This window comes from Helianthus annuus, chromosome 4 (genome assembly GCF_002127325.2).
Source record: "Helianthus annuus cultivar XRQ/B chromosome 4, HanXRQr2.0-SUNRISE, whole genome shotgun sequence".
NCBI lineage: Eukaryota > Viridiplantae > Streptophyta > Magnoliopsida > Asterales > Asteraceae > Helianthus > Helianthus annuus.
In genome coordinates this window covers 2,849,989-2,907,044 of record NC_035436.2, presented here as the reverse complement: position 1 = coordinate 2,907,044, position 57,056 = coordinate 2,849,989, and the positions used below count along the sequence as shown (strand labels likewise).

Sequence of the window (57,056 nt, the reverse complement as noted above, 5' to 3'; positions counted from 1 at the left end):
TTAGAAATCGAGTTTTGAAAGATAGAAAGGTGTAGAATCATGCAATGATCAAAATCGTACAAGAATTAGAGTAAAAACTTACCGGAGTTGAGAGAAATCTGAGGAACAGTGAAGAAGAAGGCTGGTTCGGTCAGAGCTTTCCAAAAATGGAAAGTGTGACAATGACAGCCCTATTTATAGGCTCCAAAAGAGGAAAGTGGCAGCCGATCGGCCAGGAGCTCCGATCGAATGGGCTGCTCGATCGGCTAGGAAGATGCTAGCCGATCGGCTGGCCTGTTCGATCAGGATGCCTCCTGTTCGATCCGCGACCCACTTTGAGTATTTCGCGACGATTTTCGATGCTTCGATTTCGATGGACGATGATACGAATACGATAGAGTTCCTAGTCAAATTACTTTCAGTCCCAATCACTATATCTACATACAAGCATCTACATTTCACGTTTCGATGTCGGTTTCGATTGAGTTCGATTGCTTTTCGAGTTCGATTTGATTTTCGATTGATTCGCTTGAATACCACACCAAACATATAAATAAACACGCACAAGTAACACGTAAGGCACACACACACGTAATACAATACCAGGGTTCACATAATTCGAGTCTCGAGTTTGATTGATGAATCGATTAGCTTGATTATTGATTGATTAACTTTATCGCATTGTTACTTCCTACTATTCACAGTCGTAAATCGGTCGTGTTGATTGAACATTCGATCATTTCATTTAGACAACACTTACTCCACATAATACAAAAAGTAAAGAGAAACATTAACAGTCAAAGTTGACTTGGATTTGACTTTGACATTCGAAAACACGGGGTGTTACATCAGAGACGAAAGTCATCGGGTAATTGGTGGATTTGTGAAGATACGAGATTGGATTTGGAAGATTCGAGATGAAATGATTTCAGACACTCGGTTGAAGACTCTGATCAAGATGGTGGATGTACTTTTACAAAGTTCAGTTTGTTATTAACTTATCGAACTGAGCTTCATGTCTTTGCGAAATTTGAAGTGTTCAAGGTTGGGCATTGGAAATCCAATGTTTCTTTCTACTACCGGTTAGGTTTGAAGATTAATGTATCGAGCGATATTCCTACATGTGTTGGTAGGTCAGTTCACGTTAACTTGATTCGGGAGTAGTTTGAGGGGGAGGATCTGCAGTGTTTGATGTCGGATTCTTCGGGTTTCTCAAAGCGGCCATTTAAGTGATCGTTAGCAAGTCTTTAACTAGAAGGATTGAGGATCGCTGTGCTACGCCAGAAAGATCAAGTCTCAGCTAAAGTTGAAAGCATGCATGATATCATCAGTCAAGGGGGAGTTTGTAAGTGCAGTATCCGGTGACTGAAGATATCAATGTCAGATAGAACAATAGCAACAGTTAAGGGGGAGACTGTAAGTGCAGTTCCTGCAGGGTAACTGTCGCTTATCAGTTCTGGTCAACCTAAGCAGAAGTCCAAGTTAAAGTCAACATAATGAAGAATTCAAGACCACACGAAGACCATGCATTGATCAAGGGGGAGTTTGTTAATGCACTTTAGGTGATAAGTGCATGTCTTCCAATTTGTAGGGTCTTTATTGTACATGTATTGAAACTTAGTCCAAGGTTTATCCTTGGACAAGTTGTCCAAGTTTTAGGCTAGACTTTTGTCTGAGTTTTTGTTTAGGACAAAAGTCAGGGTTTTTGTGTAGATTGGTTTGTCTGAGTTTTAGTCCCTAGTCTATATATATGTGTTGTATAGGATTAGGGCGACATACACAATACAGACACAACAACAACAACAACCCTTGAGTGCTTGGTGCACCTCTCACAAGATCCCATCCATTCTCCATCACTGTGTGTATTCTATAGAGAGAGTGAGACTATGTGTTAGTGAGAGAAAGCTAGGTTTAGATCTTTGTGATCTAAACCAGCTTGTAGATGATGTATACTCCTTTGGTTTGTGTAATCTGTGATGACTAATTCATCAATAAAGAGATTCATCTTCTACATATTTCTATCTTGTTCATATTTTGTTCTTCATGTCTTGAATCAAGTGCAATGTTTGATGTTCGTCATCGATCCGGTGCTTTTACATCTTGAGCGTACATTACAATTTTGTAAAATAGTTTCAAACTTAAAGAAACTATGGTACCTTATGGTTTCGATGACACCTCCTGAGAATGTTGAAGGGCCTGCTTTTCTTTCAAATGAGTTTCGGTATATTTATTGTCGTGGGTATCCTCAAAGAAGTCCATTTCCCGCCAGTTTCCAACCAATGAAACTTGTTCTAAAATTGAATAACAACTTTCAAAAAGAAGTTTGGAAGGGTTGTAAGGTAATGAATTTGATTAAACATTTAAAAATAGTAGACTGTATTGAGTGAGTGTTATATAGATTGATAAATAAAGCAATAATAGATTTTAATAATCTCAACTATTGCCCGTTGGCCGGCAACGGTCCCAACTTCAAAAATTCCCACTGGCGGTACAATCTTTTCACATATTGGCCTTCAATGAACCCACACTAACAGAACCCTAACGCCGTTAGTCTTCGGTCACTGGAAAAACGTTTTTGGTCGGAAATAGGTTCCTAAAGGTCCGATCTACGGTTACAAACAGGTTTGAGACGAAAACTTTGAGTTTCCCGGCAAAAAAGTTGAGTTTTCCAACAAAAAAGAAGTTTTCCGTCGGAAAAGGAATTTTTCCGGCGACCTTGATAATTGGGGCTTTTGCTAGAAAAGGTTCATAAAGGTTCGTAATAAAATTACAAAGAGGTTTGAGATGAAAAGGTTGAGTTTTCCGGCCAAAAAAGAGTTTTCCGGCCAAAAACGTTTTTCCGGCGATCGGAAACTAACTGCATTAGGTTTCTATTAGTTAGGGTCCACTGAATGCAAATATGTGAAAAGATGGGACCGCCAGTCAATGTTTTAAAATCTGGTATAAATACCGTACCAACGGGCAATAGTTAGGATTATTAAAATCCATTATTCCAAAAATAAAAGGTAACTGATAGATGGATTATTTTTAATTATATATGAAAATGCCAACAAGAAAAAAAAAGTTCAAAAAAATAATACAATTGCCCCATTTTTTGCTAATTAAATTTTCCAGCAGAAAATACAACTTATTAAATCATACTAACTGTAAAATCTAACATCAGCTTTTGTATACTTTATAGCATCTACCACATTTGAAAGTTCTTGAACTCGATGAGATGAAGAAGCTATTCAGAACACCGGATTTTGATGGACTCCCGTGTCTTCGAAAGCTGACACTCTTCGACTGTCCTAATTTACAAGAGATTCGCCCATCACTTGGAAGTCATACAAGTCTTCAGCACGTAAATGTACGTCATTGTTACAAGCTTAGAATGTTTCCAACAATTGTCCACATGGCAAACCTCAAAACTCTAGAAATACGTTCTTGTCATGAGATTGTTGAGTTCCCGAAGATCCAAGAAAACATGGAAGGCTTGGTAAAGTTGTCTATTGATTCTACTGGGATAAGAGTTTTGCCCTCGTCAATTGGCGAACATTGTACCAACCTTATTTCTCTAGATTTGTCTTTCTTGAATTTAAAGAGCATAGAATTCAACTTTTATGCCTTAAAACATTTGAAGGAGCTCAAATTAAAAGGATTAATAACACATGGGAAGACGTGGCGTCAAGTTCTACGGTGCTTACCAAAGTTGGATCTCTATACATGTCATTTCAAATATGCAGAAATCCCATCGAGTATTACTGTCACACCCCCAAAATCCACCCGCGGTGTATCACCACTTGAGAGCGTGACTGACCAGGATCAAGCCACCAATCATATTGAACATGTAAGTAATAAGTAAAAGTAAATGTAATTCAACCCAAACCAATATGAATGGTGTTCAAAACATAAGTGCAATATTAATGTTTAGCGGAAGCATAAAAATAAACCCAACATAAGTATGAATATATAATGTCAAAATGTTTAATCAAAGTATTCACGATCCTTGTCCACAACGACCGCGCCTGCCAGTGCAAGCTCCATGTATACCTAACGACCTGCAAGGCATGTAACAGAGAGTCAACAACTAGTTGAGCGAGTTCACAGTGGGTTGTTTAGTAATAGTGTTCATTTCGTAAAACGTTTGCTTGTTTAGTAACCCATATATCGTTTATAATTACATCGCGGGCCTCCAGGCATGTTTGCGAAGATTAGTGGGGGTTTCCCATGTATTGTAGACTAGTTTTATTTGTATCGCGGCCCTCCAGGCATGTGTGTGAAGTTTAGTATCAGTATCGCGGCCATTCCAGGCATGTGTGCGAAGATCAGTATCAGTATCGCGGCCATTACAGGCATGTGTGCGAAGAGTAGTGGGGGCTTCCCCATGTATCACCAGTCTAGCAGTATCTACAAGTGACCTTTCCCAACCGAGGTCAGTATTTCATAATTCCCAACAACAACATAAATACAGATAATCATCCAATCCCATTCCCTACCCCGGGAATCCTATGCCTTGGTAAGAGTGTGAACTCACCTTGGTTTGCTCGGTTTGTTATTGTGCTTCTAGTGTTAATTAATGGTTAGGTCCATTACACACGACCTAAGGTACATTGCACATAAACTCAATGTAAGTGTTTACGTTCAATTAAGGTTTACAATTCCTTGGTGTCCAAACAACTGTGTTCCGTGTGATAATTGTTTACAGAATGACATGACATAGATTAAACAGTAACATACAGTAACACACAGTAACATACAGTAACACACAGTAACATACAGTGGCATGCAAGGTGTTCCTCATACAGGGTTTTGAACCTAGCTTTATAAGTAAACTCGGATCCCTAGTGTTAACATTAAGCTCTAATACTGGTGTTTACAATAAACTCAGGCACTTATATATACATGAAATTCGAACTACACGCACACCCATCAAACTCGGACCAAACATCATTACTAAAGCTCGGATCACACATCATCAACAAAGTTCGGACCAAACATCACCTCTTAAAACTCGGACCAAATATCACCCACAAAAACTCGGACCATGTATCACCCACAAACTCGGACCATGTAACACCCACAAAACTCGGACCATGTATCACCCACAAACTCGGACCATGTATCACCCACAAAACTTGGACCATTTATCAATCAAAAAATTCGGACCATATGTTCAATACAAAGCTCAGACCATGTATTTCCTTACAAAACTCGGACTCAAGGAATCAACAAAAATTCGGACTTATGACTTCACAAAGCCCTGACACAAATCTTCGGACTAACAATCATGCAAAATATTCAAAACCAAATCACAGTTTTCAATGGAACAGTTACAGGTTACGATCAAAACCCTACTTTTCATTCATTGGTAAATGTTGTAACCTAATCAACAATCAACCAATTCTAACATATCATGCATCTCATTGTCAGGCATTTGATTACACAACTATTCACAAACCATTTCACAATAATCAGGATGATCAATAAACACAGAACCATTATTTGGAGAACTAGGGTTTGCAAGAATCAAATAACCAATGATTAACAACAAATAATCATTAAACATTTACCTTAGATTGATTCTAGGTGAAGAGAGAGATCAAAAGTGATGATTGAGAGCTTGTGCCACCAAGAATGATGAAAAAGATGATTGCAGGAGATGATTGTAGAGGAAGATTGAAATACGTATAATGATTTTGTGAGAGGGGTTAGGGTTAGGAGTTATTAAGGTTTCACTAACTACTCTACTCACCCCTAAGTATCATCTTTTACGTAAAACACACACACCACATATAATTTACAGTTTCATCATCAAGTTCAGGTATTTGTCAAATCATTCGTAAAATAACACATAACCATGCAACAATCACAATACACTTTATCATATCACAACGTATACAGTTACAAAGCAAACAAATTGTGTAAGTAAACAACTAGACAAACAGTGAACGTGCAATAAATGCGAAAGTGGAATCTCGGAAACTCGAGTTGTCACATTATCCCCAACTTGAAAGAAATTTCATCCCGAAATTTAGCATGCGGTTACTGAGGAAGCTAGTTAAGTTGTATCGTTTACTGGTTTTCCTGGGGTGTCACATCATCCCCCAGTTGATTTGGAATTTCGTCCCGAAATTCTGTAGTAGCTTCAGCCTCAGTAGTAGTTGCATTGTTCTGAAATAACTGGGGATATTTGAGTTCCATTTGGTCTTCTCGTTCCCAGGTATACTCTGGGCCACGACGGGAGTTCCAACGAACTCGAACAAGAGGTATTATGGTGTTCTTGAGGACCTTAACATCCCGGTCCGTGATTTCAACAGGTTCCTCGATGAAATGCAACTGTTCATCGATAGTGAGTTCCTTCAAAGGAACTATGAGGGTCTCATCTGACAGACACTTCTTCAGATTCGACACGTGGAAAACGTTATGAACTGCACCGAGTTCTGCTGGTAAGTTCAGTTTGTAGGCCACCTTGCCTATTCTTTCAATGATTTCGAACGGTCAAACATACCGCGGATTTAGCTTGCCTCGTTTACCAAAACGAACCACACCCTTCCAGGGTGAGACTTTGAGTAGCACTCGATCCCCAACTTGGAACTCGAGCGGTTTTCTGCGTTTATCAGCGTAGCTTTTCTGACGGTCACGGGCTGCCGCCATGCGTTGTCATATCTGTGCAATCCGTTCAGTAGCATCAACTACCATTTCTGGACCTGTGATCTGACTATCACCCACCTCTGCCCAACAAAGAGGTGATCGGCATTCACGTCCGTATAATGCCTCGAATAGAGCGGCTTGTATGCTGGTGTGGTAACTGTTGTTGTACGAAAACTCCACTAACGGGAGATGTTTTTCCCAGCTGTTGCCGAAATCAATAACACACGCCCGAAGCATGTCTTCTAGAGTGTGGATAGTGCGCTCAGACTGCCCATCCGTCTGAGGGTGATAAGCTGTGCTCATGTCTAACCGTGAGCCAAAAGATTTGTGCATAGCTTGCCACAGTTCTGAAGTAAATCGTGCATCACGATCTGAGATAATAGAGGTTGGCACTCCATGCCTCGAAACAACTTCCTTCAAGTAAATGTCTGCTAATGTAGAGAATTTGTTAGTTTCCTTAATAGCCAAGAAGTGAGCAGACTTTGTGAGTCAATCCACGATCACCCAAATAGTATCGTTCCCACGCTGGGATCTAGGCAGGCCAGTAACAAAATCCATGGAAATTTCCTCCCATTTCCATTGTGGTATCCTTGGTTGCTGAAGCAGGCCTGATGGTTTCTGGTATTCCGTCTTGACCCTCGCGCAGGTCAAACACTTGCTGACGTAGGTTGCAATGTGGGCCTTCATGTTAGGCCACCAGTACGTAGTTCTAAGATCGTGGTACATTTTATCTGAACCTGGATGTACCGAGTAGCAGGACTTATGAGCTTCATCCATTACCAATTCGCGTAAGTTGCCATAATGTGGAACCCAAATGCGTCCTGTTACGTAGTAGGCGCCGTCTTCCCTTTGTTCTAATTGTTGCCTTGAGCCGCGTAGGGCTTCAGCCCTGACGTTTTCTGGTTTCAATGCTTCTACCTGAGCATCCCATATCTATGCAGGAAGATTAGACTGAATAGTAAGTTGCAATGCTCGTACCCGTCTGGGTACAGTATCCTTTCGACTGAGAGTGTCAGCCACAACATTGGCTTTTCCTGGATGGTACTTGATGGCACATCCGTAATCGTTAAGTAGCTCGACCCATCGACGTTGCCGCATGTTCAATTCCTTCTGCTTGAAGATATGCTCGAGACTCCTGTGATCGGTGTAGATAGTGCACTTGGTACCGTACAGGTAGTGTCGCCATATCTTAAGCGCGAAAACAACAGCTCCAAGTTCTAAATCGTGCGTAGTATAGTTCTGTTCGTGAACCTTAAGTTGGCGTGAAGCATAAGCAATGACTTTATCCCTTTGCATCAATACACAACCAAGACCCTGAATCGACGCGTCGCAGTAGACCACGAAATCGTTTGTGCCCTCTGGCAATGAGAGAATAGGTGCGCTGCATAGTCTATCCTTTAGGTGTTGAAAAGTCGTTTCTTGTGTATTACCCCAACGATAGGTAACACCTTTCTGTGTCAGTAATGTAAGCAGCTATACGATCTTTGAGAAGTCTTTGATGAACCTTCTGTAATAACCCGCCAAACCCAAGAATTGGCGTATTTCCGTTGGTGTACGCGGTGCAGGCCAGTTCCTGATCGAGTCTACCTTGGATGGATCAACATGAATTCCATCCTTGTTTACCACATGGCCTAGAAAATGGACTTCACGAAGCCAGAAGTCGCATTTTGAAAACTTGGCGTACAGTTGTTCTTTTCGAAGAAGTTCCAAGATAAGTCGTAGATGCTGCTCGTGTTCCTCCTGACTCTTGGAGTAGATCAGGATGTCGTCGATGAAATCAATCACAAACTTGTCTAAATAAGGCTTGCACACCCTGTTCATAAGATCCATGAAAACTGCAGGTGCGTTCGTTAGCCCGAACGGCATGACTAGAAACTCGTAGTGGCCGTAGCAAGTTCTGAATGATGTCTTAGAGACGTCCTCATCCCGGACTCTCAGCTGATGGTAACCTGAACTCAGGTCAATCTTGGAGTAGTAGCTCGACCCTTGCAACTGGTCGAATAAGTCATCAATACGTGGTAGAGGATAGCGGTTCTTCACTGTCACCTTGTTTAGTTCGCGGTAATCTATGCACATCCTGAAAGTACCGTCCTTCTTTTCACGAATAACACTGGAGCTCCCCAAGGCGAAGAGCTAGGACGAATAAAGCCCTTATCCAGGAGCTCTTGCAATTGCTTAGACAGTTCTTACAGTTCGGTTGGAGCTAATCAATACGGTGCGCGAGCTATAGGTGCTGCTCCAGGAGCTAATTCGATTTGAAATTCGACCTGGCGGTGAGGCAGTAGACCAGGTAAGTCTTCAGGAAACACTTGAGGAAAGTCGCGTACAACTGGAATATCCTCTAATCTCTTCTCTTTCGTTGATGCGTCTGTAACAAGGGCCAAAATGGCAGTGTGACCCTTTCGTAAACATTTCTGGGCCTTCAAAAAGGAGATGATGCCAACTACGGCACCACTCTTGTCGCCTTGAACTTCGAGAGATTCTTTACCAGGACGAGGAATACAAACTATCTTCTCCTTGCATAGGATCTCTGCTTGCTGCTGGGATAACCAATCCATCACAATAACGACGTCGAAACTACCCAGAACTAGAGGAATGAGATCGATGGAGAAAGTCTGACCCGCTAAGACAATGTTACAACCCTTGACTACGTGTGTGGCCTCTAAACTTTTACCGTTGGCTAACTCTACGACATGTTTGGTGTTTGAGGGTGTTGGTGTACGTTTTAACATTTGACTAACTTTTAGAGACACATAACTGGTATCCGCACCCGAATCAAACAATACAGTATCATAAAAGTCGTCGAGAAGAAACTTACCCATAACTACGTTAGGATCATTCCTTGCATCACCCTGCCCCAACACGAACACACGACCCCTAGCATCGTTGCCATTATTGTTTCCCCCGTTGTTGTTGCCATTTCCCTGATTGTTGTTATTGTTGTTGTTCTGGTTCTTGTTTAACTGGGGGGCAGTCACGTTTGAAGTGGCCTTCAGCACCACGTTGATAGCATCTTCTGTTGCCTCGCTGCTGTTGTTGCTGCTGGTTTCGTGGAGCAGGTGGTTGTTGTTGCTGATTCTGGTTCGCAGGTCGTGAGCTTCTGCAATCTTTAGCCTCATGACCCATCTTGAGGCATCGCTGACAACGACCCTTGTTGCACTGGCCATTGTGATGCTTGTTGCAAGTATTGCACCTTCGGAGATTTCCCCGATATCCACCCTGTCTTTGATTACCCGAAGCTTGCTGACCAGGGCTCTGGTAGTTATCAGTCTTGCGCTGCTGAACCTGAGACTGAGCTGTAGCTGAACCTTTGCTGGAATCCCCATCCCATTTTCGCTTGTTGTCACTAGGAGTAGCGGAAGTAGTAGCATCGGTAGCACTGATACGTTTAGGCAGCCTGTTCTGTTCCACTGCCTGATCTGTGAGACGATGAGCAAGACGCTGGATATCCTGGATGTTAGCAAGGTTGGCCGATGTCACGTGGCTTTGAATTTCTGGTGCCAACCCTTTGAGATACAACTCAATACGTCTGATAGGAGGGTCCACCATAGTTGGACACAGAACGGCCAGCTCGTTTGACCGTTTAGTATATGCCTCAATTTCCGACCCAATCATTTTCAGATGAAAGAACTCCACCTCTAACTTGTGGATGTCGTCTCGTGTGCAGTATTCCCGTTTAATCAGCTCCTTGAAATCATTCCAAGGAGTGGCGTTAGCAGCTGCCAAACCTAAAAGTTAAACTTGCGCATTCCACCAAGTCAGCGCAATTCCTTCCAGTGTGCCAGTGGCGTACTTCACCTTGCGAGCCTCAGGGCATTCACACATCTCAAACATAGACTCAAGCTTTTCAAACCAATGGAGGAGTCCCACTGCTCCCTTCGTGCCACTAAACGTGCTTGGACGACAGTCCATGAAATTCTTGAAAGTGCAAACAGGTGGCTGAGCGTGTTGACCTGTTGTGTATATAAGAACAGGACAAGATTAAACACAAGAGTTGGTCTAGAAGTGTAGGATCTAAAGATCCTAGTGTGAGTTACGACTGCAGGGTATGCCTCCTGCTTGTGTGGCTGCAAGTGCCGCAGCAACTTGTTCGTTGATGAGAGCCGTCAACTGGGCTAGTGTCAAGTTAATGTGTCCAGTCATGATCTTCATAGCAAAGGTAACATAAGTGAGAGAGCGTTCGCGAATAGTGCGATGACAGAAGAGAGTAAGCACACAAGTGTTCTCAAGCAATAACGAATAGTAGGCAATGTAATCTAAGCATACCACGAGCAAAGTTCTATGTAATTCTAGCAAGTAGGCAAAGTAAACATGAATAATAGTACCTATGATGTTGAGCCTTGCACGTGGAGCGAAGCATCGTTGTGGATCGTTGAGCACTGTACTGGTTATATTCTGATTTTAATAAAAACGTTTTCCCCATATTAAAACCAAGTTCTCTATAACCAATGGCTCTGATACCAATCTGTCACACCCCCAAAATCCACCCGCGGAGTAGCACCGCTTGGGAGCGTGACTGGCCAGGATCAAGCCACCAATCATATTGAACATGTAAGTAATAAGTAAAAGTAAATGTAATTCAACCCAAACCAATATGAATGGTGTTCAAAACATAAGTGCAATATCAATGATTAGCGGAAGCATAAAAATAAACCCAACATAAATATGAATATGTAATGTCAAAATGTTTAATCAAAGTATTCACGATCCTTGTCCACAACGACCGCGCCTTCCAGTGCAAGCTCCATGTATACCTAACGACCTGCAAGGCATGTAACAGAGAGTCAACAACTAGTTGAGCGAGTTCACAGTGGGTTGTTTAGTAATAGTGTTCATTTCGTAAAACGTTTGCTTGTTTAGTAACCCATATATCGTTTATAATTACATCGCGGCCCTCCAGGCATGTTTGCGAAGATTAGTGGGGGTTTCCCATGTATTGTAGACTAGTTTTATTTGTATCGCGGCCCTCCAGGCATGTGTGCGAAGTTTAGTATCAGTATCGCGGCCATTACAGGCATGTGTGCGAAGAGTAGTGGGGGCTTCCCCATGTATCACCAGTCTAGCAGTATCTACAAGTGACCTTTCCCAACCGAGGTCAGTATTTCATAATTCCCAACAACAACGTAAATACAGATAATCATCCAATCCCATTCCCTACCCTGGGAATCCCATGCCTTGGTAAGAGTGTGAACTCACCTTGGTTTGCTCGGTTTGTTATTGTGCTTCTAATGTTAATTAATGGTTAGGTCCGTTACACACGACCTAAGGTACATTGCACATAAACTCGATGTAAGTGTTTACGTTCAATTAAGGTTTAAAATTCCTTGGTGTCCAAACAACTGTGTTCCGTGTGATAATTGTTTACAGAATGACATGACATAGATTAAACAGTAACATACAGTAACACACAATAACATACAGTGGCATGCAAGGTGTTCCTCATACAGGGTTTTGAACCTAGCTTTATAAGTAAACTCGGATCCCTAGTGTTAACATTAAGCTCTAATACTGGTGTTTACCATAAACTCAGGCACTTATATATACATGAAATTCGGACTACACGCACACCCATCAAACTCGGACCAAACATCATTACTAAAGCTCGGATCACAAATCATCAACAAAGTTCGGACCAAACATCACCTCTTAAAACTCGGACCAAATATCACCCTCAAAAACTCGGACCATGTATCACCCACAAACTCGGACCATGTATCACCCACAAAACTCGGACCATGTATCACCCACAAACTCAGACCATGTATCACCCACAAAACTTGGACCATGTATCAATCAAAAAATTCGGACCATATGTTCAATACAAAGCTCAGACCATGTGTTTCCTTACAAAACTCGGACTCAAGGAATCAACAAAAATTCGGACTTGTGACTTCACAAAGCCCTGACACAAATCTTCAGACTAACAATCATGCAAAATATTCAAAACCAAATCACAATTTTCAATGGAACAGTTACAGGTTACGATCAAACCCCTACTTTTCATTCATTGGCAAATGTTGTAACCTAATCAACAATCAACCAATTCTAACATATCATGCATCTCATTGTCAGGCATTTGATTACACAACTATTCACAAACCATTTCACAATAATCAGGATGATCAATAAACACAGAACCATTATTTGGAGAACTAGGGTTTGCAAGAATCAAATAACTAATGATTAACAACAAATAATCATTAAACATTTACCTTAGATTGGTTCTAGATGAAGAGAGAGATCAAAAGTGATGATTGAGAGCTTGTGCCACCAAGAATGATGAAAAAGATGATTGCAGGAGATGATTGTAGAGGAAGATTGAAATACGTATAATTATTTTGTGAGAGGGGTTAGGGTTAGGAGTTATTAAGGTTTCACTAACTACTCTACTCAACCCTAAGTATCATCTTTTACATAAAACACACACACCACATATAATTTACAGTTTCATCATCAAGTTCAGGTATTTGTCAAATCATTTGTAAAATAACACATAACCATGCAACAATCACAATACACTTTATCATATCACAACGTATACAGTTACAAAGCAAACAAATTGTGTAAGTAAACAACTAGACAAACAATGAACGTGCAATAAATGCGAAAGTGGAATCTCAGAAACTCGAGTTGTCACAGTTACTGGGTTATCCAACTTACAAGAGCTTAGTCTAGGGTCCAATGATTTTTCACGATTCGATTTCAGCCTCTCACAACTTACTCGACTCAAACTCCTCAACCTGTGGTATTGTGAAAAGCTTCTTGAATTGCCCGAGCTCCCATCAAGTTTAACTATTCTCAAAGCAGATGGGTGCAAGTCAATTACAACATTTGGAGATTGTTACAAGAACTGTAGATGGTTATGTCAAGTGTCACTTTATGGGAGCATCATAAGTGATGGTCACAAATTACTAGAATCCATGCTTGAGGTATGTTTGGCTATTGAAAACCACTATATGGTTCTCCAACTTACAGGTGCAAAGATTCCAATGGGGTTTACCCCTCTACTTAGAGGGAATAAATGTACCCTGGAACTACCAGAGAACTGGTGCAATGACTATTCTGGTTTCTTAATGTGTGCCATTTTCCCCGATGTTTACAGTGATATATATGTAAGGATAAGTATGAGTGAAGAGACGAATGATATGGATTCTCAAAATGATGTGTTTTGGGAGGAGAGTGATGGTAATTGACGACGGGGGTAGCCCAAGGATAAACAAAATGATTAATATGCAAAGAGCTTAAAAGGTTGAAAGGTTCATCGGATGAAAAGCTGTAAAATGAGGAAATCGAGAAACAGTAATCCGTCATGTCTAAAGACTCGTCCCACCAACTCATGCTCACCAACTCACAAAGTCAGAGCAGGTCTGCACAGGCACACTCTATTAACCAGGGGTCCAAAGCCTTCAACCCCAAAAGGGGAAACCCTCCATTGCAAACAGGTTTCACTAGTCTTGTTTATGCCATTTCAGGAGATGTCTTCCCCTATAAGAAGACAGCTCATGTTCACTTCCAAGACATTCCGAGAGGGCAGAGATTCCTTAATCTCTAGTCATTCGAAGAGTTCTTTGTCACTTCCAAACAACTCTTCATCACTTTCATTCTATTTGCTTTCTTTTCTGGATTCGAGCTGGCCTCGGAGAAGGAACCTCAAAGCAAATATCAAGTACATACTAGTGAACCTCCTTCCACGTTTTGCAAACGTGGAGGGACCCCGCGACCTGCGTTAGGAAAAACTGAACCCTTCAGCCTTTTTGCCTAACCAGCTTAGCTACCATCCTTGGTCCCGTGTTTGTTGCATCAACAAGTTGGCGCCCACCGTGGGGCTACGCCGCTGTTTCTCCTCAAAAGATACCTGGTAAGTGTAGCTCCTTCCACTCAAAACCACCATGTCAGAAAGTGGATCTCCGGGAGAGGTAAACCAGATCCCCAACGCCTCTACCCCGGGAAGTGGTCAAGCTCACACAACAATAACAACGCCTTTTTCAACTCCGGGGAGTACACCCGAGTTCCTTACCTTCAACACACCAACCCCATCCAGATCTGGAGCTCCGTCTCCCAACGTTGGTGTGTCAGACACTCTAGCACGTGTTGAACTTACCCCCGAGGGGGTAGCTAATAACTTCCTTGAGCTAAGATCACTTCTTAACCAACATGTGAACAGAGAAAGGGAAAAAGGGGTAAGGATTCGTCTAGATTACGACGAACCTGAGCCAACGTTGTCTCCTGGGCCACCTCTACCACCCTTTGTTACAAGAGGTGAGGCTGGTCCCAGCAACCCTTCAAACCCTCACCCTTATCTATCCACTATGACAAACCCCACTGTTCATCCTATTCTCTCTTCCCAACCAACTGCTAGTGGTACTCCTCTGGGACACGAGTTAACACTCGACCAACTCCTACAGTCCCCGGTGACCAGTTGTCCCACTTCTCTAACTACCACATGGGAGCAAGCCCTGTCCGTGCTCCCTTTAGCACGAAGCGCTGTTGCTAGCACCCCTCTCGGGGTAAGTTGCTCAGTTGGTCCGGGAAGCCTTCAAGGTTTCAATTTCATACCCAACATGATGTCTCAGATGATGGCCAACTTCCCCTGGCAACACTTCATCAACCAAGTGCTTGCCACCCAGGGAAACCATGGCAATAACAACAACGTAGGTACGAGACCTGAAGAAGACTTGGCTAAACCTTACAAGCCAAGTAACCTTTCATGCTTTTCAAGATAGATAGCTGATTATGATTTTCAGTCTAAAATCAAAATGCCAGCTCACATCAGAACGTATGATGGGACTGAAGATCCCGAAGATCATCTTCAGATCTTCACTGGTGCTGCTCGAATAGAAAAATGGACAAATGCTGAATGCTGCCTAATGTTCATGCAGACTCTTATTGGGTCCGCTAGAATCTGGTTCAACGACCTACCTGCTCAAAGCATTCGAAGCTTCGATGATCTCAGCAGAGGTTTTCTGGCAAACTTCTCCCAACAAAGGAGGTACGTTAAAGACGCAACAGTAATCTTCCAGATAAAACAACGCGATGATGAAAGCCTACGGGCATTCATTGAACGATACAAGAAAGAAGGGCTAACCTATGTGGGGGCTGATGAGAAAATAAGAGTGGCCGGTTTTATGAACGCCATAACCTCCAAGTATCTCACACGAGATTTCAACAAATCTCTGCCCAAAACCTTGGAAGAAGCCCTTGAAAGAGCCGAGGCTCACATTCGGGGAGAGGAAGCTGTAGATATCAAAGAGCAAAGAAAAAGGGGTCCTGGCTGGCGAAGCAGTAGCCCAGCCAGAAAGAGAGGAAACTTTAACTCTTACGACAGACGCTCAAAGGGTTCAGACCCTCGAAGGGTTGAAGGGCGAAACCCTTCAAGCAGAGATAAAGGCATGAGTTTCACTCCCCTCACCAAAACCCCTCAAGAAATCCTGGCAACGGAAGAAGTCAAGCAAAACTTTAGACCTCCAAGACCTCTTCCCAAGAGTCGAAAAAATGAGAACTCCACTCAGTTCTGTGAATTCCATGAAGAAAAGGGACATCACACCAATGACTGCTTCCAACTGAAAAAGAGAATTGAAGAGGCTGTTAAGTCAGGAGAACTCGCCCATTTGGTAAAAGGGGTTCGAGACAAGATGGCTGAAGGCAAAGGGAAGGAAGTAAACATGGTGTATTCTGATGAAAAGGTCCCTTACAAGAAGCGACGGTTGGAAGATTGGGAGCTTCAGTGTGTCTGCTTCCCCCCAACAAGGAAGGACCCACTTCCTGGTCCCCTTGTGGTTGAAGCCACCGTGGGCACCTTACAGACGTGTAAAGCATACATAGACACGGGAGCAGCCACTGAAATCATGTTTGAGAAATTTTTCAACCAATTAAGTGATGAGGAACGTTCAAGGCTTCAACCCTCCGGGACCTCCATAAAAGGTATCGCCGATATAACCCTGAAGCCTTTGGGGCAAATAACCCTTGATGTCTGTCTTAAGGAGGGATCAAAGGAAAGAACCCGATCACTAACCTTCGTGGTTATCAACATCCCTTCCAACTATGACGTAATCATAGGGAGGCCCGGACAATGTGCATTCTACATGGCAGTGTCCGTTGGCCATGGCACTGTCAAATTTCCCACTGAAAGAGGAATTGCAACCCTTCAACCCTCTCAGGAAGCTTATCTAATCGAAGGGGAAAGTTCGAATGGTGAGAAGGACAAGCAAGGGTTAGTCATCAACCCTAAATACCCTGAGCAACGAATAAGGGTCAACCCCAACCTTTCCCAAGAGACTTTTTCATACCTTGAAAAGCTGCTGAAGCATCACAGTGATGTGTTCGCCTGGTCTCCTAAGGATATGACTGGGATCCCCCGATACATCGCTGAACACGAGTTAAGGATACCACCCAATGTCAAGCCGGTGGTTCAAAAGAAAAGAAGCCTGGCACCCGAGAGAAGCCTGGCAGCTTGCCAAGAGGTCGAAAAGCTTGTATCAGCTGGCATTCTCCGAGAGGTCAAGTACCAATCATGGATTGCAAATCTTGTTATGGTCAGAAAACCCGACAACTCTTGGAGAATGTGCATAGATTTTAAAGATCTTAACAAGGCTTGTCCCAAGGATTGCTACCCGCTCCCGGAAATTGATCTCAAGGTTGATTCTCTCACAGGGTATCCGTTTAAATGTTTTCTCGATGCATACAAAGGTTATCACCAAATCCTCATGAAGAAGGAGGATGAAGAAAAGACAGCCTTCCACACAGACAAGGGCATTTTTTGTTACCAAAAGATGCCTTTTGGCCTCAAGAATGCGGGTGCCACCTACCAACGACTCGTCGATAAGGCCTTTGAAAACCAAATCGGTAGAAACATGGAGGCATATGTCGATGACCTGGTGATCAAAAGCAAAACGGAATACCAAATGCTTGACGATATCCAAGAAACCTTCAAAAACCTTAGAAAGATTAACATGAAGCTCAACCCGGAAAAATGCTCGTTTGGATTTGATGAAGGAAAATTCCTGGGTCACATCGTTGGAAAGCAAAGTATCAAAGCCAACCCGAACAAGGTAAAAGCTGTCCTTGAAGCTAAACCACCGAGAACCAAGAAGGAGGTTGAAAGCTTGAACGGGAAGCTTGCAGCCTTGAAGCGTTTTACCTCAAAACTGGCCGAAAGGTCTCTACCATTCTACAAAACGCTCAAGAACTGCTCAGATAAAAAAGATTTCAGATGGACCGAAGAAGCCGAAGAAGCTTTCAATCAAATGAAGCAACACTTAGCTTCCCTACCTGATATCGCAGCACCAGAAACTGGGGTGTACCTTTCAGTTGCCGACGAAGCCATCAGTGCAGTTCTCACTATTGAAAGAGACAAGGCTCAGGTACCCGTTTATTTTTTCAGCAAAACTCTAAAACTAGCTGAAACCAAATATCCTCCCCTTGAAAAACTCGCTCTAGCCCTGGTCCAAACAGCCAGAAGGCTTAGAAGATACTTCCAAGCACATCCTATACAAGTGGTCACTGACCAACCTGTCAAGAATGTGCTTGAAAAACCTGAGAACTCAGGAAGGTTGGCAAAATGGGCAGTGGAACTAGGTGAACATAACATCACCTACGTCCCACGAAAAGCCATCAAAGCTCAGGTCCTGACTGATTTCCTAGTCAAAGTCCCAAGCCAAACAATTGAAGAAGTAAACACCACAACCGCTGAACCCTCCAACCCTGAAGCCTGGAAATTATTCACTGACGGGGCTTCAAGCGTTGAAGGGTCAGGAGCTGGTTTAGTCCTAATCAACCCTGAGGGGCTAGAATTCACGTATGCTCTCCGTTTTAATTTTCAGACCACCAACAACGAGGCTGAATACGAAGCACTGATCGCCGGTCTACGGCTGGCCAAAGAAATGAAAGTCAAAAAGCTTGAAGTGTTCACTGATTCACTACTAGTATCAAGCCAAGTTAATGACAGCTATGTCGCCAAGGAGCCCAACATGAGAAAATACAAAGAAAAATCTAAGGAGTTAATGAACACCTTCCAGGCATGCAACATCAAACAGATTCCAAGATCCCAAAACAAAAAGGCCGATGCCTTGAGCAAATTGGCATCTCTCACATTCGCCCACCTCACGAAAAAGGTGTTGGTTGAAGTGTTGAAGGCCCGGTCGATTGATGAATTGGAAGTGCAAGATGTGGTCACCGAGGAAGATCCAAATTGGATGACTCCTATCAAAAAATTCCTTCAAGACAATGAACTGCCTAATGATCAAACGGAAGCTGAAAGGGTAAAGATCAAAGCAAGACAATATGTGTTGCAAGGAGAAACTCTCTATAAAAAAGGTTACCTTGCACCATTGCTAAGGTGTGTAGGCCCTGAACAAAGCAAGTATTTGGTTAAGGAAGTGCATGAAGGAATATACGGAGCTCATTTTGGAGCTAGGTCGGTGGTTGCAAAGCTCATGAACCTGGGATATTTCTGGCCTTCAATGCATCGTGACACTGTCGAGCAATTGAAGAAATGTGATGTCTGTCAAATCCACTCCCCAATACCAAAAAGTCCCAAACATGACTTGGTCCCCATAACCTCAGCATGGCCATTCCATAAATGGGGAATGGACATTGTTGGACCATTCCCTCCAAGCAAAGGGGGAGTAAAATTCTTGTTGGTAGCAATTGACTACTTCAGCAAATGGCCAGAGGTTAAACCCCTTGCCAAGATCACAGGAAAGCAAGTCATAGACTTTGTTTGGGAAAATATCATCTGCCGTTATGGGCTGCCAGGGGTAATTGTCACCGATAATGGGAAACAATTCGCTGAAAAACCCTTCAGCCTTTGGTGCAAGGAGTACAGGATCAACCAAATCTTCAGCTCAGTGGCTTACCCGCAATCAAACGGCTAGGTTGAAAGGACCAACAGAAGCATAGTAGAAGGCATCAAAACAAGATTGGGGAGATATGAAAGTAATTGGCTGGAAGAATTGCCTAGCGTTTTATGGGCAATTAGAACAACAGAAAAAGCAAGTCACAAAAAGACACCTTACAGCTTGGTATTTGGATCCGAAGTCGTAATCCCCGCTGAAATAGGAGTTGTAACCCAACGAATTGTCAACATGGATCCCGAGGTAAACACACAAGAGACCATGTTGAATTTACAACTCCTAGAGGAGGCCCGGGATCAAGCAGCAATACAAGAAGCCAAATACAAACAAAAGATGGAAGCCTACTACAACAAGAAGGTCAAGAACGAACGATTCAGGCCAGGGGATCTAGTCCTCAGAAACAACGAAGCCAGCAAAAAAGAAAATCAAGGGAAACTAGGCCCAAAATGGGAAGGTCCATACACCATCCTCGAAGCACACAAAGGAGGGTCCTACAAGCTGGGAGATCTAGAAGGCAAGAGGCTCCCAAGGCACTGGAACGGAAAAACCTTGAGAAAGTTTTATGTTTAGAAAGTTTGGTTTGTATCAAAACAAAAACCTTTTGTAAAAGCATATATTGCTTGAATGAATGAAGTCATTTTATCAAACTTGTCTTTCTATCCTAATATCAGGTTGAGAACCTAGCAAAAAACTCCATGGCAAGGGCCATGTAAGGGGATGAGCTCCCAGGCCATATCGCTCAATAGGTTCAAGGGTTGAATGGACCTATATAAGGGGTGAGTTCCTAGATCAATACAACTCCATGAGATTTATCAAAGAAAAACAATAATGTCTCATAGACAGGTTTGAACAGCCTACACCAATCGTTCCTTAAGTCTAAAAAACGTACTCAATAAATAGACTTACGAAATCAAACAAATTACAACGAAATAAAGAAAAGGATAGATACTACGTCTTGATGATAAACACTAAGGTAAAGTGACTGCAGCACTGAACCCTTTAAAGTGTAAAAAACATAAAGACAAAGTAAACAAAGACAAGACAAGAAAATAAAAATAAGGGACAAAGATAAACGAACTTATCAACTAAACATGCAAACCAAACCAAAAGCTACCCAAATTTCAAGCCAACAGAAAACAAGCTTGAAAGGTTAAAGGCTTCAACCCATTAACAACTACACAAAAAGCCTGAAGGGTTGAAACCTCACAAGGCAAACCAAGCAAATGGAGCAAACAAAAATAACACCAACAACAACCATCATATCATAGTTAGGAAGGCCATAAAAGACCTTCAGAAGATAGTCAAAGCAAGCCCTAGTGACTTGCAAATAAAACTAGTGTTCAATGGCCACACAGGCCTAACCAACCACAGGAACCTTAAGGGTTCCCAAAAACCTAACATTGTTTAAAACATTACAGACATTAAGTGTTTGCTAAGAAAGCTACGAATAAATATCAGTTAACAGAAGGCTTGGAACCTTCAGCCTTAGACTTCTTGGCTTTCTTAGTCTTCTTCATCTTAGCACCTTCTTCACCACCAACCGCAGAGGTCTCTAAACCAGCATCCTTTGAAGCCTCCGGCAAACTCGAGAGGGTATCATCACTATCCCCAGAGTAGGACCTCTTCCTTGACAAGGAACCCAAAACCTCAGCACAAACTTTCTCATTCAACCCCTCAGGCTTCAATTCCTGTAAAACAGACAAAGGCTTAGCAAAGCAAGATGATACCTCATGAATGAAAGGGTAAGTTAGCCTTTCCATCTGCTCAACAGAAGCCTTGAAGATATCAGAAGCCTCGGGGCGAAACATGGGTGACTTCTCCAAGGGTTGTCTAGACTCATGAAGTTTGTAGCCAGCAGTGAGGCCTTGATGCTTCCCCAAGTTCAAAAGCTTGGTGTAAACATCACCAAGGGCAGAGTTAAATTCCTTGGAATGCAAAAGATAAGTCACAACCTGCTGGAAACCATGCTCGATCAACCATTGATTGTTCGCAGTCACTTGACCAAATGAAGCTTTCAACCCTTCCTTTTCTTCACGAAAAGCCTGCTGCTGGACAGCTAAGGCCTCTCGATCAGCCTTCAACTTCAACAAGTTAGCTTCAAAGCTCTTCCTCAGGTCACCCATCTCAATATCATGCATCTTTTTCAAACCATCAACCTCCTTCTTCCACGCTGCTTCCTTCTCTGCAAACCCAGCTATTTCCTTCTTCATTGATGCTAGGGAGGATTTCATCTTATCCTTCTTCTTAGAGAAATCCTCATACTCCCGCATCCTTTGGCGAAACCGAGTAATCCCTTGGGGAAGCATGGCAGCAAGGTTACAGGTGGTTAAAACCATGCGAGATAACATAAAGTCATCGTCCATCTCAGCAATGGTTTCACGAACAAAGGGAGGAGCAAGATGACTAAGAGCATCCTCACAAATGGCAGCATCCTTGAAGGTATCATCATTCTTCACTTGCCAAGCAGGCACATAAATACCTTCAGGGTCCAACCCTGAAGCGTCCCTGCTTGAAGATTCTTGAACAGGAACAACCTTCTTGCCTCGAACCTTCTTGCCATGAACAACCAACTCCTTGTCCTGTTCAACACCCGCTTCAACTTGATCCTCCGAAACTTCAATGTCATCAGTCAAATCCACTGGCTTAGTAGAAGTGGATTGAGGACCAGCTTTCAGCAAACGACGAGAAGATCGGCGACTTGAAGACTTGGGGGCATTAGACTTGGTAAAACCCTTAACGTTGGCAGCACTAACATAACCCGTACCCTCAAACCTTTGCTCGGAAGTCCTAACCACAACATTCTCACCCGGAACAGACGGGGCATCCTCAAACACAACATCGGACGTGTCGTCACTCTTGATAAAGTCCAAAGCAGACATAACTGGTAAAAACAAAACAAAAGAAAATAAGGCATAAGCAAAGTAAAATAAGAAAAGGCATAAGGGAAAAAATGCATACCAACGCCATTTCTCATTAACACCGGATCCCGATCGGCTTTTCCCCAAATATTACTAACCCCTAAAAGCACTAACAAATGTTCGGGAAAGGGACGAACCCTCGAAGGGCACCCCCGAATGGCTGAAAGAAAAGCATCGTTCAACTCTGATTCAGAAGGCTCCGGATCATTAAGAACAGCATCCGGACGCCTCCACACCATTTTGAAAGGAATGATAGAGTCAGAAACCCAGAAAAACCGATCCTTCCAGGACCCAAGCGTTGTAACCATGGATGAAATAAGACAAGTATCAACCTTTGATGTCTCAAAGGTGAACCAATCACCATTTTTGGCTAAATGAAAAAATCTCCGAAAAAGCAACAAAGAGGGATCATACCCAAGAGCACGACACAACATTTCAAAGTGCAAAACCCTAGCCATCCCCTTCGGATGAACTTGCCCAAAAGAAACACGATAATACTCAAGCAAGTTCAAAACAAAAAACGAAAAAGGGTAACGAAGATTAGACCACTGAAAGTGACGACAATACAAAGCAATCGAACCAGGATTTGGTTTGTCAACAGAGACATCGCAAGAAGGGGCAGTTGGATTAAATTTCTTATCAATACCATATTCAAGACAAAACAGGTCTACTTCCTCTTGTGTCATTCGAGAGAATGACCTCGCTAAATCCTTAAGGGCACCCATGATTGAACAAAGTAAAAACGAAAATGGAGAAGAGAAACTAACCTGAGGAAGGAAACTGTGAATGATTGTAAGTAAAATGAAGAAATTTTACAACTTTAAAATAAATATGAGAGTAAAGCAGGGGTAATAAAGGTAAATAAATGGTTCCTGCAAAACCGCCGCCTGACACATGTCAATCAAATCAACTGTCAAATCGTTTCAAATTCAAAATTCAAAAAAGTAACTGCCTCAAACCTTTCAAGCCTCCAAGCAACGAACCCTTGAAGCCTTTAAAAGACATGCATAAAAGTCAGAAGTCTTTGAGCATACTACCCCAAAAACCTCTGACTTGGGGGGCTGACGACGGGGGTAGCCCAAGGATAAACAAAATGATTAATATGCAAAGAGCTTAAAAGGTTGAAAGGTTCATCGGATGAAAAGCTATAAAATGAGGAAATCGAGAAACAGTAATCAGTCATGTCTAAAGACTCGTCCCACCAACTCATGCTCACCAACTCACAAAGTCAGAGCAGGTCTGCACAGGCACACTCTATTAACCAGGGGTCCAAAGCCTTCAACCCCAAAAGGGGAAACCCTCCATTGCAAACAGGTTTCACTAGTCTTGTTTATGCCATTTCAGGAGATGTCTTCCCCTATAAGAAGACAGCTCATGTTCACTTCCAAGACATTCCGAGAGGGCAGAGATTCCTTAATCTCTAGTCATTCGAAGAGTTCTTTGTCACTTCCAAACAACTCTTCATCACTTTCATTCTATTTGCTCTTTTCTGGATTCGAGCTGGCCTCGGAGAAGGAACCTCAAAGCAAATATCAAGTACATACTAGTGAACCTCCTTCCACGTTTTGCAAACGTGGAGGGACCCCGCGACCTGCGTTAGGCAAAACTGAACCCTTCAGCCTTTTTGCCTAACCAGCTTAGCTACCATCCTTGGTCCCGTGTTTGTTGCATCAACAGTAATAGTGTTTATATACGTACATCGATGGTGTATGTTTCATTTGGTTCATTGAGACAAAAGTGTATGGTGGGATCAAACATACAAAGCTCTTTCATTTGCCGCTGAAAGGTGTCAAGGTTTTGGAGTTAGGCTCGTTGACAAGAAAAGGAGAAGTGGTATAAAGGAAACACCAACAATTTATTCTTCTGGTTATACACCTACCTTAGATATTAAACATGACTCAACGTCGGCTCTAAGTATATACTTTTCTGTGCCCCAAACTTTGAAAGATGTAAAATAAACAAGGTGTATCAATATCCACATTTTACTTCCTCATGTTTTATACTTTTTACCAACAAATCTGTTATGGCTTTAGCATGAAGTATATTGATTTAAGGCTTTGATTTTCTTTTTCGTCCTATTTATTAGTTATAAATGTAAATTAATAGTGCAACATTATTTATAAATGTATACTAATAGTGCAACAAAAGTATAAAGGTGGCCATTAATTTCATCCCACTTATAATTTTATACTAGTATAATTTCTCGCACGTTGCGTCGGGAATATGGTAGTTATCGATTCGAATCATTATGATATTGGTACAATACTAACACTCATTATAACAAGTTAACAACTGAAAGATAGAACACAAAAAATAAAGTTGTTACATGTACAAAAGAATATTAAATGTAAAAATGTTTTATATTGAAACGTAGACTGAAATACACACGTCGCACTCGGTATTCGGTTAGTATTGATTCTATTTATTATAGGATTGATACGGTGTCAGCACTCGCTATATCAACTCAAAGATTAAACTTAAAAAATAAAGTCATAATATGACCAACTGAAAGATAAAACCGAAAAAAATCATGGTATTAAATAATTTGTTCTTAAATCGTCTTTATAGTCGGTGGTTTGGTTGAAAAAATATCAACCGAAAGATTAAAACCAAAAAATAAAGTCATAATACGACCAACTGAAAGATAAAACCGAAAAAAAAATCATGGGATTAAATATTTCGTTCTCAAATAGGCTTTAGTTAGTATTTTGGTTGAGAAATATAAGGTAAAGTTAAAGATGAAAAGAATAATAAACATTTAAAATTAAATGAAAACAGAGAAAAAGATAAAATAGAAAAAAAAGATAAAATGGAAAAGGAAAGAGAGAAGTGAAGTGTTTTGAGTGAAGTAGAAAAATGAGACAAAAGTCGTGTAGGCTCAGATTCAACCTTCTTATATGTATCAAACTAGTGAAATTTCCCGCGCAACGCGACGGAGAATTCGAACGTTATCACTTCGTTTCGTTTTGTAACAGGATGAGTACGGTACCCGTTCGTTTCATAAACGTTACTCACAGCCTTTGCTACGCTTTTGGCAATGATAGCGGCGAGTCGCTTATCTCTCTTTTCCTGACGGGTCAGGTGGTGTCGGGATCCAGACGACGACATGGTCTGCAATAGACATCGTCACAGGACTCAACACAACGAAGTCGTACCTCACACGTCTAGACTACTAAAGCTTAGGAAAACGTCGGAACACATATCACATAAACACATTGTCACACCCCCAAAATCCCACTTGCGGAGTACTACCGCTTGGAGGCGTGACTGACCAGGATCCAGCCACCAATCATATTGAACAAGCATATAAGTAGTTATAAAAGTCTAACCATTACGATTGGTGTTCAAACAAAACAAAGTTTAAGTTGCAAGCGGAAGCATAAGTCTCAAAAGTTAAAACATAAGTTTAATTGTATCAAGTTTAACATGGCACACAGCTATCCATGTCCCACAACGACTCTCCTCCATGCAATCTCCAGCTGAGTACCTATGGTCCTGCAAAGCATGTAGTAACGGGTCAACAACTAGTTGAGTGAGTTCACAGTTGGGTGTTCGTTTTAGTTATTTCGAAAACAGTTTCCTTTAACTGGCATCCTGCCGTGGGGGTTACCCCATAGTTTAAAAACGTGACTTGTTCATTCCCAGTTACTCCGGCATTCCAGCCGTGGGGGCTACCCCATGTTAGTTATCAGGCATTTCGGCCGTGGGGGCTACCCCATGCGTACACTAGACCCGTTACCATATCGACTGCTGACTGTAGTCATGTTTATGTGCCCTGAAAACATCAATGTCTATCATCATTGACGTGCCCCAGATCCATTAGTTCACGCCCGTCCTCTGCGGCACGGTGTGAGGTTTGTCAGACCTAAATAGCGCTATCTAACTAATGACCCGCTCGCCATTGGCCCGGCGATTAAGTCGATATAAAAAGGAGGGACTTCGTGATAGAGTTTTAGTCTAGTACGAGTTATCCGTCCATCCGGACGAGGAATCACATTCCTGAACCATAGCTGTCCTACCCAAGGAGGACGAGGAATCCACGTTCCTTAACCCCGTTCCCAACCCAGGGAATCCCATGCTTTGTAGAGGGTGTGAACTCACCTTGGTTTGCTCGGCAGTTAAATCACAGAAAGGTCAATCAAGTTGCGTGTGGTCAACTATGTCCTAACATAGATACCACTTATAATCAGATTCAAACCAAGTAATGCTCGTACAAGTAGCAATCACGGCATACAAGTTCTATCATGGCAGTTTAACAACAGCGCACAGTATTTTCAATTAACAGTAGCACATTCGGCCCATAAGTTCAGTCCAACTACTTAAGCCCAAAACACGTATTAAACAGTTAACACAGAAGCCCATAAGTCCGGCCCATTAACGTAGGCCCATAATTAAGCAAGCCCATAAGTGTGGTTTCGAGTCGCAACCGGACTCGCAAGCATGGTTGCGGGTTATGCTGTTTGTGTTGATCATGGATGGTTGCGAGTCGCAACCTATGTCGCAACCATGGTTTCGGCTGATCATGCTAAGGTTTCGAGTCGCAACGGGACTCGCAACCTGTGGTCTCGGCTTGTCATGTTATGGTTGCGGGTCGCAACCAGGTGTTCACGACTCGCAACTGGTGTTGCAACATGGAGGTTTCGAGTCGCAACCGGGGGTCTCGACTCCCCAACAGTTGCTGATTCTGCACAGATTGTACTATCCAATAGAATTCATGCAGAATTATGTACTATCCACTAAACATGTTTTGTTGTCTAATATTTACCCAAATCGGATCAAACAGTGCAGATTTCAAATATTCAACACACTTTCATTGCATATTCAAGTTGTTCTTCATGTATTCAAACACATTCATCAAGTTCTTCATATATTCAAAACATATTCATAACACATTCAACCCTTATTCTACCAAAATTATGAACAAGCATCAAAACATTTAGCATAACACCACAAGCTCGGTTTTTTTTTTTTTTTATATACTAATCCGATTACATGCCAAGTGCAAACCGGTTTTATGAACATTTACATCTAATGGTTTAAACTGCATTTAAATACAAGATATCATCAACTCATCATGCAATATAACCGAAATCAAGACATGTTAATCCGATTACCAACATTATACATACTAAGGACATCATCTATATTAAGAACATCATGAAAGCACTAATATAAACACAATAAACATCATATCATTCATTTTATCATTTAACAACAACAAACATCAATCACTAAACACCATAAATACTAACCGGTTGGTGAGGTGCGTGTGTGAGCCGATCCAAAGTCCAAATCCGAGAGTTCTTGTGCCAACCGATTGGATCCGAGAACTTGGAGTGTGTTTGTGTTTCTTAGGGTTTTAGTGAGAGGGAAAGTAGGAGAGTGTGTGTAGGAGAGTGAGTGTGTTGTCCAAAGAATGGTGAATGTGGCCATGGGTGTGGTATATATACTAGTCCTTCATGATTCACCCTAAAGGGCTTACTAGCCGGTTAAGGAGGTCACGGCCCAAAGGCCCAAATCGGTTATGTTCACTCGAGACCACATGGTCTCAAGTCGGGTCCTTGTTGTTTCGGTTCATATATATATACACGCATACACATAATATAACATGTAGTTCACATAAGATGTTCACATATATCATTGCACCAAACATGTCAACTAATCACATAACGTACAAGCATGTTACATCAAGACACAACGAAAGGTTCTAAATTTCGAGTTGTCACATCATCCCCAAGTTGAAAGAAATTTCGTCCCGAAATTTGATGGCACTCACTGAGGAAGCTAGTTAAGTTGTATGGTTTTCCCGGTTTTCCTGGGGTGTCACATCCTCCCCCCGTTGATCTGGAATTTCGTCCCGAAATTCCATAGCTTCAGCCTCAGTAGTGGTCGTACCGTTTGCAAACAGTTGGGGATACTTTTGTTTCATCCGATCTTCGCGCTCCCAGGTGAACTCTGGGCCGCGACGTGAGTTCCAACGAACTCGAACGAGAGGTATCCTAGTGCTCTTGAGGACCTTAACATCCCGGTCCGTGATTTCGACTGGTTCCTCAACGAATTTCAACTGTTCGTCGATCGTGAGTTCCTTCAGAGGAACTACGTGGGTCTCATCTGACAGACACTTCTTCAGATTCGACACATGGAAAACGTTGTGAACTGCGCCGAGTTCTGCTGGTAAGTTCAGTCTGTAGGCCACCTTGCCTATTTTCTCAATGATTTCGAAAGGTCCAACGTATCGTGGGTTAAGTTTGCCTCGTTTACCAAAACGAACCACACCCTTCCAGGGTGAAACTTTGAGTAATACCCGCTCCCCAACCTGGAGCTCAAGTGGTTTCCTGCCCTTATCGGCGTAGGCCTTCTGACGGTCTCGAGCGGCCGCCATGCGTTGTCGTATTTGAGCAATCCGCTCAGTAGTGTCTACCACATGTTCTGGACCAGTGATTTGACTATCCCCCACTTCTGCCCAACAAAGAGGTGACCGGCATTTACGTCCGTACAATGCCTCAAACGGAGCAGCTTTAATGCTGGTGTGGTAGCTGTTATTGTACAAGAATTCCACAAGTGGCAGATGCCTTTCCCAGCTGTTGCCAAAGTCGATTACACAAGCGCGAAGCATGTCTTCTAATGTCTGAATAGTGCGCTCGGACTGCCCGTCCGTCTGTGGGTGATACGCTGTGCTCATATCTAATCGTGAGCCAAAAGACTTGTGCATTGCCTGCCACAGTTCCGAAGTAAAACGTGCATCTCGATCAGAGATGATAGAGGTGGGCACCCCGTGCCTCGAAACAACTTCCTTGAGGTATATTTCCGCTAAAGTGGAGAATTTGTCTGTTTCCTTAATTGCCAAGAAGTGTGCGGATTTCGTGAGTCGATCCACGATCACCCAAATAGTATCGTTTCCACGCTGGGATCTAGGTAGGCCAGTAACGAAATCCATGGAAATTTGCTCTCATTTCCATTGTGGTATTTCTGGTTGTTGCAGTAAACCTGAGGGTTTCTGGTATTCTGTCTTGACTCGCGCACAAGTTAAACACTTGCTGACGTAAGTTGCTATGTGGGCCTTCATGCTAGGCCACCAATACGTAGTTTTAATATCGTGGTACATCTTGTCCGAGCCAGGGTGTACCGAGTAGCGAGATTTGTGTGCTTCATCCATCACAAGTTCTCGTAAGTCGCCATAGAGTGGGACCCAAATGCGTCCTGTTACGTAGTAAGCACCGTCTTCCTTCTGTTCTAAACGTTGCCTTGACCCGCGTAGGGCTTCAGCTCTAACGTTTTCTGGTTTCAGTGCTTCTATCTGAGCAGCTCGTATTTGCGAAGGTAGACTAGAATGGATCGTGAGTTGTAAAGCTCTTACGCGCTTAGGCGCAGTGTCCTTTCGACTTAGGGCGTCGGCCACAACATTCGCCTTGCCCGGGTGATACCTGATGGAGCACTCGTAGTCATTCAGCAGCTCGACCCATCGTCGTTGTCGCATGTTCAGCTCTTTCTGCTTGAATATGTGCTCTAGGCTCCTGTGGTCGGTGTAGATGGCGCACTTGGTTCCGTACAGGTATTGCCGCCATAACTTAAGTGCGAAAACAACAGCTCCCAGCTCTAAATCATGCGTAGTGTAGTTCTTCTCGTGAACTTTGAGTTGTCGTGAGGCGTAGGCTATGACTTTATCTCGTTGCATCAATACACAACCAAGACCTTGAATTGATGCATCACAGTAAACCACAAAATCGTCTGTGCCCTCTGGCAGTGAGAGGATAGGTGCACTACAAAGTCTATCCTTTAGATGTTGAAAGGCTGATTCTTGTGCATTCCCCCAATGATAAACAACGCCTTTCTGCGTTAACAAGGTGAGAGGCTGCGCGATCTTTGAAAAATCCTTAATGAATCTCCTGTAGTAACCTGCCAATCCCAAGAATTGGCGAATTTCCTTTGGTGTGCGAGGTGCAGGCCAGTTCTTAATAGAGTCCACTTTGGATGGATCAACGTGAATCCCATCCTTGTTTACCACGTGCCCTAGGAAATGGACTTCACGAAGCCAGAAGTCGCATTTCGAGAACTTTGCGTAAAGCTGTTCTGTTCGAAGGAGTTCCAGAATAAGTCGCAGATGCTGTTCGTGCTCCTCCTGACTCTTGGAATAGATCAGGATGTCATCGATGAAGACTATAACGAACTTGTCCAGATAAGGCTTGCACACTCGGTTCATCAAATCCATGAAAACTGCGGGTGCGTTTGTCAGCCCAAACGGCATGACCAAAAACTCATAGTGCCCATATCGAGTCCTAAAGGCTGTCTTAGAGACATCCTCTTCCCGAACTCTCAGCTGGTGATATCCCGATCTCAGGTCGATCTTTGAATAGTAGCTCGACCCCTGCAACTGGTCGAACAAGTCGTCAATGCGCGGTAGAGGATAACGATTCTTCACAGTCACCTTGTTGAGTTCACGATAGTCGATACACATTCTGAAGGTACCGTCCTTCTTCTTCACAAATAGTACTGGAGCTCCCCAAGGCGATGAACTAGGATGAATAAAACCCTTATCCAAGAGTTCTTGTAGTTGCGTAGAGAGTTCTTCCAACTCTGATGGAGCTAAACGATAAGGTGCACGGGCTACAGGCGCAGCTCCAGGAGCTAGTTCAATCTGAAACTCGACTTGGCGATGGGGTGGAAGACCAGGTAATTCCTCAGGGAATACCTCAGGATAGTCTCGTACAACTGGAAAATCTTCTAGCTTCTTCTCTTTCTCCGTGGTGTCAGTAACTAGAGCCAAAACCGCAGTGTGGCCCTTTCGTAAGCACTTCTGGGCTTTAAGAAGAGAGATGATGTTCTCAACAGCACTTCTCTTGTCGCCACGAATCATGAGAGGTTCACTGCCTAAACCAGGGATACGAACGATCTTCTCGTTGCAAAGAATCTCTGCTCGGTGTTGGGATAACCAATCCATCCCAATGACAACGTCGAAGCTACCCAAGATGATAGGAATAAGGTCAATAGAGAAGGTCTGGTTAGCGAGAATAAGTTGGCAACCTTTGACTACGTGTGAGGCTTCCAAGCTCTTACCATTTGCTAGCTCTACAGTGTGCTTGATGTTCAGGGGTGTTGGAATACGCTTAAGCATTTTACTAACTTCTAGTGACACATAGCTAGTATCGGCACCCGAATCAAATAAAGCTGTAACATAAAAGTCGTCGAGAAGGAACTTACCCGTCACCACGTTGGGATCATTCCTTGCTTCACCTTGACCAATCACGAACACTCGTCCCCTGGCACCATTGTTGTTGTTCCCATTGTTACCATTCCCCTGATTGTTGTTGCTGTTGTTCTGGTTCAGTTGGGGACAATCTTTCTTGAAGTGGCCTTCAGCTCCACACTGAAAGCACCCTTTGTTGTTACCCTGTTGCTGTCGCTGGTTCTGTTGAGGTTGCTGACGATTCTGGTTGGCGGGGTATGCGCTCCTGCAATCCTTTGCAACATGACCAGGCTTGTTGCACCGATGACAGTTGCCCCTGGTGCATGGCCCACTGTGGTGTAGGTTGCAATGATTGCATTTGGGGTGATTCCCCTTGTACCCACCATGACTTTGACCACCAGATGATTGCTGACTGGGACTCTTGTGGTCGTCAGTCTTTCTCTGCTGAGACTGAGATTGCACAGAAGTTGAACCCTTGCTTGAAGTTCCATCCCATTTCCGTTTGTTCTCACTAGAGGTACCAGAAGTAGTTGCAGCACCTATGCGCTTTGGTAACTTGTTCTGCTCCACCGCCTGATCAGTGAGACGGTGAGCCAACTGAACAACCTGCTGGATAGTGGTCAAGTTTGCTGAAGTCACATGACTTTGGATCTCTGGCACCAAGCCCTTGAGATAGAGTTCAATTCGCTTATACGGAGGGTCCACCATAGTAGGACACAACAAGGCAAGCTCATGCGATCTCTTAGTGTATGCCTCAATCTCTGATCCCGTCATCTTGAGATTGTAGAACTCATCTTCCAGTTTATGAATGTCATCACGACTGCAGTATTCCTCCCTGATCATTTCCTTGAAATTTTCCCATGGGGTGGCGTTGGCAGCAACCAACCCCAGCATTTGCACTTGAGCATTCCACCACGTGAGGGCCAAACCCTCTAGAGTACCAGTAGCATACTTCACCCTGCGCGCTTCAGGGCATTCACACATTTCAAACACAGATTCTAGTTTCTCAAACCAGTGTAGGAGACCTACTGCTCCTTCAGTTCCGCTAAAAGTAGTGGGTCGGCAGTCCATAAAGGTCTTAAAAGTGCACACCGGTGCCTGAGCATGTTGACCTCCTGCGTGTGCAGCTGCAAGTGCTGCGGCAACTCGTTCGTTGATCAAAGCCGTCAACTGGGCTTGTGTCATGTTAACGCGTCCAGACATGATTCTTCATATCAAGAGTAATACGAGTGAGAGAGGTTCGCGAAAGTACGATAGTAGGACAGAGTAAGCACGCACGTGTTCAAACAACAGTAGTTATACTAATCAAGCATACCATGAGCAATGTACTTATGCAACTAACAAGTAGGCAATATACACATATCATATCACCTAGAATGTCGAGCCTTGCATGCGGAGTGAAGTGTCGTTGTGGACCGTTGAGCACTATACTGGTTATAGTCTGGTTTTAACAAAAACGTTTCTCCTTTATTAAAACCTAGTTCACTATAACCAATGGCTCTGATACCAATCTGTCACACCCCCAAAATCCCACCTGCGGAGTACTACCGCTTGGAGGCGTGACTGACCAGGATCCAGCCACCAATCATATTGAACAAGCATATAAGTAGTTATAAAAGTCTAACCATTACGATTGGTGTTCAAACAAAACAAATTTTAAGTTGCAAGCGGAAGCATAAGTCTCAAAAGTTAAAACATAAGTTTAATTGTATCAAGTTTAACATGGCACACAGCTATCCATGTCCCACAACGACTCTCCTCCATGCAATCTCCAGCTGAGTACCTATGGTCCTGCAAAGCATGTAGTAACGGGTCAACAACTAGTTGAGTGAGTTCACAGTTGGGTGTTCGTTTTAGTTATTTCGAAAACAGTTTCCTTTAACTGGCATCCTGCCGTGGAGGTTACCCCATAGTTTAAAAACGTGACTTGTTCATTCCCAGTTACTCCGGCATTCCAGCCGTGGGGGCTACCCCATGTTAGTTATCAGGCATTTCGGCCGTGGGGGCTACCCCATGCGTACACTAGACCCGTTACCATATCGACTGCTGACTGTAGTCATGTTTATGTGCCCTGAAAACATCAATGTCTATCATCATTGACGTGCCCCAGATCCATTAGTTCACGCCCGTCCTCTGCGGCACGGTGTGAGGTTTGTCAGACCTAAATAGCGCTATCTAACTAATGACCCGCTCGCCATTGGCCCGGCGATTAAGTCGATATAAAAAGGAGGGACTTCGTGATAGAGTTTTAGTCTAGTACAAGTTATCCGTCCATCCGGACGAGGAATCACATTCCTGAACCATAGTTGTCCTACCCAAGGAGGACGAGGAATCCACGTTCCTTAACCCCGTTCCCAACCCAGGGAATCCCATGCTTTGTAGAGGGTGTGAACTCACCTTGGTTTGCTCGGCAGTTAAATCACAGAAAGGTCAATCAAGTTGCGTGTGGTCAACTATGTCCTAACATAGATACCACTTATAATCAGATTCAAACCAAGTAATGCTCGTAAAGTAGCAATCACGGCATACAAGTTCTATCATGGCAGTTTAACAACAGCGCACAGTATTTTCAATTAACAGTAGCACATTCGGCCCATAAGTTCAGTCCAACTACTTAAGCCCAAAACACGTATTAAACAGTTAACACAGAAGCCCATAAGTCCGGCCCATTAACGTAGGCCCATAATTAAGCAAGCCCATAAGTGTGGTTTCGAGTCGCAACCGGACTCGCAAGCATGGTTGCGGGTTATGCTGTTTGTGTTGATCATGGATGGTTGCGAGTCGCAACCTATGTCGCAACCATGGTTTCGGCTGATCATGCTAAGGTTTCGAGTCGCAACGGGACTCGCAACCTGTGGTCTCGGCTTGTCATGTTATGGTTGCGGGTCGCAACCAGGTGTTCACGACTCGCAACTGGTGTCGCAACATGGAGGTTTCGAGTCGCAACCGGGGGTCTCGACTCCCCAACAGTTGCTGATTCTGCACAGATTGTACTATCCAATAGAATTCATGCAGAATTATGTACTATCCACTAAACATGTTTTGTTGTCTAATATTTACCCAAATCGGATCAAACAGTGCAGATTTCAAATATTCAACACACTTTCATTGCATATTCAAGTTGTTCTTCATGTATTCAAACACATTCATCAAGTTCTTCATATATTCAAAACATATTCATAACACATTCAACCCTTATTCTACCAAAATTATGAACAAGCATCAAAACATTTAGCATAACACCACAAGCTCGGTTTTTTTTTTTTATACTAATCCGATTACATGCCAAGTGCAAACCGGTTTTATGAACATTTACATCTAATGGTTTAAACTGCATTTAAATACAAGATATCATCAACTCATCATGCAATATAACCGAAATCAAGACATGTTAATCCGATTACCAACATTATACATACTAAGGACATCATCTATATTAAGAACATCATGAAAGCACTAATATAAACACAATAAACATCATATCATTCATTTTATCATTTAACAACAACAAACATCAATCACTAAACACCATAAATACTAACCGGTTGGTGAGGTGCGTGTGTGAGCCGATCCAAAGTCCAAATCCGAGAGTTCTTGTGCCAACCGATTGGATCCGAGAACTTGGAGTGTGTTTGTGTTTCTTAGGGTTTTAGTGAGAGGGAAAGTAGGAGAGTGTGTGTAGGAGAGTGAGTGTGTTGTCCAAAGAATGGTGAATGTGGCCATGGGTGTGGTATATATACTAGTCCTTCATGATTCACCCTAAAGGGCTTACTAGCCGGTTAAGGAGGTCACGGCCCAAAGGCCCAAATCGGTTATATTCACTCGAGACCACATGGTCTCAAGTCGGGTCCTTGTTGTTTCGGTTCATATATATATACACGCATACACATAATATAACATGTAGTTCACATAAGATGTTCACATATATCATTGCACCAAACATGTCAACTAATCACATAACGTACAAGCATGTTACATCAAGACACAACGAAAGGTTCTAAATTTCGAGTTGTCACACACATAGGCACATAGCCACAGTTACATGTAAGCACAGAAGCACGTAAGCTCGTAGGCACGTAAAGCACAGAGTCACATAAACACAGAAGCACATAAGCACCTAGGTATTTAATCACAGATGCAGTCAGAATACAGAATCCTATCATTCAAAGCTCGCGTGTCGTTCGTATATAGTGATCGCGTATAGTATATCGAATAGTACCACGTAATCGTATAGCTTATTGAGTATAGTATAGCGTATATCGTAGCATGGTGTCGTCTAGAATTGCAGCGACTTGTTAGCGTGTTGAGATAGATTAGCAAATGCGAGTCGTGTGTGTTGATCGAAATGGCAGCAAAATCGAATAATATCCAAAATATAAACACGTAAACAGATAAAGCACATCGAAACACATAAAATCAACGAGTCATCAGAGTATACGGCTGCGGTTCTCAGAATCAAAACGCATAAAATCGAGAGGTAGATGGTCTGCGGCTACTAGACATCGACTACCCAAAGCAATCCGACTATTCACAGTGGACTTGTCGTCACTTTCGACTTTAAGGGTCGTGTTTCTGCCTCGATTCTTGGGCATTCAACACGCATTCCTTAGGTCATACTTGTGAGTTCAGGTCGTTGGAGTCCGTCGAATGCTTTGGTGAGATGAAATAATATTCGGAACAATTTACCAAGGTTAGGGTTTCACCCCTGGCTTAGCAATTTCTTCCTTGTTTTAAGAAAACCTAAGGAGAATTTTCATCAAAATGGGGATTTCACTCCTGATTTGGTATAATTCTCCTCGTATGTTATTGAAAATATCAGGATAAGCATGAGTAAATGGATAAAATCATCATAAGTCAGGCAATTCAGTCGGGAGTTTGCGGTTTTCACACCTATTCGGGTGCAGTGATAGTGAAGAATTGCAGAATAAGGCACATAAACTTGGTCTGTTGGTTCCTATCTATAGTCTAGGTCTTTAAGACAGCGACCCGAACTGGGTCGTGTCTAGCCTAATTCCCTATAGTTATGGCTCTGATACCAATCTGTCACACCCCAACCGATGGCGGAATCATTGGAGCATGGCACTGAGCGAAACAGATTGTCCAGAAGTTTCCACAACAACTATTAATACAAATTCAGTTTAAAGTGATACGTCCCATACCGTATCCTGAATAAATAACAAGTTATTACAGATAACATCCAAACAATTAATCCTGTTCCGACAACTTAGATTCAAATTAGACATAAATCTAAAATATTGTTCAATGCCCCTAAAGACCCAGACTGACAAGATCTACAGACAACTATGAACTAGCAGCTTGTTCTTGACAGATAACTATTTGTTGGGGACCTCTAGAGACTTATTCTAGCTTCACTTCCCTAGCAAGCAAATACCTTAAACACCTGTCACATACGTTAAAATAAAGTCAATACATAAAATGTAAAGGTGAGCATACAAGTTTAGTAATAGCATATAGAGTTCGAATAGTTTACGCATAACCAGCACGTACACAGAGGGAAATGATGCATGTTAATTATCGACATGGACCTATCGATACCAACGACTGCGGGTTGACTGTCCGAGACAGTTCGCAATACATGATTACCACCATAATCCATGCAAGTAATTGTCCTTAACAACCCCCGTGTGAACGGGTGCTGAGCCCAAACTATAGTACTACGTTGCTAAGGCAGGTAGACAGCATTCCACGTGTAAACATAACAACAAGCATACATTTAGTCACGTAATACATGCAATCGGTTAGCGTTCAAGTAGTTTGAATAGTGTATTCGATTGTGATTTTGATAAGTAACGTATGTAACACCCAGAAGTGCTAAAGCAAAAAAGGTTCGAGTATACTCACAGTGATTGGTTATGGATTGAAGGGAGCGCTGAGAGTAGGGTTAGCCTGAATAGTTCGATAGCACAACAATGAGTAACGCGGAATGCAAACAAGTGCAAATGGATCGAATAGTCTGGTTGATCAGACAGCAGGTTCGATCGAACGGGCTGTTCGATCGGCTTGAAAGTCCGTTTGAACAGTCCTGTTCGATCGGCCGGTAGGCTCGATCGGCTGGCCCATTCGAGTGGATTGTTTCTTCCTCTGATGTGTTTGTGTATGATGGTTTGAACTTTTGAAGTTTTCGTTGTAGTATTTGAGAACACTGAAGTGTTCTTACCTTTCAGGTCGATCGGTCGAACGGCCTGTTCGATCGGCCAGCTTAACCGATCGGTTAGGAACTTCAGAAGTAGTTCTCAGCAGGATGTCACTCGATCGAACAGCCTGTTCGATCGGTTGGCATTCCGTACTACGAACGAGTTGCAAAATCGATTAAGTGTTGAAGCATAGTATCTCATGATCCGAAGAGTAATGTTTACCAATCGAGTAGCATATTCGATCGAACATCACTTCGTCAATAGCATACTTCATGAAGTTTGAAAAGTGTGGGACCATGTGCTAGCCGATCGGCTGGCCCGGTCGATCGGCTGGTATGTTCGATCGGCTGGGCTGTTCGTTCGAACAGCCTAGCCGTTCGGCCAGCAATTCTGACCTGGTCGGCCTTTCGTCTAACACTTGGCTGTTTGATTATTTTTCATGCTTTTACGGTATTTTGACGGCGAGTTAAACCGTAGAACGTGGGTTCTTACTTGTTGCACCGGTTCGGACAGGAATCACCCAAGTCCGGCCGGTGAACTGTTCGGAACGGTAGTTTGATGTTTAACCCGAAATCGGTGAACCTTGCAGATAGTATCCGTATCTTGAACCTTTTAACCGTTAGAATGATTAGTTAGTTGGTTCGAGCTCTGTTTCTATCGGTTTTAAGGTTTTGAGTGTAAATTGTTGAAGAAAAGTTGGAAATCCTTCCATGAAAATGTTAAGATTCTTGCAAATCCTAGTTGTTTATGTGGAAATCGGTCAGATCTAAACTATTCACGGTTGAATGAGGCCAAAGTATGATGTTCTTCAAGAACACCATGATGACATCACCCAAGAACACTTAGATCCTGGTGATTTCACGGTTAGAAATCAAGTTTTGAAAGATAGAAAGGTGTAGAATCATGTAATGATCAAAAACGTACAAGAATCAGAGTGAAAACTTACCGGAGTTGAGAGAAATCTGAGAAAAGGTGAAGAACAAGGCTGGTTCGGTCAGAGCTTTCCAAAAATAGAAAGGGTGATAATGACAGGGCTATTTATAGGCCTCCCAAAGAGGAAAGTGTCTACCGATCGGCCAGGACCTCCGATCGAATGGCCTGCTCGATCGGCCAGGAAAGTGCTAGCCGATCGGCTGGCCTGTTCGATCAGCAACTCTTTTCGAATGTTTCGTGATGGTTTTCGATATTTCGATTTCGATAGACGATGATACGAACACGATAGAGTTCCTAGTCAAATTACTTTCAGTCCCAACTACTATATCTAACATACAATCATCTATAAGTCACATTTCGATGTCGGTTTCGATTGAGTTCGATTGCTTTTCGAGTTTCGATTCGAGTTTTGATTGATTCGATTGAATACCACACAAAACATAAAGTAAACATGCACAAGTAACACATAAGGCACACACACACGTAAGTATTACCACACCAGTTTCGCATAGTTCGAGTCTCGAGTTCGATTGATTGATTTGATTAACTTGATTATTGATTGATCAACTTTATCGCATTGTTACTTCCTATTATTCACAGTCGTAATCGGTCGCATTGATTAAACATTCGATCATTTCATTTAGACAACACTTACTCCACATAATACAATAAAACACAAAATCGACTAATTACAGTCAAAGAATTCAAAATTGACTTGGACTTTGACTTTGACTTTGACATTCGAAAACACGGGGTGTTACAGCCTCCCCTTGTTTAGGGAATTTCGTCCTGAAATTAGGCTCGAAGCTGCACATCACCATGAGTCATTTTACCAATTTGATGCTTCAGATCTATTTAAACAACTGCGGGTACTTGGCCTTCATGTCGCTTTCGAGTTCCCAAGTGAACTCTGCGCCTCGCTTGCCTTCCCATCGGACTTTCACGATAGGGATGCGTGAGCGCCTGAGTTGCTTGGTTTGGCGATCCATGATTTCGACAGGCTTTTCCACGAAGTGTAAGGTTTCGTTGACCTGAAGATCGTCGAGTGGTACGATTAGATCATGATCAGCAAGGCATTTTCGAAGGTTAGACACATGGAAAGTCGGGTGGACGTTACTGAGTTCCTCCGGTAGTTCGAGTCTGTAGGCGACTTTTCCGATCCTTTCCAGAATCTTAAAAGGTCCAACATATCGAGGCCCTAGTTTCCCTTTCTTGCCGAATCTGACTACACCCTTCCAAGGGGATACCCTTAGGAGTACGTAGTCGCCAACGTCAAATTCAAGGGGCTTGCGTCTTCTATTGGCGTAACTTTTCTGTCTACTTCGAGCTTTCACCAAGTTGTCTCGAATCTGGTGGATTTTGTCAGTCGTTTCTTGTAGGATCTCGGGACCGGTTAGTTGCGAATGACCGATCTCGTGCCACACAATAGGCGATCGACATCTCCTTCCATACAAAGCTTCGAATGGTGCCATTTGAATGCTGGCATGATAGCTGTTATTGTACGAGAATTCGACTAGTGGCAGGTGTTTGTTCCAACTACCACCAAAATCTATGACACACGCCCGGAGCATGTCTTCAAGAGTACGGATCGTTCTTTCAGTCTTTCCGTCGGTTTGTGGATGGAATGCAGTACTCAAATTAAGCGACGTACCAAGAGCCGCTTGAAACGTTTCCCACAACCGAGAAGTAAACCGAGCATCACGGTCAGAGATGATGTCGCGAGGCGTACCATGATTACAAATGATCTCGTCGGTGTAGATTTGGGCTAGTCGTTCCACCTTGTAGTCTTCTCGTATTGGCAAAAAGTGGGCTGATTTTGTTAGACGATCAACTATAACCCAAATACTGTCGTGACCTGATGGCGTGGGCGGGAGTTTCGTTATGAAATCCATAGCTATACTCTCCCACTTCCATATCGGTATCGGCGGTTGTTCGAGTAAGCCAGAAGGTCTTTGGTGTTCAGCCTTGACTCCTGCGCAAGTTAAGCAACTTCCAACGTGGAGAGCGATATCCCGTTTCATGCCCGGCCAGAAGGTCTTCGGCGAACCTTGCAAATAGTATCCGTATCTTGAACCTTTTAACCGTTAGAATGATTAGTTAGTTGGTTCGAGCTCCGTTTCTATCGGTTTTAAGGTTTTAAGCGTAAATTGTTGAAGAAAAGTTGGAAATCCTTCCATGTAAATGTTGAGATTCTTGCAAATCCTAGTTGTTTATGTGGAAATCGGTCAGATCTAAACTATTCACGGTTGAATGAGGCCAAAGTATGATGTTCTTCAAGAACACCATGATGACATCACCCAAGAACACTTAGATCCTGGTGATTTCATGGTTAGAAATCAAGTTTTGAAAGATAGAAAGGTGTAGAATCATGTAATGATCAAAAACGTACAAGAATCAAAGTGAAAACTTACCGGAGTTGAGAGAAATCTGAGAAAAGGTGAAGAACAAGGCTGGTTCGGTCAGAGCTTTCCAAAAATAGAAAGGGTGATAATGACAGGGCTATTTATAGGCCTCCCAAAGAGGAAAGTGTCCACCGATCGGCCAGGATCTCCGATCGAATGGCCTGCTCGATCGGCCAGGAAAGTGCTAGCCGATCGGCTGGCCTGTTCGATCAGGATGCTTCCTGTTCAATCAGCAACCCTTTTCGAATGTTTCGCGACGGTTTTCGATATTTCGATTTCGATAGACGATGATACGAACACCATAGAGTTCCTAGTCAAATTACTTTCAGTCCCAACTACTATATCTAACATACAATCATCTATAAGTCACGTTTCGATGTCGGTTTCGATTGAGTTCGATTGCTTTTCGAGTTTCGATTCGAGTTTTGATTGATCCGATTGAATACCACACAAAACGTAAAGTAAACATGCACAAGTAACACATAAGGCACACACACACGTAAGTATTACCACACCAGTTTCGCATAGTTCGAGTCTCGAGTTCGATTGATTGATTTGATTAACTTGATTATTGATTGATCAACTTTATCGCATTGTTACTTCCTATTATTCACAGTCGTAATCGGTCGCATTGATTAAATATTCGATCATTTCATTTAGACAACACTTACTCCACATAATACAATAAAACACAAAATCGACTAATTACAGTCAAAGAAGTCAAAGTTGACTTGGACTTTGACTTTGACATTCGAAAACACGGGGTGTTACATACTATATTTGAATGTTCATAGAATGTTCATACAATCAACTGAATTGCGAAAGTTTTTCATAATAGTTTCGCGCAATAATAACTATAATATATACATAAAGCGGAAAAGGATAAAAAACGTTAATTTAAAGGGGTAAAAATTGTAATTCTTAACCGAGGGCAAAATTGTAATTTTTTTGTGGGCAAAAGCATAATTTTATTTTGAAGTGGGGGGTAAAAACATAATTTTAACTGATGGCAAAATCGTAATTTTAAAATGGTGATAAAATCATAAATTGGTTGGGCCAATGGGAGAGTTCCAGGCAGCTTCCTGGCACTACTCCTCCATCTTGTTTCTGTAGTTATATACTGGGGGCAAAATCATAATTTGTATGGAAAAGCAAACAAAAACGATGACAAATAATGTAAATTTAAAATAAGGGCAAAATCGTAATTTACCTTGGAGGAAGAAAACACAACTAATGGCGAAACTGTAAATTTAAACAGGGCAAATTCGTAATTTTGAACCGAGAGGAAAATTGTAATTTTTCACCGGGGGCAAAACTATAAATTTTATTTTGAAGTGGAGGTAAAAACGTAATTTTAAACTGATGGTAAAATCGTAATTTTAAAGCAGGACAAAATCGTAAATTGGTTTGGTAAAAAATAAAAAAGTCAAAAAGGGAATAAAATAATAATAAACCACTTTTCATGCTAAATGTAATAGTTATAATTATAATTATAATATAATTCAAATAGACAATACCACTCCACCAGCTTGACAACATGTTATAAATTTGTGCATAGGTGATATATATCTAGTAGTTACACTATGAGAAATAAAAAATAAGAGTTGGTGAATGTCATGTGGCATTCACTTATTGGTCTACCGATCTATCTATCAATCAAATGACAAAACTACTCATGATACATAGTTAATTATATATAACAAGTCGTAAGCCCGTGTGTTGCAGGTGGGGTCGTAAAATCGTGTTACCAGCGTTGCAGGGCAAGAGAGTAAAACCGTGCTAAGTAGCAACTAAACAACGACCAAAACCGAAAAACGATGTAAACAAAAGCATGAATTTTTAACACCAAGTGACTCAATTAACGTGAAACATAGACAAAGTTAAATTTATATCAACACGTATTAGAAAGTCAAGAGAGTAAAAAAAAACCTGATGGACCAAATGTGATCACCAAGTTAAAACCTTTTGTATCCTTTCATTCAAAAAACTAGACTATTAGCAAATTTATTTTATTTTGTAAAACTACCGTGAACCAACACCTAAATTTAAGATGTCCTGCGCTACAACAACCTCTCGAGTCTCGACCACCTTTCTTGCAACAACCAACCTCCGGTGACACCGTGATGAAGAAACTAAAGCGATGGAGTAATTAGGGCAGCATCATTGGCTTCGGTTTTTTGTCTTCCAGGGTGCGACGGTTTCTATGGTTGACGGTTTTAGTCAAGGGTCAACCCATCCTGTACTAACTAAAAGTTAAGCCAATCAGTTCGGCTGACGTGGACTGCTTATGTGGCAAAAAGTCAAAGTGTTGTTACAATAGACTGCTTATGTGGTAAGTCAAACTTTTGATGACGTGAACTGCTTATATAGCAAGGGGTACATTCTGCAAAGAATTCCAAAATAGTTTTTTTTTTCTTTTTTTTTTTTTTAATAGCAAACGGGACTTTATTTCAACCAAACAAGAATCGAAAGCTTTCAGTCAGGAACTGTGAGCCACCGATTGTCATTACAGAACAAGGAAAACGAAAACAAACAAAATTACATCCAGAGTACTATGCTATAAAGTTGAAATCCCACCATTGTTGTCACGAAATAGCTTTAAATTTTGATCTTTCTTTCACATAATGATATGATTCTTCTTTTATACCTTCTATCACATTTTGAAACCTTCTATCACATTTTGAATTCCAAAATAGTTAAGAGAAGAAACATTGCAAAAAATAGTCAAAGTCAACGCATGTGAATATTAGCCATTTCCACTTAGCAAAACAGCCCTTGTAAAATTCTAACATACCAATGTCACCCTATATTTTCCCCATATTACAAGAACAAATCAAAAAACCAGAATCACCAAAAAATTAAAAAAAAAATAAATAAATACAGACAACCCTACACTTAACTATAAGCATGATTAACACCTTTAAAAAAGACCAAAGAAATTAAAAAAAAAACATTATGTTCTTGTTGCAGCCAAAGCAACACGAGGACTCAAAACCGACGATTTCTTCTGCAACATTTGTTTAAAATGTCTAATCTTTGCATCAACTCGTGCAGTAAACCCGATCTTCGTTTCTTGTCTAGCTTTTGATCTTTCGCGGGTCCACATATGTCGATCCTCAACGTCTTTTTTATAATATTTAATTTCTTGAATAATATGATGATCCATCGGACTAAAAGATCTTTGAAAAGAAATATGCGCCAAATACGGGAGATTACACGCAACCGTCACTAAAATCGTGGTCAACCAGAATAACGGGGCGGGTGCAAGTGCTTCCACAAAGATTCTAAAAGCGTTTCCAGAATATTCCGGAGGCATCATACCGTATAGTATTAGAAACACGTACCATGCAATGATACTGAAACCGATTAGAAAGTGTTGTATCCAAGTGAAGTGACTCATCGTGAGGGCGATTTGGCAGTTTACTGCGTAGATGACACATGTGAACATTGCGGTTCCCAACACGGTCATGTCGGCTGTCTGCCCGCCTGCCCGAAAAGCTTGGTCGTAGAATATTATTATGTTGAGGAAAAAGACGATTAGCGAACAATACAGCCCGTTTCCCATCCACCCGAATATTCGGTACCAGTCGAAAAATAGATTTTTTGGTCCTTGTTGATATAGTGCTGGAAACTGCAGTGGTCATAAAGAGGCGTAAGTATGTACACCATCGATTTGAGTATTTAAACTTATAAAAATGATTGGCCCATTTAGCATGTTTCATTTGCGGCGATGTTGAAACATACAGTAACTCGAATTTATATCGTCGAATGAAAACGTATCATATTTGAAAAGACTTGTTTCGAAAAAGTTTACGTCAAAACGTAAACCAACCGAAAACGTATATAAAAAGCATGAAAACGTATTATACTTCAACCAGCTCATTTTCCAAAAAAAAAAAAAAAACGTATGTATTATAAGCATGAAAATGTATAATATTTGACCTGACTCGTTTCCGAAAAAAAATTACCAACTTGAACATAAAGTTAAACCAGCTTGAATTTATACCGACTCGTACATAAAATTTTGAAGTTAAAGAATGAAAGTACGGGGGCAAACATGAATCTTTAGAAACTCAAAGGGGTCAAAATGACATATTACGAAGTTTTAAAATGTTGAGGGAGTGTAAATGTCAATAATAATGAAAATTGAGGGGAAAAAATAAAAAGTGTGGGTACTAATTAACGAGACATTTTAATTGTACTTTAGGAAAGAAAAGCTAACCTGTAAGCAGATCTCGGAAGAAACATCTTGTTCAAAAACGCCAAGTGCAATCACGGGCAATGATGTAAGAACAACGTTGAATAAAAGCATATACCAATCATCGTACACTGATTGGCCCGAGAAGCCCGTGAATGCCTCGAAGTAGAACAATGTAAGCCCAAACGCAATGTTTTTATAGAAGAAATAGCATATCTGTTGCAAAAAAAAAATCGTTGTCAGTAATAAACAAAAATATATATACGTTAACAAATAACGATCACATTTTGTTCGGCATTTAACTCATTCTCTTGTGACCGTTTATATAGCATTAAAGAAACAAAGATGTGACTGTGGGTCCCACTCAAGAAACCGAAACTGTAGATACATACCATTTGAGCAATTCTTTTATAACACCAGTGACCGTGTACCACTAGAAGCCTCTCAAGAAACCGAAACTGCGCAATAGCAAAATCACTAGCCATCACAGCCTGCACATATAATCATAAACTTTGTAAGCCAATTGCAAAAAAAAAAACAAAAAAAAAAAAAAAAAAAGAGCGAATTGCAAGTTTTGTCCTTTATCTTTAGGCCATTTTGCAAGTTTTGTCCTTTATGTTTAAATTTGACGAGTTTTGTCCTTTATGTTTGAAAATCAAGCACGTTTTACCCTTTGGGCCTTAAAAATCAAGCACGTTTTGTCCTTTATGTTTAAAAATCAAGCACGTTTTGTCCTTTATGTTTAAAAAATCAAGCACGTTTTGTCCTTAAAAATCAAGCACGTTTTGCCCCAAAGGGTAAAACGTGCTTGATTTTCAAACATAAAGGACAAAACTCGGCAAATTTAAACATAAAGGACAAAACTTGCAAAATGGCCTAAAGATAAAGGACAAAACTTGCAATTCACTCAAAAAAAAAAAACAAGCTTGTATGCATCATATACAGACCTGCATTCCTTCAACACCGCTTATTCCGACACCAATATCCGCTTCTTGAATCATTCCAACATCATTCGCACCGTCTCCGATAGCTAAAGTCGTTTTCCCCGTGCCTTCTTTCACCAATCTTGTAACCTAACGTCAAGACGACAATAAGAGACTAAGAAAAAAATAATAATTTAAAATGACGCATCTATGTATACTGATCTTACCATGGCTTTTTGTTTAGGAGAAACACGACAACATATAACAGAAGCACAATCAACCGCTAAATTCAAGAAATCGTGCTTTAAATCTTCCTCTAAAGCGTAAGTTAAAGTCTTTCCATCGATGATCAACGCAAATGCAGCGTGTGGGTCCTTTTCAAGCTTAATCATTTGAGTTGCATTAGTGATTTGCAATTCAATGTTCTCCTTCACAGCCTGATCATAATAAAATAACATTAAAAAATTAAGAATTAACTGTATTCTACAAATGAAATCAAAGTTGCAGATATCCTTATTAAAGTTCAAAATTTAGTAAATATTATGTTAATTGCATCATATTATATTTACCCTTTTGAAACACTAAATATATCAAATTTAGTATAAAGAGTAAATTACGTTTTTGGCCCCTGTGGTTATATCACTTTTACTATATTAGCCCAAAATAAGAATTTTTAACATATCTGCCCTCATGGTTTCTATAACTAACCATTTTGGCCCCTAAGTCTAGAGATCATGGGGGCCAAAATGGTTAGTTATAGAGACCATGAGGGCTAAAATGGTTAGACTTAGGGGCCAAAATGGTTATAGTTATAGAGACCATGGGGGCAGATATGTTAAAAATTCTTATTTTGGGCTAATATAGTAAAAGTGATATAACCACAGGGGCCAAAAACGTAATTTACTCTAGTATAAAAGATGGTTTTTCTTTAACTAGCTATGTAGTTAAGTAGAATTGTAAAGTTTGTTTTTATTTCAATCAGTTCAGCAATTTAATTTAATAACGATAACGATAATACATACCTTTTTGGAATCTTGTTTTAGAATGTCGACGTTTGTTGATATACATATTTGCTTCATGCCCTGACGAAGTAAACTGCATGCAAACCTACACCAACCAAGATAAGGTATTATGCATGGTTAATCTTTAAAAAAAAAGAGTTTTACACAAGGGGCAATTTCATAGTGTTTATTGTCTATATATATTAATATATATACTTCTAGGTAGAGGATCCTGTAAAAAGTGCTCAAAGTGTGAGAAGTGTATTATAACACTATATATAATACTATATAACACCATATAAACACCGTATAACAATATGTAACACCATATAATACCATATAATACTATGTAACACTATATATCATTATATAACAAATATAACACTATAGGTTGTCTGATAGCATGTCTATGATAGATGTATAGTGTTATATTTGTTATATAACGTTATATAGTGTTACATAGTGTTATATGATATTATATGGTTTTACATATTGTTATACAGTGTTTATATGGTGTTATATAGTATAATATATAGTGTTATAATACACTTCTCACACTTTAGGCCCTTTTTACGGTATCCTTACCCTATACTTCTATATATTAAAAAAACATAAATAAGCTAAATATCTTATATATACCATTTAAAAAAAAAGAGTATAATATATTTAGAGTTTTCAAAGGTAGATACAATATTATGAAATTAATCCTACACAAAAATACTTGAAAACAACTTTTATTCACGATAATCAAGTTAAAAAGGGCGAGAGACGTTACCCTATGTTGATTGCGGTTTCCATTTTATCCCCTGTTAATACCCATATCTTTAGACCAGCTTGTGCTAATTTATCGATACATTGAGGCACCTATACATGTAAAAAGAATTTATTTAGATCTAACAAAATAATAAAAAGTTCAAAACTTATGACATAACGGTAAAAAGAATAATTTGATACCCCTGGCTGCAGCTTATCTTCGACAGCCGTTGCACCAACAAGAATCAAATCTTTTTCCATCATGTCCGAAACGCGTTCAAGCATCGCCTCCCTGTCACCACCGATGGCAGTTTTTGCTTTTGTAAATTCCTCATTCCATGATATGTACTCGGATTCTTCAAGTTTTTTATACGCAAGCGCAAGCGTACGTAAACCGGCTTCCCCGTAATCATTTAAATGCTTTGTGGTAGCCTCCTCAAACCGTCTTCCATTTTTCGCTAAACGTTCAAAGATTATGCTGCAAAAATAAATAAATAAATAAATAAATAAAATGTATTTAGTGTGTGTGGATGTGTGTGTTGAAATTGAAATCAAGAAACCGACCTGTCGGCGCCTTTGCACAATAAAAGAATTTGTCCGGTCTCGTCCTGAACAATAACCGACATCCGTTTTCTTTTACTTGTAAAATCCAAAAGATTTAGAAGTTTAAACTCCCTGGAAATAACATGCAAATCAAATGTTACAAAAAGTTAAAAGTGGAAAGGACCCGCGGGGGGGGGGGGGGGGCAACAAGGGTTAGGTTCTTTTTTCGATAATTTACTCATCATTCAAGGTGTTACTAATATAATCAAAAGCATGCCCGAACCTTTCAACAAATTCTTGAGAAGAAGGATTCCTCTCACGAACAAATATGCTCGATTGCGTTCTTCTACAAAATTCAAACCCGAATTCTCTTGCAGCCACAAGAAACGCGCCTTCGTCAGGCGATTCAGCCTCATAACTATAACTATCAGTTTCTTCGTTAAACTCGGGAATCGCAGTGTGACAAAGAGCAAGAACCCTAAAAAACAACAATATAACATCGTGATTCGCCTCTTGGGCCCAATTCCCGTTCATTAATCGACTATCATCAAAACTAAAACCCTTGATCGGTGCTCCCAAACTATCTTTAGAACCCGTTAATGCCTGTAACTCGATTTCCGGCCCGTGTTGTCCACTAGACCTCGCGGAATGTCCACCATGTCCTTCAAGATCCAAAGCCATTTGATTGGCGGCTGCCACCTCGACTTCACTAGATCGTATGCCATACGGGACCCCTGCAATCGAGCACTTTAGAAAATCCATTTGATTACACGTTAACGTCCCGGTTTTATCTGATAAAATAGTGTCCACCATCCCCAGTTCTTCATTTAAATTCGAGGTACGGGCTTGAGCCGGAGTACCCGTTTCTTCGTCATACATGTTTATATCTTGATTTATAAAAACCGCCTGTAAAACCTTCACGAGCTCAATAGAAACGTAAAGTGAGATCGGTATCAAATACCCGTAAAGAATTAAAGCGGTAATCAAATGATAAAACCCCGATCGTGAAGCATTTGCGGGATCGTATAAATTCTCATCATCTGGCGCCCGCAGGTACCACCAACTTGGCATTTGCGTTTTTGTCTTGATAGCAAAACCGATCGAGCTTATCAACGAAATCAACACCAAAAGGGTAAAAAGGACATAAATAATTTTGTCCATTGGTTTCTCAATTGTACTCCTTTTCGAAGGTGATTTTGTAGCGTTTTGCATCACTTTACTATCATGACCCGAAAATATCACCACCCCGTAAACATGGCCCGTGTTTCTTAGCTTCGAATCCCGAAGCAGTATCTGACTAGGATCGAGCGGGAACACTTGTCGTTCGTAATCCAAATTGCCAACAAACGTATAAAGATTCGGATTCGGATCCTCACATGTAATCGTTCCTCTAAAATCTTTGAAACTGGAATCATCGTCTAAAGATAAAGTTGTTTCTAAAGATCTTTTAACTTTTAGATTCGTCTCACCGTCTAAATTCATAGTTTCGACATAACAAATCCCGTCTTCATAGCTTGAGGACAATAACAATAAATCAGCGGGAAAAAACTGATCTTTTTCCACTTTTACGACATCCCCGACACGTATATTCATCCATGGTTTTAACGAAAACACACCTTCCCCGTTATGAACCCTGACTTTCCTCAAATTTACCTTCATGTCTTGCATGAACCGATGCCAGTTTTCAACCGCTTCTTTAGCCATACTGAGCCCGATAACAAAAGCTAACGGTGCAATCATGCTATAAGCCGAAAAGGGTGAAACGGGTGTCAATGATAGGCATGCAGCTAAGAGGAAATACACATTTGCCACACGTCTGAATTGCTCGAAGAGGGCTTTTGGTAAAAAAGTAATTACGTTATACTTTGTGGTCGATATGTAATTCTTGCAGTATTTGAGTGGCTTGTTTTGGTGTAATTTGTAAACGAGGTTGGTTACAGCAAACAGGTCGAGAAAAACCGGGCCCCCGAAATTGATGCCTTCTTTCGTCCCTTTTAGGGTAGGGGCGCTCATCACTTACCACTTACTCGTCACTCATAACATCCAATCAATTTCCGTCATGTCATCGAGTTTTATTTCATCACTAGTGATGGTTTTTAGTGGAAATGCCCATCACTCACCACATGCTATCAAAATCATAAAAAAAAAACAAAAAACAAAACTAAATTGCATGTTCTTCACGCGTGAAAATCTCAACGCATTATAAAGTTCACGAGTGATAAGAAGAAGTGGCGGCGGGGTTCCCTTACATTCCACGAGTGATGGAGGTGCTATCACGGGGCCCTTATATGCATGTGACAGCTGATGTTTTAAATTATGAAAAGCATCTTTTAAAAACCTAGTTTTAGCCAACACGGAGCCAACACTAACAAACCCCGCATGTCGCTGGGCTTAATCATATAGCCGACTTCGCTTTGTTAATCCCTAAGCCCACCGACCCATGATCCTTGTTGCTTCTTTAAGGCAACCCGGGGCGGTCCCGTGATGAAGCCCGAAAACGCGTTAATGTATAACGCTACACCGCCGCCACTCTTTTAACACGCGTGATACAATAAACGCGTTACCACCAACACGCGTTGAACTTTCGAAAATTTGACCGTTGGATGTTCACATGACCGTTTAAAAACGGTAACTTTAATAAAAAAAAAAAAAAAATCCATTTTATCTATATATATATCCACATTTTAACCATTTTTTCATACACCAAACTATATCTTTTAAACCATTTTACACCCATTTCACCCAATTTTTTATATCTTTCTCAAATGGAATTCCCTACCGATTCGACGTTTCCGATGTCTAGCGATACCGATACCGAGTCGTCTTCCGACAACGACACGCTTAACTTTTTTGTGTCGGTGTATAACGAGCTTGATGCCGAGTCGTCCCGCCCAAAGAAGAAGATGGTCGGCCGTGATCGTATACGTGCCAACGAAGTTTTGATGAACGATTATTTTGTGGAAAACCCGCTATACAATTCCGAAAATTTTAGAGATCGTTTTCGTTTACCCAAAGAATTATTTTTAAAGATTGTTGGAGACATCGAGGCAAGCGAGGGATGGTTTCAAGAAGGTTACGATGCGAGGGGCAAACCAAGTTTCACGCCGATTCAAAAATGCACGTCCGCCATTCGCCAACTAGCGACAGGTAACCCACCCGATCAATATGATGAATACCTAGCTATGTCTGAAAGAACGTCACGTGAGTGTTTGCAATTTTTTTGCAATGCGGTCATTAAGTTGTATTCTAACGAGTTTTTATGAAAACCAACGAGCCACGACATCTCTCGTATTTATGCCGCACACGAGGCTAGATGTCATTTTCCCGGGATGCTCGGCAGCATCGATTGTACACATATCGAGTGGAAAAATTGTCCAAGAGAGTTGCGAGGGGCGTATGTGAGGGGAGACATCAAAAGACCAACCATCATACTAGAAGCGGTGGCGTCGAATGATTTATGGATTTGGCATTCGTACTTCGGTGTTCCAGGTTCAAACAACGACATAAATGTGTTGCACACATCGCCGTTGTTCCAAAGCGTAACGGATGTACCGCACCTTCCTCTCCTTTCTATGTTAACGGTCGACATTACGTACGAGGATTTGATCTTGTGGATGGTATCTACCCGTCTTGGTCTGTTTTTGTGAAAGCTCCCTCATTTCCCGTCGAGGCTAAAGAAAAGGCGTTCAAAAAATTGCAAGAATCGGCAAGAAAAGATGTTGAGAGGGCGTTTGGTGTTTTAAAGGGTAGATGGGGTATCCTACACCGACCGGTTCGTTCGATGACCAAGAAAGCAATACATAGCATAGTGTATGCGTGTATCATATTGCACAATATGTTGATCAAACACGACGGACGTGCAATATCACCGGATTGGGTACCGGATCCTCCTACACAAGTTCAAGTTCCACAAGATATCCATTTACAATTGCGTAACGAAGAAACTCACTTTCGGTTGAGATACGATTTAATCGAACTAGTAGGTTCTCTAGGTTTGGAGTTTCCGGATTCGGACGAGGAGTAGGTTTTTTTTTTTTTTTTTTAAATTGTATGTTCCTAGTATAATTCGAGGAGTAGGTTTTTTTTTTTTTTTTTTTAAATTGTATCTTCCTAGTATGTTAAATTGAACTAGTATGTTTTAAAATTAATGAAATTTTTAATTTAGTGTTTTATTTTTATTTTCTAAATTTAAAATGAAAATTAAAAAAATTGGGAGGGAGTGATGGAATTCCATCACTAGTGATTCCACCCCTAGTCCATTTCTATCACTAGTGATGGAAATTGGATTGATGACATGGCATTAGTTGATTGGATAGTGGGAATGATGGAATCCATCACTAGTGATTTCACCCCTAGTCCCCTAATTCCATAGTGCAGCCCATCAATATCAACATTCTCAATTTATGGCTCACGTTGATGTGCATTAACTTACATCTCTATATCAACCATTTTTTATCTCAATCTTTAATATTAACCCGCATGACATGCCAAACCCATGTTTTCAACTCGCTTTCTCTCATTTAATCTTGTTAATACATGTTACTCACAAAAACAAATACACACTTAATATATAATAACACATAAGACTTAATATGTTCAACACAAAAAATTAACACTAATATCTAATATACGCTTTATTTTGACCTGACATCACATCCCCACAATTATCTTTTTTCGTCCCGAAAAAATTCTTTCCAATGGAATCACAATAAAAAAACATTGGCATTCAATATATTCAATTAATTTATTAACACATCAATTCATACGTTAACCAAGATTGTAGGTATATACGATCCACCTAAACCCAACCTGTAACAACCCGACTTTTCAGATTGTTATATGTTTGCTTTTGCTCCAATTTATAACCGTCTTATATTCCGAGATTCGATATAAATAAAGGGTTATGTTATACTAAATACATTTTCATCACACCTCACCGCTACATGTTTAAACGCTTTATATTCGCAAACGCTTACGCAACATGAATTACAGAGAATTATTCTATTTAAATTGCCGAGTGTGTTTGTTTGTTCGGTAACCACTCACGCCTTTGCATTCGCTTATCACGACTAACACGCTAAATCGCAAACGCTGTTATTACTGTAGTAATGTTATGCTGTGTGTTCTTATGTGCTATACTTGTGTGTGCTTATTAAGTTTATGGATTATACTCGCAAACGCTATCGCAACGCAAACTCAACGCTATTCGCACAACTCGATTTATCACACTATGTTGATGCATTATTTTGTGTCAGTAAGTTGCTCTAGTTTAACGATGTATTAATACGGTCTTTTTAGCTATCGAGTCTGTATTCGCCGTCGACCAAGTCGGATATCCTCCTATCCTACTTGTGTCCGACAAGTTTGTCTCAGTTGTTATGTAATGTTTAATGAACAATGCATGTTGCATATTTGGTTTGTATGTGTGTTTGTGTGTTTATAATGTCTGCTGCAGCCTAACTGTTTGTGCAGCCCTCGACGAAACTCCATGTTTCGTCGAGTATACATATGACGAAACTCCCTTTGGCCACAACCCCTAGTTTCGCCATGAACAGTGACGAATGTGATGTTTCATCAGGCCCATCATATGTTTCGTCAACACTTGGGCTTGGGTTGCCTATATAAACACAACATGGTTTCACACAGAAACCATGAGAGCATACCTACTCTGATAGTTTACTGAACATTGTGTGTATTTGTTTGATCCTTGTTCTCATCCGTTTTAATCAATTGACTGCGATTCATTGGTTACCTCGTGTTGTTATTATCTGTGTTTGGTTTGGCATCGTCACGGGGATTCCGCACTCATGACCGTGTTTGATATAAACAAGGGTTTGGTTTCGTAATCGATCCTCCGAAAAATGGGACCTACAAGTGGTATCAGAGCATAAGGCTCGATTTCTTGTTGAAAACCGAGTTTCCGGTGCAATTTTCGAGTGGGTGGCGAAGCATGAGATTTTCGACAGGGGGGTCGAAAAAGTATATACAAAAAATTTCTATAAAACCGAGGGGTCAAAAACTCATACACCCAAAAATTTTTATACGAAAACTACATACCCTCCACTACTTAGCGAAAAGTTCGGGGGGTCGGCCCGCCCCCTCCCGCCCCCAGAAAGCTACGTCCTTGGTTTTGAGCTTTTGTTGGACAAAAATCAAAAACCCAGTTTCTTTTTTTTTTTTCTGAAAATACGAATTAAAACTCGAAAATCGTTGTTGTTTGGTGTCGTTTTTGTTCAAAACTTGTTGAAAAGCATTGGAGATTATCGAAAGTACAAGTTGTTTTGAGTTTCGACGTTAAAATTTGAGTTTGACAAATTTTCCGGTGAACTACGGTGGCCGGAATCTTCATAATAGTTCATCACAGTTCTTGTTAATCTTTATAATCGTCTGGGTTTCATTATTGGAACTTTTGAATTTTAGTTTAAAATATTAATTTGATTGAAAAAGGTAATCCTTCAAAATGATGGCATGTTGTTTGAAAATCGTGGTCAAGAGTATGGTGTGTCAGAGATAAGATCTTAGGGTGTAAGGGGTGCTCACCTAATAGGTGAGTCCCCCATCTTACACATAGCCAATCAGATCAAGCCACGTCAACTCCCCTAATACACTCCCCTAATACCTTGTTTTGATGGCGGCACTCACCTATTAGGGGAGTTGTTTTTTTTTATTTTTTTTATTCTAAAATAATGCATGTTTTATAAATTAAAAAAAGATTAGTAAAAATAAAAATTAAATAAAAGACATTTCATTAAATTAAAAAAAAAACATTCGAACTAGAAAAAAAGATACATTCAACCTAAAAAAATATAAAAACAAACTACTACTCGTCCGAATCAACTTCAAGGTGAGGCAAATCTAAACTTCCGAGATGCTTAACGAGATCGTGTTTTAGCCTCCAATGCGTGTCTTCGTCAATGAGCTCCGTATAGGCTGTATCATCGAAGACGGGTTCGACTGGAGGATCTTGAATATGAACCGGTGCTATCGCCCTTCCGTCGTCTTTTATAATCATGTTGTGTAAAATAAGGCACGTATACACGATGGACCTTATTTTTTTCACCGTTTTCGAACGCATTGGACGATTTAGTATTCCCCACTTCGACTTTAACACACCAAACGCCCGTTCCACATCTTTTCTTGCGGCCTCGTGTTGCCTCTTGAATTTTTTTTCGTTCGGGTCGTGTGGATATGGAAAAGACTTCACAAACACGAACCAGGTAGGGTAGATCCCATCAGTAAGATAATACCCGCGTTTGTATAAATGGTTGTTCACTTGAAATGGACAATTTGGCGCCGTTCCATTTCGTTGAGCAAGAAATAACGGAGATTGTTGCAGCACGTTAATATCGTTTTGTGAACCCGCTGGCCCACAAAAAGCATGCCAAATCCACAAATCTTGAGACGCTACCGCTTCTAACATAACCGTCGGGTATTGATGATCGCCTCTCATGTATTGTCCACGCAATTCTGTGGGGCACATTCTCCAGACGAAGTGTGTACAATCCAGACTCCCTAACATACCAGGTAGGTGATGCCTATCCTCATGAGCCTGATACAATAGCGCGATGTCGTGGCTCGTTGGTCTACGTAGGAATTCACCGCCATACCTTTTACATACCGTCTCGCAGAAATATTCAAGGCACTCACGAGAGGTCCTTTCAGACATATTTAAATACTCGTCCCCCTCGTCTGGTGGGTTACCGGTTGCAAGTTGTTTAATTGCCGAAGTAACCTTTTGCAATGGTGTAAAGCTTTTCTTCATTCTCCCGTCTAAGCCTTCTTGAAACCACTCGTCATACGCTTCCACGTCACTAACAATTTTTAGGAACAACGACTTGGACATACGAAACCTGTGACGAAAAGTATATTCACTAAATTTTGGATTTTCATCGAAATAATCGGCCATGAGTGTCTCGTGGCCCCCCACACGATCCCGACGGACATAATTTTTTTTACTAGACGATGCCGTGTCTAGTAGCTCCGCTTGCTGGATGAGATTTTGGAAGAAAACTAAGCTACTATCGCTTGACGACGCATCTCCATCGTCGGGAAAGTCGGGTATGGTAGAAAGAAACGGGAACTTTGAATCCATTTTGTGTTTAAAAGATATAAAAGTTTTAGAGTTTTGGTGTGGGTTTGTTGTGAATGTGGTAAAAATGAATTAGGTTTGGTTAGTATATATATTGTTTTAAAAAAAATTGATTTTTTTTTTATAAAAAACGACCGTTGGCAACGGTCTAATCTCGTTCAGCGTGCCATTTTCAAGCGGTAACCCCACACCCATCTTCATCCCCGATTCGGGACCCCGCGGGGATGGCGGTGGTGTTCCCGATCGGGGAAATGCTTCACCGATCCATTCCCCGATTGCGCCCCGTACACCCTTAGGGTGTAAGGGGTGCTCACCTAATAGGTGAGTCCCCCATCTTACACGTAACCAACCAGATCAAGCCATGTCAACTCCCCTAATACACTCCCCTAATATCCCTTTTTGATGGCGGCACTCCCCTATTAGGGGAGTTGGTTTTTTTTTTTCTAAAATAATGCATGTTTATAAATTAAAAAAAGATTAATAAAAATAAAAAT

At 41.3% G+C, this 57,056-nt stretch overlaps 1 pseudogene; it reads right to left on the bottom strand.

The window, feature by feature from the left end:
* Nucleotides 1-43,793: 43,793 nt before the first annotated feature.
* LOC110935420 lies at nucleotides 43,794-52,922 on the bottom strand (annotated as a pseudogene).
* Between the last annotated feature and the right edge of the window lie 4,134 nt (nucleotides 52,923-57,056).